General features: G+C 41.9%; 3 protein-coding genes across 5 annotated transcripts; 2 read left to right on the forward strand and 1 right to left on the reverse strand.

The window, feature by feature from the left end:
• Positions 1 to 216: 216 nt before the first annotated feature.
• On the forward strand, positions 217 to 9496 carry nfkbie (nuclear factor of kappa light polypeptide gene enhancer in B-cells inhibitor, epsilon). Of its 2 annotated transcripts, none has more exons than XM_046291230.1 (6): positions 217 to 1029; positions 3623 to 3725; positions 5160 to 5370; positions 7680 to 7768; positions 8563 to 8811; positions 9187 to 9496. In XM_046291230.1, exons 1-6 carry the CDS (start codon positions 686 to 688, stop codon positions 9214 to 9216), a joined length of 1026 nt encoding a protein of 341 aa, XP_046147186.1. In that variant the 5' UTR covers positions 217 to 685; the 3' UTR covers positions 9217 to 9496. The 2 variants fall into 2 exon arrangements, with proteins under 2 accessions (XP_046147186.1, XP_046147185.1); XM_046291229.1 differs by having other exon boundaries at positions 220 to 1029; positions 9148 to 9496.
• Positions 9497 to 18762: 9266 nt separating this feature from the next.
• LOC123990599 (adenosine 3'-phospho 5'-phosphosulfate transporter 1-like) lies at positions 18763 to 29694 on the forward strand. 2 transcript variants are annotated; one of them, XM_046291231.1, is made up of 4 exons: positions 18763 to 19009; positions 20875 to 21086; positions 21322 to 21482; positions 25590 to 29694. In XM_046291231.1, exons 1-4 carry the CDS (start codon positions 18990 to 18992, stop codon positions 26520 to 26522), a joined length of 1326 nt encoding a protein of 441 aa, XP_046147187.1. In that variant the 5' UTR covers positions 18763 to 18989; the 3' UTR covers positions 26523 to 29694. The 2 variants fall into 2 exon arrangements, with proteins under 2 accessions (XP_046147187.1, XP_046147188.1); XM_046291232.1 differs by having other exon boundaries at positions 20875 to 21065.
• Positions 29695 to 37217: 7523 nt separating this feature from the next.
• LOC123990600 (heat shock protein HSP 90-beta-like) lies at positions 37218 to 43757 on the reverse strand. The gene is made up of 12 exons (XM_046291233.1): positions 43601 to 43757; positions 41918 to 42061; positions 41602 to 41808; positions 41348 to 41507; positions 41044 to 41177; positions 40587 to 40901; positions 40239 to 40404; positions 39690 to 39880; positions 39096 to 39243; positions 38727 to 38995; positions 37855 to 38188; positions 37218 to 37745 (listed from the first exon to the last, which is right to left on the reverse strand). Exons 2-12 carry the CDS (start codon positions 42059 to 42061, stop codon positions 37633 to 37635), a joined length of 2181 nt encoding a protein of 726 aa, XP_046147189.1. The 5' UTR covers positions 43601 to 43757; the 3' UTR covers positions 37218 to 37632.
• Between the last annotated feature and the right edge of the window lie 27941 nt (positions 43758 to 71698).

Consider the following 71698-nt stretch of genomic DNA (forward strand, 5'->3'; position numbering starts at 1 on the left):
GCAACATTTAGAGTACAGGTCGAGGCTATGCCGTTTTAGGCCTATCATATGGTCTTTACTCACTGAAACATTGTGACACACTCGTTTAGAAAGAAACACAAATGTAAGCATGGTACGGGGAGTGTCGTTCAAACCTATCGTGTAAAACCCGGGACACTCCACAGCGTTGGGGGTGGTTGTAATGTAAGTGCATAATACGCCCTTCGGGGAATCCCCATCCGCATCTCCAGACAAAAACAGTCCGCCTTTTCACGTAAGCGCAGAGCGCTTCCCCTATCGCGTTTCATCGCTCACATGCTCTCAACTATGCAGGTTTACCACAGGTTATGACAGTGCCAACGTTATTTTGAAGCATGTTGCTGATGTTAAGACTCTTATGATGTTTTGAAGTAAATGCCCCATTTTGCGTGTAGGGAAGCGTTTATACCATTTATGCATTGTTGCAAGATGACTCCACTTATTTTCGTGTAGCCTAAACTGGTGGTGTGGGGGAAAGTAAACGCGCTCGATCCGATGGCATGAAACGCAACCGCTACCTTTGGTTTCAGAAAGGAACAGTGAATTCCTACTCAGGTGTGATCGAGTTTTCCTCCCGAGAACTGCTCGCACCATCAAGCAACATATAGACCTCTCGGGGATTAAAACGGTCAAGACTACCTGGAGTGACTGTGCATCGCGGGCCACCATGCAAAGCGCCGAAGATGCGAAGCGGAAATTGGATTTGTTGGAGGATAACCAAATGGACTCTGGTGTTGAATCCTTCCAATCATTAATGAAAGATGACCCCTTTATCAAAACAGTTCAGGATTCGACTTCTGAATCCAGTGAAGCCAGGGATAAATTGACTATCACCAGCACAGAGGAGCGGTTGGATTCTGCTTATGGCTCATCATCACTAAATGTTGACAGTTTGAGTGAGATTATAGGGGGCTGCAACATTTCGAAGTCTAAAGATGACAGCGCAGAGAACACAGAATGCAGTGAACATGAAGAAAACCTTCTCACCACCATCACTGAAGATGGAGACACGTACGTGTTTTAACCTCTTTAAATAACTCATATTTTAATTTCCCCTATGGCTGTGTTTTTGAAAAGGTCAAACGTGTTCTTGTCATGGCGACGAAATTTTGGTGAACAACGTTTCAAGAAACACACGCATGCGTGTATGTGTGTGCAAGCCAAGGCATGGTTAACTTTGCATTTTAATTAATTACATTGGGATCCGCCCACAATTCTTGTTGGACACAAATAGCCAGAAGGAAATTGTGAAAATAAATGGACACATTTTTCAGTATAGACACAAGTATGGACAACAGTCGGCTAATTTTAGTTTAATTTGACAATATCAAATCAAATTATATTTGTCACATGCGCCGAAAACAATAGGTGTAGACTACCGTGAAATGTTTGTTTATGACCCCTCCCTAAAGATGCAGAGTTAAAAAGAGAATTATTAACTGGGTGGTTTGAGCCCTGAATGCTGATTGGTTGACAGCTTTTATACCGTATATGGAGGGTATGACAAAACACTTATTTTTACTCCTCAAATTCTGTTGGTAAACAGTTTTTAATACAATAAGGCACCTCTGGGCTTTGTGATATATGGCAAATATACCACGGCTAAGGGCTGTGTCCAGGCACTCAGCGTTGTGTCGTGGTAAGAACAGCCCTTAGCCACGGTATATTGGCAATATACCACACGCCATCAGGCCTTATTGCTTAAATAGAATACACAATAATGGGGCTATATACAGGGAGTACCATTACCAGATTCATGTGCAGGAATATGAGGTATTTGAGGTAGATATGAACATAAACGCTGGCTAAAGTGACTAGGCATCAGAACAGATCATAATCAGAGTAAGAATAAAGAACAGTCTCAGCAGCGGTGTCCTTAGTATCTGTATACATAATACGACTCCCCCTGTCTAAAATGCATAGCATAGGCTATATTAAGTACCAATTGGGCCATGCAAATGTCTATCAACTCAATTCTAATGCACAAGATGGTGTCTGTCCTGCCCCATACATTTGTGCCCAATCCAAAAAACTACTCTTTGCCCCAAGCACCTAGAGACCCGTCCAGATTCAACCTGGTAGATCTTACAGAATTGGATGGGTGCTACTCTTTGGCTGTCCTCTTAGGGGTTTCATCTGGCAATGAAAGCATAAGCTAAAATTACCACTGTCAACAAACAGGTGACGTTTTCATTGATGCTGTCATGTCTGATGGAATGACTGGATGTCTGAGTGTGTTAACCACAATAACAATTTGAAGATGGATGCGTTTTCGTAGATCAGGCCTACTGCACCAATTTGCAGCGAACAATCAGAACAACCACCTGTTGTTGCTGTCTGGATGAATAAATCAAGGCTTGGGGAATGACCTGTAGTGTTGCCCTGCACAGCTCTTTCTTTGCGTGTTTATCCTAATCCCAATAATCATGGCATGTGATGTCAACTAAGAGGAGAGTAAGTGTGGAATGATACATACTCTCAGGCCTTTGTGTGAAAGCTGCGGATGAACTCCTGTGAGGTGCCTCGACTTGGAAAGCAGAAGTGTAAAAGACACAGCACTGGAAATTCCCCATGATAGACGAGGCAGGGCACATGTTCACATAGTAATTATCTCCCAAGAATAGACTGATTAATGAAACTCATACAATTACCACAGACACACAGACATCCAGACTTTTGGCCTTATCGGCCTTCTACTCTACTTTCACATCAGTTAGTTAGGTTGAAAATGTAGCTCTGATCCAAAGTAATGCAATTTGTAGGGAATAGTGTGTGAACAATGTGTTTTGGAAAGCCTTGATGTAGGTTAAACAAAGCACTGTTGTGTCCATTTCCTGCATTTGACTCTTGTCTGCTAGAACTTCCCCTTTAGCTTTTGGGGTGAGTGTTTCTTGGTGTGGCTGTTTTCCACTTTGACTGTATGAACCAAATGTGATGACAGCATGAATGGGGTGCAGTAAAGAACAAAATTCATTGCATTTGAACTGTGGAGTTAAAGTTCATAGGTCTGCGGTTTGTGTATGTTAAACATCCCTTCATCAACCGATAGTTTTGTTTGTTCTTCTTCAAGTAACTACTGTTCTAGTGGTAAATGATACCCAAGAAGATACTTATTTGAAAAGTGCTTTGCGGAATGAAACATCCTCCTGACATGACTGTTCTTTGCATAAAAGTTCCATTATTGCACAACATTCGCAATCAATGAGTGTGGCCTGCTAAGCAAACAGTTGACATTAATGCAATGTCTTACATTTCCAGGTAGGTCTGGATATCATTCTAAGAATGCTTAAGCAGGTAATTCTTTCCATCAAATTACATGTTGTTCTCATCTCCTGAGGCTGCTGACTTTGAAACGTTTAAAGGAAAGTAACTGGACATTTTGAATGAGAAATGATTCCACACTCCTCGGGCGGCTCACTTTCCAGTTGAATGCAACGTTTAAGTGACAGTAACTCAAAACTGCTTTTGCTTGCTGTGGGGCCTAGGACGGGTTACCGTAAAAGCACTTTATGACACATTTAATGAAAAAAGGTCTTTTATAAATCAGTCTGATTTATTATAGAAATATAATGATAAAAGTTTTTTTTTTTTTTTTCCCTTCCAGAGTCCTGCATTTAGCCATCATCCATGAAGATGAACACTTTGCCAACCAACTGGTACAGCTGTTCCCCAAAGATGTCTTGGACATCCAGAACAACTTGTACCAGGTACAGTAAACAAAGCAACAGTCCTCCCTTTACACCCTCAACACTGGTTATACTGGTGTACTGAAACTGACTTAACCTTCATGAGACTTCCTCTTGATGATTGCAGTTGCCAATGTTTATGACGACAGAGATGATAATGTTATTTCTGCATCGTGTAATTCAAGATAAATTCTCTTCCCCTTTCTCCATTAGTGCATCCTCCCACAGTAACGGTTCGGTGGGTGGTTCCACAGTTATTTCATAAGGGAGCTTAAATGAAATTGGAAACTCCCCTGCTTTCCCGCCTTTAAAAAACTAATAAGAGTGAAGGAATCGTATCTGGAATCTTCTCTGTCTCATAGATAAAAACATTTAAGCTAGTCAGGGCAGATTTAAGAGGAGGTTTGAGTGAACATGCAGGGGGGGGGGCAAGCTGACGTGGCATTGGAGAAATCCTGATGGGTCAGAGAGGAAAGCGGAGAGAGCAGAAATGACACAGTCAGCGTTTTACACCATGACTCACACACACATAGCCTTGTTATTTCTCTGTTCTGTTCGAGTTTACCAAAAGCCACGTAAGCAGTGGTAGCCCTACTGGTTATATTAGTCATTATATTCCCCCCCTACACGGTTCAACCAGCAGTTCCACATTGATGCCTTAGGCCTACATTTGATTTATTTTAGTTACTTACCAATGTATTGACATTGACATTGACTGACCAGGTGAATCGAGGGGATCCCTTATGGATGTCTTCTGTTATATCCACTTCAATCAGTGTAGATGAAAGGGAGGAGTCAGGTTAAAGAAGGAGTTTTAAGACAAATGAGACATGGATTGTGTATGAGGGCCATTCAGAGAGTAAATAGCAAAGTGCCTTTGAATGGGGGATGGCAGTAGGTGCCAGGTGCACCGGTTTGACTGTGTCAAGAACTGCAACGCTGCTGGGTTTTTCACACTTAACAGTTTCCCATGTGTATCAATAATGGTCCACCACCCAAAGGACATCCAGCCAACTTGATGCAACTGTGGGAAGCATTGGAGTCAACATGTGCCAGCATCCCTGTGGAATGCCTTTGAGTCCATGCCCTGACGAATTGAGGCTATTCTGAGGGCAAAAGGGGGTGCAACACAATATTAGGAAGGTGTTCCTAATGTTTTGTACACTCAGTGTAGATACTAGCTACTGTACTTAAGTTCAGATCCTTGATCAGCTCTTAGCAACCCGGATTGTATTAAATTCACTTTAAAAGAGGGCCCATTCTGACTCCAAGTCAGATATCACACCAACCTGTAATACTAACCCATTATTGGTTGGTTGTTTGGATTGGTACGTGGTTCCATAGAAATAGAATTACTAGAAAGGGGATCCCCATCCTAGTCAATGTTCTGTGATTGGTGGACTGGATATTGAGTGTACCCATAGAAGTAATTATATTTTTATGCATGGTCTTTAGACGCCGCTACACCTTGCCACCTACCTGAGCCTGTCTTCGGTGGTGCGGGCCCTTGTGGAGAGCGGGGCCAGCCTGGAGCTGCAGGACCAGGAGGGCAACACGCCGCTCCATGTGGCCTGCGAGCATGGCCAGGCCAAATGCGCCACCGAGATGACCCGGGATGTCTCCCCCAGCAAGCTGGGCTCCGTGCTGGAGACCCAGAACTGGAGAGGTGAGAGAGCAGGGCCCATATTCATTAGGCACCAAATGGGGAAAAAACTGACTGAAACAGGGAGCCTACCTGGACTTGACATATAGAAACACTCAATTTTCGTGTTTCTATGTGTGCAGTAATGAATACAACCCTGGGCCCGCTACAGTAGGCAAACATGAAATATTACAGCTATGAATGTCATAAATAGAGCTGTTACTTTCCTTATTCTACATGTGTGTTCTACATAATGTACAGAGCCTTCAGAAAGTAGTCATACCCCTTGACTTATTCCACATGCTGTTGTGTTCCACATTCTGTTGTGTTACAACAACAAAAATTAAAAAATGAAATACAGAAATATCTAATTTACTTAAATATTCAATACAGAGTCAATACATGTTAGAATCACATTTGAAAGCCATTACAGATGTGAGTCTTCCTGGGTAAGTGTCTAAGAACTTTGCACCTGGAATTAACAATATTGTCCCATTATTATTTTCAAAACGTATCATTGCTAGAAAAGCATTTTAAGTCTTGCCACAGATTTTCAAGCAGATTTAAGTCAAAACTGTAACTCGGCCACTCAAGAACATTCACTGTCTTCTTGGTAAGCAACTCCAGTGTAGATTTGGCCTTGTGTTTTAGGTTATTGTCCTGCTGAAAGGTGAATTAATCTCCCAGTGTCTGGTGGAAAGCAGACTGAACCAGGTTTTCCTCTGGGATCTTTTTCTGTGCTCAACTCCATTCCATTTATTTTTTATCCTGAAAACTCCCCAGCCCTTAACGATTACAAGCATACCCATAATATGATGCAGACACCACTATGCTTGAAAATATAGAGAGTGGTACTGGATTTGCCCCAAACATAACACTTTGTATTCAGGACAAAAGTGAATTGCTTTGCCACATTTTTTGCAGTATTACTTTAATGCTTTGTTGTAAACAGGATGCATGTTTTGAAATATTTTTAGTCTGTACAGGCTTCCTTCTTTTCACTCTGTAATTTACGTTAGTATTGTGGAGTAACTACAGCCATTAAACTCTGTAACTGTTTTAAAGTCACCATTGGCCTCATGGTGAAATCCCTGAGCGGTTTCCTTCCTCTCCGGCAACTGAGTTAGGAAGGACGCCTGTATCTTTGTAGTGACTGGGTGTATTGATACACCATCCAAAGTTTCATTAATAACTTCACCATGCTCAAAGGAATATTCAATGTCTGCTTTTTTATATTTACCCATCTAACAATAGGTGCCCTTCTTTGCAAAGCTGTTGCCACCTTGCATGCTGTATGCCTACTGAACAGAGCCCAGGATGATCAGCTGTTGCCATCTTGCACGCTGTATGCCTACTGAACAGAGCCCAGGATGTTCAGCTGTTGCCACCTTGCATGCTGTATGCCTACTGAACAGAGCCCAGGATGATCAGCTGTTGCCATCTTGCACGCTGTATGCCTACTGAACAGAGCCCAGGATGATCAGCTGTTGCCATCTTGCACGCTGTATGCCTACTGAACAGAGCCCAGGATGATCAGCTGTTGCCATCTTGCACGCTGTATGCCTGATCTGATCTTGCACAGAGCCCAGGATGATCAGCTGTTGCCACCTTGCACGCTGTATGCCTACTGAACAGAGCCCAGGATGATCAGCTGTTGCCATCTTGCACGCTGTATGCCTACTGAACAGAGCCCAGGATGATCAGCTGTTGCCATCTTGCACGCTGTATGCCTACTGAACAGAGCCCAGGATGTTCAGCTGTTGCCACCTTGCATGCTGTATGCCTACTGAACAGAGCCCAGGATGATCAGCTGTTGCCATCTTGCACGCTGTATGCCTACTGAACAGAGCCCAGGATGATCAGCTGTTGCCACCTTGCACGCTGTATGCCTACTGAACAGAGCCCAGGATGATCAGCTGTTGCCACCTTGCACGCTGTGTGCCTATTGAACAGAGCCCAGGATGATCAGCTGTTGCCACCTTGCACGCTGTATGCCTACTGAACAGAGCCCAGGATGATCAGCTGTTGCCACCTTGCACACTGTGTGAGGGGCTATAACGATACCATGATGTGATATCTCTTTATGTAGTGCCACTTCCTGTTGTTGTGTTGGCTTCTACAGTATGTCGGCATCTGTGCGAGCTTATTGTAAACAATTGTATATTTTGTTTGATATGTAGCTTATGTATGTTATTGTGTGTCACATGGCATGACCTTACTGATGCTTGTTTGATACTAGCTATAACATGTAATCAAAATAATCTAATCCCTCATTCAGAAAGGTGATTTTTGAAAGGTGATATTTTTTTTAAGGAATGTGTCTTTGTTTTCAGGTCTCACCTGTCTCCACTTAGCCACTGTGAACAGACAGCATTGTCTGATGAAGCTACTGATGAAGAAAGGGGCAGACCTCAACATCCAGGTTTGTCAAATGACGTCCCTGGGTGTACTCCCTTACAATAACCTTGCATTACTCAAGTACTGCATTACATTGTGTGGTAATACTGTAGTTAGTACTTCATAACATTGTGTCTTTCCTAAATCCTCTTAATTTGTACTAGGACAGATATGCATTTACCTCGACTTAGATGATCAAGCTGCACCTTTGAGGACTGTCTTTAAAGGAATGTATCCTGTCATGATATGAGCAAATGTGATATATTAATGAACACATGGTTTTTTTAAACATATATTTAAACATATATATATTTAGAGGTACAGACTTTCTCCTTCAAGCTATGTCCTTTACTACTTTACTGTACTGATAGTGATACGGTCTGAGCTCAGTGGATTCTGATGGATTCATGTAATTAGAGTTGGGTTGTGATGAGGCTGGCTGGGAACCAGGGGGTTTTCTGGAGATGCTTGACGTGTCAGAGAATAGGCCCTGGCCAGCAAGTCTGAGTCACATATAGATGGATATAGAACTCAACACAACATAGCAGACTGACCTTACCTACCCCAGATATATTTCTGGGGGCAATAAGCTTGTTATACAGTATATATAATATGCCTAATTTTATGTGTTCAAGACATTGGCACATTTTCAGTTTTAGAATGAATAGCTACTTGATTGAGGAGGACAGATTGTTTGGTCCTTTGCTCCCCCTGGTGGCCTTTCCCTCACCCTATCTTTTTTGAGGGGAAATTGTATTTACCGATTCCCTTACCCTTACCCTTACCCTTGCCTTTGCCTGTCTTCTCTCTGTCCCCCAGGAAGGTACAAGTGGTAAGACAGCTCTCCATCTGGCCGTGGAGCTCCATGACACAATCTCTGTGACTCTGCTGCTGAACAAGGGAGCTGACATGGACGCGGCCATGTTCAACGGCTGCACGCCACTTCACCTGGCGGTGGGCCGGCAGGACGCAGCCATCGCCAACCTGCTCTGCCAGTCTGGGGCCGACAAGATGCTGAGGAACATGGAGGATGAGACGGCACTGGATCTAGCCGACGGCAATGATGATGTGAGTTATACAGGAAGGGTCAGTTTCCCACACACAAATGAATCCTTGTACTGGACTAAAAAGATTCTCCATTGAAAATGTTTTTTTTAGTCCAGGACTATAGATATAAACTTCATCTGTGTCTGGGAAATCAGCTCAAAGTGTATTTGGCGTTTGACTCGAAGTCCGCTGATATTCACTGAAAATGCTATAAATACATATTTGTGAGGATTTGGGGGAAAAATTGTAACATTCCCAATTTATTTATTGTTATGAAAGAGACTGACTGGACTGTTTTCTGGATCAGAGGTATAAAATATGTGAAAAATAAACCCCCACCATATGGCTTCCTTTCAGATCCTTGCTCTTTTCCCTTTTGATGACATTCTAATCCAGGGCAGGTCAGTGGTTGGAGGGCCATTCTGAGTGTACTCTCACCACCTGAATATACTCTACAGCTGGAGACATTTTCAATCTTGAACATCTTGAGCCTCATCATGGAGCCTCATCGGAAAACTGTAGCTTTACTTCAATCATGTTTCTTATTGTGTGATGGTTTACTTTCATTTATATGGTGTGTACACTGAGTGAACAAAACATTAGGAACACCTGCTGATATAGACTGACCAGGTGAATCCAGGTGGAAGCTATGATCCCTTATTGTTAAATCTACTTCCATCAGTGTAGATGAAGGGGAGGAGACGGGTTAAAGAAGGATTTTTAAGTCTTGAGACCTAAGAGACATGGATTGTGTATGTGTGCCATTCAGAAGGTGAATGGGCAAGACAAAATATTTAAGTGACTTTGAATGGGGTATGGTAGTAGGGGCCAGGTGCACCAGTTTGAGGGTGTCAAGAACTGCATACTCTGCTGGGTTTTTCATGCTCAACAGTTTCCTGTGTGTATCAAAAATGGCCCACCACCCAAAGGACATCCAGTCAACTTGACACATTTGTGGGAAGCATTGGAGTCAACATGGGCCAGCATCCCTGTGGAACACTTTGGACACCGTGTAGAGTCCATGCCCTGATGAATTAAAGCAGTTTTTAGTTCAAAGGGGAGTGACGGGGGGTGCAACTCAATGTTAGGAAGGTGCTCCTAATGTTTTGTACATCATGACTATGTACTATATGGGATGAATACTAACCTGCAATCTGCGTGCCTTTTGTGTTAATCATGCATTGAAGTCAATGTAAGATTGAGTTGTGCATGAAAAGTCAAAGTTAGGATTTGTCCCTCTGCATGAGAAATTCACATTGAAAAGTAGCTTTTTCTCCACTAGCAAAAGGTACAAAGGGGGAAATGTATATCTACTGAATCAGTTCTATACCCATAATCCAATACGAGGAGCAGTTAAATCTCACTTGGAAACTAAATGAACTACATTCATTTACTATCAAAAACAGATGATTATGAGTGGGAAGAATTCAAATGTTTAATTTCCCTGTAAAATACAAGGAATCTACCTCTATCAAATGTGTATACTAACTGATTAAGAAAATGCATTGCTGTCATGCTGTAAGTGAAAATAGTTTAAGCTCTCAGAATGGAACTTTACATTTCAAAAAAACTTTAGTCACTAAATCTGTTATCATAAAGAGGTTCTTTATCTATTATCATAACTTAATATCTTTCATTGTATATTTCATTTATTGGTTTATACTTTGAATGTATTGCCTTGCCAGTATCTTTGTTGGTAAGACACATTTGATCATAATAGATGTATTTTCAATACAGTTTTATTTCCCTGTTTAACAATCCTCCTTCTCTTAACAGTTTCAAACTCTTATATTTTGTAATAAACAGAATATAATCAACACCATTTCACTTTTTTTCTTGTCATTCCTAAACATATGTTCAGAATTTCTGTTCATTTTTTATTTATTTTTTTCACCTTTATTTAACCAGGTAAGCCAGTTGAGAACAAGTTCTCATTTACAACCGTGACCTGGCAAAGATCAAGCAAAGCAGTGCAACACAAACAACAACACAGAGCTACACATGGGATAAACAAAAGTACAGTCAATAACACAATAGAAAAATCTATATACAGTGTGTGCAAATGTAGTAAGATTAGGGAGGTAAGGCAATAAATAGGCCATAGTGGCGAAATAATTACAATTTAGCAATAAACACTGGAGTGATAGATGTGCAGAAGATGAATGTGCAAGTAGAGATACTGGGTTGCAAAGGAGAGAAAAAATAACTAAATGGGGATGAGGTTGGGTGGGATATTTACAGATGGGCTGTGTATAGGTGCAATGATCGGTAAGCTGCTCTGACAGCTGATGCTTAAAGTTAGTGAGGGAGATATAAGACTCCAGCTTCAGTGATTTTTGCAATTTGTTCCAGTCATTGGCAGCAGAGAAATGGAAGGAAAGGCGGCCAAACAAGGAGTTGGCTTTGGGGATGACCAGTGAAATATACCTGCTGGAGCGCGTGCTATGGGTGGGTGCTGCTATGGTGACCAGTGAGCTGAGATAAGGCGGGGGTTTACCTAGCAAAGGCTTATAGATGACCGGGAGCCAGTGGGTTTGGCGACGAATATGAAGCGAGGGCCAGCCAACGAGAGCATACAGGTTGCAGTGGTGGGTAGTATATGGGGCTTTGGTGACAAAACTAATGGCACTGTGATAGACTACATCCGATTTTCTGAGTAGAGTGTTGGAGGCTATTATGTAAATGACATCGTCGAAGTCAAAGATTGGTAGCATAGTCAGTTTTACGAGGGTATGTTTGGCGGCAAGAGTGAAGGATGCTTTGTTACGAAATAGGAAGCCGATTCTAGATTGAATTATGGATTCGAGATACTTAATGTGAGTCTGAAAGTAGAGTTTACAGTCTAACCAGACACCTAGATATTTGTAGTTGTCAACATAATCTAAATCAGAACCGTCCAGAGTAGTGATGCTAGTTCGGCCGGCGGTTGCGGGCAGCGATCTGTTGAAGAGCATGCATTTAGTTTTACTTCCATTTAAGAACAGTTGGAGGCCACGGAAGGAGTGTTGTATGGCATTGAAGCTTGTCTGGAGGTTTGTTAACACAGTGTCCCAAGAAGGGCCAGAACTATACAGAATGGTGTTGTCTGCGTAGAGGTGGATCAGAGAATCACCAGCAACAAGAGCGACATCATTGATGTATACAGAGAAAAGAGTCGGCCCGAGAATTGAACCCTGTGGCACCCCCAAAGAGACTGGCAGAGGCCCGGACAACAGGCCCTCCAATTTGACACACTGAACTCTGAGAAATAGTTGGTGAACCAGGCGAGGCAGTCATTTGAGAAACCAAGGCTATTGAGTCTGCCGATAAGAATGCGATGATTGACAGAGTCAAAAGCCTTGGCCAGGTCGATAAAGACGGTTGCAAGGTATTGTCTGTAATCGATGGCGGTTATGATATCGTTTAGGACCTTGAGTGTGGCTGAGGTGCACACATGATCAGCTCAGAAACCAGATTGCATAGCTGAGAAGGTACGGTGGGATTCTAAATGGTCGGTGATTTGTTAACTTGGCTTTCAAAGACTTTAGAAAGGCAGGGTAGGATCGATTTAGGTCTGTAACAGTTTGGGTCTAGAGTATCTCCCCCTGCCATTACCGTGGCAGCTTTCCAATCTTGGAAAGGGGATCTCAGATGATACGAAAGAGAGTTTGAACAGGGCAGCTGGGAGGAGGTGCTCTTATTCTCCATGGACTTTAGTGTCCCAGAACTTTTTGGAGTTTGTGCTACAGGATGCAAATTTCTGTTTGAAAAAGCTAGCCTTTGCTTTCCCAACTGTCTGTGTATATTGTTCCCTAAATTCCCTGAAAAGTTGCATATCGCAGGGGCTATTCAATGCTAATGCAGTACGCCACAGGATGTTTTTGTGCTGGTCAAGGGCAGTCAAGTCTGGAGTGAACCAAGGGCTATATCTGTTCCTAGTCCTAATTTTCTTGAATGGGGCATGCTTATTTAAGATGGTGAGGAGAGCACTTTTAAAGAATAACCAGGCATTCTCTACTGACTGAATGAGGTCAATATCCTTCCAGGATACCCGGGCCAGGTCGATTAGAAAGGCCTGCTCGCCGAAGTGTTTTAGGGAGCGTTTGACAGTGTTGAGGGGTGGTCGTTTGACCACGGACCCATTACGGACGCAGGCAATGAGGCAGTAATCTCTGAGATCCTTGTTGAAGACAGCAGAGGTGTATTTAGAGGGCAGGTTGGTCAGGATGATATCTATGAGGGTGCCCGTGATTATGGATTTAGGGTTGTACCTGGTAGGTTCCTTGATAATTTCATGGATGTGTGTCATAGATGTGTGTCATATTAATTGTTTATAAGTAATGTACCTATACTATCTGAGCAGGCCCTCTAAGCTCAAAGGGGATAATACAAAAATTATGGTATATGGAATTAGGACTTAGTCAATTACAGTGCATTCGGGAAATATTCAGACCCCTTGACTTTGTCCACATTTTGTTACATTACAGCCTTATTCTGAAATGAATTAAATACCTTTTCCCCCTCATCAATCTACCTACAATACCCCATAATGACAAAGTAAAAACAGGTTTTCAGAAATCTTTGCTAATTTATAACAAAGAAATGAAATATGACATTTACATAAGTATTCAGACCCTTTACTCAGGACTTTATTTGATTTACCTTTGGCAGAAATTACAGCCTCAATTCTTCTTGGGTATGACGCTACAAGCTTGGCACACCTGTATTTGGGGAGTTTCTCCCATTCTTCTCTGTCAGGTTGGATGGGAAACGTCGCTGCACAGCTATTTTCAGGTCTCTCCAGAGATGTTCAATCGGGTTCAAGTCCGGACTCTGGCTGAGCCACTCAAGGACATTCAGAGACTTGTCCCAAAGCCACTCCTGCATTGTCTTGGCTGTGTGCTTAGGGTCTTTGTCCTGTTGGAAGGTGAACCTTCATCAAGGATCTCTCTGTACTTTGCTCCATTCATCTTTCCCTCGATCCTGATTAGTCTCCCAGTCCCTGCCGCTCAAAAACATCCCCACAGCATGGTGCTGTCACCACCATGCTTCACCATAGGGATGGTGCTAGGTTTCCTCCAGACGTGACGCTTAGCATTCAGGCCAAAGTGTTCAATCTTGGTTTCATCAGAACAGAGAATTTTGTTTCTCATGGTCAGAGAGTCTTTAGGTGCCTTTGGGCTAACTCCAAGTGGACTGTCATGTGCCTTTTACTGAGGAGTGGCTTCTGTCTGGTCACTCTACCATAAAGGCCTGATTGGTGGAGTGCTGCAGAGATGGTTGTCCTTCTGGAATGTTCTCCCATCTCCACAGAGGAACTCTGGAGCTCTGTCAGAGTGACCATCGGTTTCTTGGTCACCTCCCTGACCAAGGCCCTTTGCCTCTGATTGCTTAGTTTGGCCTGGCAGACAACCCTAGGAAAAGTCTTGGTGGTTCCAATTTTCTTCCATTTATGAATGATGGAGGTCACTGTGTTCTTGGGACCTTCAATGCTTCAGCAATTTTTTGCTATCCTTCCCCAGACCTGTGCCTCGACACAATCCTGTCTTGGAGCTCTAAGGACAATTCCTTCGACCTCATGGCTTGGCTTTTGCTCTGACATGCACTGTCAACTTGGGGACCTCGTATAGACAGGTGTGAGCCTTACCAAATCATGTCCAATCCATTTTAATTTACCACAGGTTGACTCCAATAAAGTTGTTGAAACATCTCAAGGATGATCAATGGAGACAGGATGCTCCTGAGCTCAATTTCGAGTCTCATAGTTAAGGGTCTGAATAATTATGTAAATAAGGTATTTCTGTTTTTGATTTTTTTAATACATTTCCAAACATTTTCAAAAACCTGTTTTCGCCTTGTCATCATGGGGTATTGTGTGTAGATTGTTGAGGGAAAAAATGATTTAATCCATTAAAGAACAAGGCTGTAATGTGACAAACAAATGTGGAAAAAGTCAAGGGGTCTGAATACTTTCCGAATGCACTGTTTGTCATTAATATAGACTAGAGGTCGAATAGATGTTTTCTTGATAGCAATTGCCTGCAAGAATGGCTCTGACTCAGCATGTACTGCAAATCCATCCAATTCATTTTTGTAAACATTGTGGGATGCTGACTCGGGAGAACAAAGCCTCCTTGATAACGGCAAACCCCCTTATTTCTCAGTTTCCTGTCTGCTGCTTTTGGTAAATCCTATTTATTGTTGTTGCTGGGTTCTTCCCTTTGTACAATGAGTCTGGAAATTCCATTCAGCCAGATAACTTACCTGTTCTCTGTGTACTCTGACAGGCTGCCCGTATTTAATATTCAGGCACAGGCCTAAGGCAAGACTGGGCCCAAGTATAAAGAAGCCTTTCAATGAGGTGAGGGATTCATTTATTGTCTTTGTTGATGGGGAATGTTTTATCTTCTATTTGCATGTTGGCATATTTTATTTCACAAGCATTTTACCCTCTGGGCACAGAAAATGTCTATTCCACATTGGTTCAATGCAATTTCATTGAAATGGAAACAACGTTGTTTCAACCAGTGTGCCCGGTGGGGAGGAACTTATTTGAGCCTTTATCTGATGTATTCTTTGACAACTTGTTAATACTCAAATATAAGACAGATAAACTAGTTTGTTTTTCCGGATGATTGGGAATCCACTGTTTTGGCAGGGGTTATGCAAATTATATTTTCTCAACACTGTAACTGAACAAACAATTATTTATTTGCCCCAACCAGGACACAATGTTGTGAACCCAATGGCCGACGCCCTTTTGAGTGAAGGAATTCCCTAAAATGACTCTATTGTCAGTAGACACACCTGGCTGCTTTTGTGTCCTGTGTCCTGTGACAAGACTCCAGGGGCTGTATGTATCAAGCGTCTCAGACTAGGAGTGCGGACCAAGATTATTTCCAGCAACATCAAACTGTTTTAGAGACTGATGGACAGGGTCTGATAGTGCTCCAGTTCTCCCTGTCAGAATAAGCAACAGAGGAAACCATATCAACTCCTGCAGAAATGGAACTATGGTTGTTGTGAGTAACCTAATTAATATTCCTATAACTCTGCATTCTAGTGAGTTTATACAAACTTTTATCTCCTACCATTCTGGTAGATTTGAGACTGTCAGAAAATGTCATGTTTTTTTAACACCCATTTTTCTCCCCAGCTACTATCTTGTCTCATTGCTACAACTCCCGTATGGGCTCGGGAGAGACGAAGGTTGAAAGTCATGCATCCTCCGACACAACACAGCACGCATCCAACCTGGAAGCCTGGCAACCTTGGTTAGCGTGCACTGCGCCCGGCCCGTCACAGGAGTTGCTGGTGCGTGATGAGACAAGGATATCCCTACCGGCCAAACCCTCCCTAACCCGGATGACGCTGTGCCAATTGTGCGTCGCCGCACGGACCTTCCGGTCGCGGCCGGTTGCGACAGAGCCTGGGCGCGAACCCAGAGTCTCTGGTGGCACAGCTGGCGCTGTAGTACAGCACCCTTAATCACAGGAGGCCCGTGGTTGTAATGTTAATAATTTAATTTGGTTGTTATTCCATTGGTTTACCTCGAGGCAGATGCCCCAGGGGCTGAGCGACCCACACATTGAATATGGAGGTTTTAAATGTTAGAACAATCACCAGTAAAACCTTTCTCTTGAATGACCTCATTACTGAGCGCAAAGTTGATTGCATGTTTTTCACTGAAACATGACTGTGTAGTCAGACTGTAGTGCCGCTCTTATTGAAACCTACCCCCAGACTACAGCTTTTCATACTCTATCAGAAAAGGGAAAAGGGTGGGGGGACAGCTCTTAATTTTACTAATGCTCTCAGTTGTAAGGACATTTCGTTTGGAGACTTTGGGTCTTTTGAGCATCTTGCTACACTGTTTAAATGTCAGCCACCAGTGCTGGCTATAACCCTGTATAGGCCACCAAAGCACTGCCACACTTTCTTTACTGACTTATCTGAACTATTGTCTATTGTCCTTGAGAACGATGATAAAATCATTGTGTTGGGTGATGTTAATATTCATGTTGACAAAGAGACTGACTCCAAGGCCTGTCTGTATTGAAATTATTAATATTTTGAGCTCTAATCTTTTCATATTTTATTTTCATAGTTGTTTAAATCATTTTTTCCCCCGTAAAGCACATTGCTTTGCATACCATGTCTTAAATGTGCTGTAAAATACAGCTTGATTTCATTTGACCTAGGATCAGGGCACTATCCACAAAGCATATCAGATGAGGAGTGCTGATCTAGGATCAGTTTAGCCTTTTAGATCATAATGAATAAGATTACATGGACAGATGGGACTTGGTAAAACCTAAACCTACACTCCTACTCTGAGATGCTTTGTGGATATGGGCCCTGGTCCCACTAGTCCATATAATCTTATACATTATGATCTAAAAGGCTGAACTGATCCTAGATCAACACTCCTACTTTATGACACCTACAACCCCTGGTTAAGGCTACTTCCTCTCTACCCAACCACCCCAACATTGCATGAAAGCATGCATGAGAATGGAGCATGATGGGCAGGTAGGTAGGCACTTCCTCTGTGGTTGGTGGTGTGGCATTTAAAATCAGCAATTTGAGCAGATACAGTATTTGCACATTCTCTTTTCTAATAAGGTAATAGTCTCATAAGGCCATCCTTGGCTAATAAGATGATAGCTGTCGGAAAAGGCCATTGTGTAGCATGCTACGCAGCATGTGTACTGCACAGACAGTGTGCAGCACATACTGTACCCAGCATAACAGTACAACAGACATCACTGATAAGCCAAGGGTGGGCCTGGGAGGGTATAGGCTCACCCACTGGGAGCAAGGCCCAGCCAATCAGAATGAGTTTTTCTCAACAAAAGGGCTTTATTACAGACAGAAATACTCCTCAGTCACTTGTCCGGGTGACTGGTCTCAGATGATCCCGCCGGTGAAGAAGCTGGAAGTGGAGGCCCAGGGCTGGCGTGGTTACACGCGGTCTGCAGTTGTGAGGCCGGTTGGACGTAATGCCAAATTCTACAAAATGATGTTGGAGGTGGCATACGGTAAAGAAATTAACATTAAATTATCTGGCAACAGCTCTTGTGGACATTCCTGCAGTCAGCATGCCAATTGCACACTCCCTCAAAACTTGAGACATCTGTGGCTTTGTGTTGTGTTACAAAACTGCACATTTTAGAATGACTTTCTATTGTCCCCAGCACAAGGTGCACCTGTGTAATGATCATGCTGTTTAATCCATTTCTTGATATGCCACACCTGTCAGGTGGACGGATTATCTTGGCAAAGGAGAAATGATCACTAACAGGGAAGTAAACAAATTTGTGCACAGAATCTGAGAGAAATAAGCTTTTTGTGTGTATTGAACATTTCTGGGATCTTTTATTTCAGCTCATGAAACATGGGTCCAACATTTTACAAGTTGTGTTTATATTTTTGTTCAGTATATGTCCATTTTCAGAAATGTTGGTAAATGAACTTTAATTGTTTAAAGAACTTGTAAAAGAGATCGGTGGGTTTTTCCGCTATCTAATCATGGCATGGGCTTATTCAATGACAGTCATGTCTTTGTTTTTGGACAGCAACACTTCCTCATTGTCAAGAGAACAGCATTTGCTTGCTGGTGTGCTGAGAAACGTGCTGGCTGTTCTAGCTTCCTTTTTTTGTGAGGGACATGCATCTTTCCAAACTTTTGGTTTTCCGTGTGGATAAATTAAAACTCCTTGTTTGGATAAATTGTTCATGCTTTGGAAAAACTATGTTGATAATATTGTTTCTATTACATTAACGGGTGACAGGCATGTATTCTGTTGTTGTGAATCAACTTAATTCTTCCAAGGTTTAATTTCTGATTGACTTTCTTGATTAATTTAAACTACTGTACATATTGTAGCGATACTTAAAGTACTGTGCTGTGCACAATAGTGGTGCTGTACTACAGTGCAGTGGATTCGTAAATGTATTCATCCAGCCCTACAGATGGCAATGTCGCAAAAGAGGACTACAACATAATTTTCTACTGAAGGGGGGATTCTTTCTTGAAGTGAACACATAGGCAATTGATAAGTTGTAAAGGTACTGGGAAAAGAAAACCGTTAGCTCAGGGGCGAAATTGCTTTTATAATAACGATTCCAACAGTTGATTTGCGTCGCTACATCCTTCATTGCAACGAAAGCGGTTAAGTTCGGCGTGTTCTCTACGCCAGTTGTTTAGTGGGAGGAAAATGCCATCTTTTTCATGGAGGTAGGAACACATTGTGCTGATGCGGTCGCTTCTTAATTTTCCTTTGAAAATGCATTCAATTTAAACCCAACGTAAAGCATTATTTTGTTGATTTGACACAGCAAACTGCTAGTTGTCAATGTGAGCGCGCCTTTGTAAACAACAGTCGGACTGTGCACGCGACGTTTTGTTTTCAGGAAGATCGCAACATTGTACTTAGTTTCTAGAGCTAACGTTAGCTGTTATGACAACAGTTTAACTAGTAACTTACGTCCAAATGAATAAATGCAGAATAAAGACCCTTGCTGTGGCCATTGACATGATGTAGGTCTAGTCATGTAACTGTTCACGCGTTTCAGCTTTTAGTCCATTCCTTTGGGTTGTGTAAAAAGTCGTATGTGGTTGCTTTTACTGTATATTATTACAATGGAGACAGTTCAGCTTTTAGTCCATTCCTTTGGGTTGTGTAAATAGTCGTATGTGGTTGCTTTTACTGTATATTATTACAATGGAGACAGTTCAGCTTTTAGTCCATTCCTTTGGGTTGTGTAAATAGTCGTATGTGGTTGCTGTTACTGTATATTATTACAATGGAGACAGTTCAGCTTTTAGTCCATTCCTTTGGGTTGTGTAAAAAGTCGTATGTGGTTGCTTTTACTGTATATTATTACAATGGAGACAGTTCAGCTTTTAGTCCATTCCTTTGGGTTGTGTAAATAGTCGTATGTGGTTGCTGTTACTGTATATTATTACAATAGGGGACAGTTCAGCTTTTAGTCCATTCCTTTGGGTTGTGTAAATAGTCGTATGTGGTTACTGTTACTGTATATTATTACAATGGAGACAGTTCAGCTTTTCATGGACAAGCCTGCGTAATGTAGTCCATCCCTGTCAAGTCTGTGAAAAACAACATGTAAACGCCAAGGCGTTTATGGGTCCGTGCTGACATCTTAGTCTCAAGTCATACAAGTGTGTATTCTAACCATTACAATAATTAGGCTAACTGTTGCAGAGTACCTACTTTATATAAAAGCAACAAGGCCCTCTTTGCAATTGTGTAACAGTCAAATATGAACCATGTGATAAGTAGATGAAATCCCGGCCACTGTGGCACGATTTGGCCTACTGTCCATTCCAGTAGCCTAAACGTGGCCATTTTTCAGTCTCTGCCCTGATGTGAACAGCATCGGCCTGCAGGTTGGTTGGTTAAAGTGCAGAGAGGACTGCATTCCTGCGTATAGTGAGCTGCTTGTTCACAGCCCAGGTTGCACTGGGAGAAGCTGCAGTGGCCTGGGGTAGAGGTGCACACAAAGAGCCTCTGTCTGTCAAGCAGAGAAGTATTCAGGCAGGCTTGGGAACACACCTTTCACACAGCCTGATTAGGTTACAATCCCCCCCCCCCCCCAACACACACATACATACTACTAACCTACCTACACCCATCCCTTGTGTATCTGTGGAAAAGGATGCTCGTGTACAGGATTAGAGAACATGACAGGTGGAAACTGGTCTTGCCACCTCGACCAGTAGGGGGCTGTTGTATGAAAAGGGATGGATGGTCTCTTCTCTTGACTCAATGGGTGTTTTGTGCTTTAAATGACAGTGTCCCACCTTCCAATATTAATAAAAGTTTGGATATCTCATCAGAGATGAGTCTGCAGTACTTCAATCCATCACTCTAAAAATGTGGGAAAAACATGCTGCTTCAATGGCTACGTAATTTACCTGCCATGTCTCTGGTACTAATCCTTGTGTGTGTGTGTGTGTGTGTGTGTGTGTGTGTGTGTGTGTGTGTGTGTGTGTGTGTGTGTGTGTGTGTGTGTGTGTGTGTGTGTGTGTGTGTGTGTGTGTGTGTGTGTGTGTGTGTGTGTGTGTGTGCGCTGAAGGCTTTGGCTTGGCCTGGTTCTGATCCTCCCATCTTCTTCGCTGGCGGCGGACGAAGTGTCGTCGCTGCTGCAGGACTGGCATGACGTGTGGCTGTTCCGCTTCTTCCTCAACGTGCTGGGCTATACCACCATCATCATCCCCGGCTACTTCCTCATCACCTACTTGAAGAGGATCAACTACCTCCAAACAGGTGTGGATGATCTACAAACTGGTGATTACACACACGTTGCACTTATACGCTGGCATACACGCAGACCCATACACACACAGGCCTACACCCTTTCTTCACATGACTAACACCTACCTATCTATCCGGTATGACTTAGTGTCCTTCAAGTTGCAAATCCCATGTTCTCTCTGTTGACATAACATAATCAGTATGTTGAATTGGATGGATCAGTGAATGGTTAATGTGTTCTGGACCTTGTTTATTCCCCTCCTCCCAGGCCGAGGCATTTTCTATCCTGTCATAAAGGCCTGTGTGTTTGGAAGTGAAACGAAGACGGGTCTCCTAGACGATGTGTCGCTAGCTCCCAGAAATGATGCGGACTCGGGCTCGTCGGCCAGACAAGCCTTCAAGTTAGTCTTCTGCGCTGCAGGACTTCAGGTAGAGCACTTTGTGACATGTAGTTAAACTGGCTGCATAAAGCACCTTCAGAATGTATTCATACCCCTTGACATATTCCACATTGTGTTACAGCCTGAATTCAAAAATGTATTAAATATATATTTTTTACATTAACCAATAATGACAAAGTTAAAACATGCTAATTTATTGAAAAAATAAATACAGAATTCTAATTTACGTAAGTATTCACACCCCTGAGTCAGTACTTTGTAGCAGCACCTTTGGCAGCGATTACAGTTGTGACTCTTTCTGGGTAAGTCTCTTTACTTTATTGAGTTTATTTTTACAGCGACAGTGCACATTTAATCAACTTTTTAGTAAAAGTGTCGGTTTTAGCCGGCCACCTAATATTCAACCACAGTCCCTGGGCATGTTATTAAAAACTATTACAATAACAATACAGAAAAACAATGAGCAGTGAGCACATCCAAAGCAACAGGACAAGCATCACGTAGCAGACAAACAGAGCAACATAGGACAAGCATCACGTAGCAGACAAACAGAGCAACATAGGACAAGCATCACGTAGCAGACAAACAGAGCAACATAGGACAAGCAACACGTAGCAGACAGACAGAGCAACATAGGACAAGAAACACGTAGCAGACAGACAGAGCAACATAGGACAAGAAACATGTAGCAGACAGAGCAACAAAACAAAATGTATAAAAGTAACAGTGTTTCCACACCTCACAAGCTACAGATAACATGGAAAGCAGTAATACACAGCTAGGGATTATGTTCCCAAGTCTAATTGGCCTTTAGTCATGATTTAGTTTTTTTGTGAAGGTGTGATAGGTGGTGCAGTTGTGTGTCTGATGGCAGTGTGTTCCAGACATGGGAAGCTCTCATAGAGAAAGCAGTTTGACTAAAGGTGCTATTCCTTAAGGGAACTATGCAGTCACCTCTCATGCCAGACCATTTAGGATCTTGAATATAAGCTCAGGACCTCATGCTTTCTGAAGATGTAACAGTGATGATGTCTATCAAGCACTTTGAGAGACTGTTTTTGCAGTGTTACTATGGTCTTTCCCTGTCAACTTCTTTAGATTCTCCCAGATCAATTTAGAATTTTCCTTAGCTTTACCAATTATGTTGATTTAAAAAAAAAAGTTTTCCTTGGCCTGTGATTTCTTTCATCACCTTATTTCTCAACATGGTAAACCTATCTCTGTCGTGCTCTAATTTGGACTTCAGGGCAGTTTTTCGAGTATGATCTCATTCTTTCATCAGTTTCCAAATTTCTCCAATTTGCCAAGGAATAATTCCCACGAGCCGGGTTGTGAAGAATTCTAAATGAGAAGAACACTACTGTAGATTGTCATCCCAGCAAGGACACACTGAGATTATCAGTAGATCAGCTACATTCTGTACATAGCTGACAATCGTGGCAATGTGCTGGAGTTAAAAAGGATAATTGCACTTTAAATGTTTGCGAGAGCTACTTAGCTGGGGTCGGTGTATACCTGATCTTTTAGATAAAATAACAGCATCTCCCTTCGATCGGCCAGGCCAGCTTTAAGATCTTTGCACACCTGGATTGTACAATATTTGTACAGTATTATTTTTTATTAAATTCTTCAAAAAAATACAAAAAATTATTCAAAAAACTCTTGGTAAGCAACTCCAGTTTACATTTTGCTTTGTTTTAGGTTATTGTCCTGCTGAAAGGTGAATTTGCCTCCCAGTGTCTGTTGGAAAGCAGACTGACCTAGGTTTTCCTCTAGGATTTTCCCTGTGCTTAGCTGTATTCTGTTTGTTTTTTTTATGCTACAAAACTCCCTATTCCTTGCCGATGACAAGCATGCACATAACATGATGCAACTACCCCCATGCTTGGAAATATGAAGAGTGGTATTCTGTCATGTGTTGGACTTGCCCCCATAATGCTTTGTATTCAGGACAAAAAAGTTGTTTTCTTTGCCACATTTTTTGTAGTTTTAGTTTAGTGCATTATTGCAAACAGGATGCATGTTTTGAAATGTGTTTATTCTGTACAGGCTTCCTTCTCACTGTCATTTAGGTTAATTTTGTGGCGTAACCAGAATGTTCTTGATCCATCCTTAGTTTAAATGGCTGTGTTAGTTTTCTCCTAACTGTTTTAAAGTCACCATTAGCCTCCTGGTGAAATCCCTGTGCAGTTTCCTTCCTCTAGCAGTGATTCCCAAACTTTTATTTAGTTTTCATGCTAGAGACACGGACTGTGCCAGGCCCGCCACGTCTGACTCATCCAGCTGTACGCATAGAATTCACTGGCTTATATGTGAAGCAGTAGTTGTTTGAAAACATCTGTTGTTTGATGAAGACATTGTCTGTATAGTTTTTTGTTTGTTTTGTCCTTTCCCCCCAGTATTGTCCCAACCACATCTGTGGCAGCAGGATAAATTCTCCACAATAGTATGGGGCTTGCCTGTCCTAGCCACTCGGTAGCTCACCATATAAGACGCTTGTAGCCTCTTATTAATGGTATCTGTTGCCTTTATACATTTCTTACTTCTCGAAAGTCGTCTTAATTCTCACTCAAACTCCCACGGCTTATTTTTCAAATTGGCATGTTTTGTTTCTAAATCTCTGCACAAGAGTGGAAGTTTCATTGAGTTGTGATATTGTACTTTCGCACATCTAACACACTGTGGCTGAGGAAAGGCACTACTCCCAATATAAGTGAACCCCAAATCAATGTAGTTCTCATCATATTTGTGCCTCTGATGGTCCAATGTCCCTGTCTGTTGTTCGGCACTTTCCCGGGTAAGGGGGCAGTAGCTCTTTGGCTGCATCAGATTCACAACTGTCAGTGTCCATGCTAGCTGGGCTAACAACAAATGTAGAATTACTGATACTAGCATTGATGTGCTCGTGGAAGCAGAACAACTTGTGTCGTCGACAGGTGCAGGTGTAGTAGTGCTGGTAGTAGCAGTACTACTGGTAGAGCTGCTATGTGTCTCTATGGACGCGGGGCTTACTTTCTTTGAACCATTTATACATTTTCGATCAAACGGAATGAGCAGCAGTTACGTTTGGCTTCATACGTTTAGTGGAATTCCTGCGAGAGAATAACGGTTAATGTGAATGGATGTTAGGACCGTTAGTGGAATTCCTGCGAGAGAATAACGGTTAATGTGAATGGATGTTAGGACCGTTAGTGGAATTCCCACGAGAGAATAACGGTTAATGTGAATGGATGTTAGGACCGTTAGTGGAATTCCTGCGAGAGAATAACGGTTAATGTGATTGGATATTAATTATTTGACTAGGCTACCTGTATTTGACATTGTGTTGTTATTTCACTGAACACTAGGTGGTTGAATTTTATTTTTGGCAATGAAATGAGGCTACTCAGGAGAGGGAAGGTGGGGGGGGAATGTATAGACCAGTTGGAAAATATAAATGGACTGTTTGTGAGGGAAAAAATGTGAATGACATTTTTATTTAGCCTAACCCCAATACCTGCTCTATGGCAAATGAGTTGGGAAGGACACCTGTATCTTTGTCTGAGTGTATTGATACACCATCCAAAATGTATTTATTAACTTCATGTTCAAAGGGATAGTCAATGTTTTTGTTTTTTTGTCTACCAGTAGGTGCCCTTTGCGAGGCATTGGAAAACATCCCTGGTCTTTGTTGTTGAATCTTTTTCTAATTCACTGCTCGACTGAGGGCTCCTACAATTATCTGTATGTGTGGGGTATAGAGATGAGGTAGTCATTCAAAAATATATGTGACTTGTTAAGCAAATTTTTATACCACTTTTTGACACGACATTTAAACTTTTTATTAATTTGCACACATTTCTAAAAACATGATTCCGCTTTGATATTATTGGGTATTGTGTGTGTGTGTGTGTGTGTGTGTGTGTCTGTCTAGGGTCCAGTGACACAAAATCGCAATTGAATCACTTAAATTCTGGCTGTATTAACAAAATGGGGAAAAAGTCTAGGGGTGTAATACTTTCTGAAGGCACTGTAAATACATTTGATTGGCTAGATTCTATATATTTAAACCGCAATGCAAACATATTGACTTATTCATAGCTTATGTACTTTGTATTGTTTAGTCTCCTTCTCTGTTATCCTGTTGTCTCTCCAGGTGTCCTACCTGACATGGGGTGTCCTACAGGAGAGGGTGATGACTCGCTCGTACGGGGCTTCCACCCCTGAGGAGGAGGGCGAACACTTCAAGGACTCCCAGTTCCTGGTGTTCATGAACCGTATCCTGGCGCTGACCGTGTCAGGCCTGTGGTGTGTCCTGTTTAAGCAGCCCCGCCACGGCGCACCCATGTACAAGTACTCATTTGCCTCGCTCTCCAACGTCCTCAGCAGCTGGTGCCAGTACGAGGCCCTCAAGTACATCAGCTTCCCCACCCAGGTGCTGGCCAAGGCCTCTAAAGTGATCCCTGTCATGCTCATGGGCAAGATTGTGTCACACAAGAGCTACGAGTACTGGGAGTACCTGACGGCGGCACTCATCTCTCTGGGCGTCAGCATGTTCTTGTTGACGAGCACGGCAGATAAGCACCCATCTACGGTCACAACGTTCAGCGGCGTGGTCATCTTGGGTGGCTACATAGTCTTCGACAGCTTCACGTCCAACTGGCAGGACAACCTGTTCAAGCACAAGATGTCATCTGTGCAGATGATGTTCGGGGTCAACCTCTTCTCCTGCCTCTTCACCGTGGGCTCGCTGCTGGAGCAGGGCGCCTTCTTCGACTCGCTGGCCTTCATGACGCGCCACTCGGAGTTCGCATTCCATGCTGTGCTGCTGTCGGTGTGCTCGGCGTGCGGTCAGCTCTTCATCTTCTACACCATCGCGCAGTTCGGTGCCGCCGTCTTCACCATCATCATGACCCTGCGGCAGGCCATCGCCATCCTGCTCTCCTGCTTCCTGTACGGCCACGCCGTCACCATGGTGGGGGGCTTTGGCATGGCCGTGGTCTTCCTCTCCCTCTTCCTGCGTGTCTACGCCCGCAGCCGCATGAAGGCGGGACGCAAGGTACCGCAGCCACAGGTGCAGAAGGTCTAGGAGGAGGAATTGGAGGGAACTGGAAAATGAACTAAAGCCACGTTTTCGGTGGCGCTTTTTCTCATCTGTGTGTCCAGTTTGACTTTTTAAGTGTTAATTTTATGGGTTTCTACTTGTATAGAAAGGTACAGAAAGGGATTTAATGCCTTTTAAAGGTGTTTGACTTGACACGAACTGAGCTGTTGTCGGAGGTCATTCGGCTAAAACAATCAGCAGTCACAGGCGTTTTAAATTACACGGCAACCGTCGCTTGTCCATTTGTGTATCTGAAACCCAGCTCAAAAGCATACCACATTGGCATGTGAAATGTAAATAACTGATAATGGCTGACGCCTTTTGATTTCTGCCTCCATGATATGCTTCTGGAGCAGCACTCGGAACATAAATTTGACATTTGAGGTGTGGTGTTGGCGTTAGCGCTAGTACATGAGCTGTGTACTGCAAGACTCCAGCTCTTGGTAATGTAACATTGCGAATGGCACCATATTAAGTGGTTTATAAGGCCTCTATGAAAAGTTACTTTGACAGTGAGAGAACATGAGATTTTGTGGTGAGCGGAGCAGGGGATCATCTCTGTTTAGATACTATATCAATTTTGTTTAAAAACGATGTCATTATTGCATTGTTCTACTTTTTGGACATGGCATGAGAGAAATGTTCTGTGATCATTACTAGTCAATGATCAGGTAATTCTGTTTGAATATTTTATTTCTTCTGTATAAAGAAGATTCACTTTGGGCAGTGCTCTGACTTGAGATCTGCCCACTTAACTTACGTTTTCGCAGAAGTCTATCATTGACATGAATGAAGGATTTACGCGGACATTCGAGCTGTGCAAACCCAGATCTCAAGTCAAAATACAGATCATAGAAAGTTGATGTTTTTTGTCCCTCGTGGCTTACCAGTGTATGTCTGATAAGGAATGTTACTGATCGTGTCCCCACAGAGAGAACTAAACCATTTTCCTCACAGTATCACAAGAATAAATGCGCAGCTTACCAGCAAACCATCAAAAATAACTTTGCAGCAGTTAATGTTCTATATTATATGGACCTGGAACTGTGTCTGTCACCAACACAGTGCCTACAGAAAGTATTCAGACCACTTGACTTTTTCCACATTTTGTTACGTTACAGCCTATTCTAAACTGTATTACATCGTTTTTTTCCCCCTCCTCAATCTACACACAATTCCACCATAATGTCAAAGCAAAAACGGGTTTTTAGAATTGTTTGCAAATGTAATTTAACAAAATATTATATTTGCGTAAGTTTGCAGACCCTGTTCATTCATGCACCTGAGCTCATAGCAAAGGGTCTGCATACTTGGGTAAATAAGGTATTTCTGTTTTTAAAGTTGTATAAATATGCAAACATTTCTAAAAACCTGTTTTCGCTTTGTAATTATAGGGTGTTGTGTGTAGATTGAAGAGCAAAAAAATCAATTGAATCAATTTTAGAAAAAGGCTAACGTGACTGTGGAAAAAGGCTAACGTGACTGTGGAAAAAGGCTAACGTGACTGTGGAAAAAGGCTAACGTGACTGTGGAAAAAGGCTAACGTGACTGTGGAAAAAGGCTAACGTGACTGTGGAAAAAGGCTAACGTGACTGTGGAAAAAGGCTAACGTGACTGTGGAAAAAGGCTAACAGGACTGTGGAAAAAGGCTAACGTGACTGTGGAAAAAGGCTAACGTGACTGTGGAAAAAGGCTAACGTGACTGTGGAAAAAGGCTAACGTGACTGTGGAAAAAGGCTTGGGATCTGAATACTTTCCGCTGCAGTGTGTGTGTGTTCGGCCAACAGATGCTTATTCAAGATGCCCATCTTATTTTTAAATAGGACACACTAATGTTGGGTCATGCAAAAGACAATTTACTGTCAAATGCCAGCAAGAGTTGCAGCCAGACGGATTTGAACATTAAGCCTGCACAATTATTTGCTCTCTGCTTTGTTTAGTTTAGGATTCAACTCGGCAAACCATAGTGACATATTTGATTAGCATAAATGCCATCAATCTTTATGCTGTATGTTAAAAGTTTTGTGGCATTAATTTAGTGGCCTGGCTGACCCAGGAAGTGTGTATGGAGAGGGAAGGACTTCCAGTTTGCCTAGCCAGGCAAATGAATCGGCGCTATGTATATAAACGAATTATCATTAATTGATACACTATATGTTTGTATACAGTACCAGTTAAGTTTGGACAAACGTACTCATTCGAGGGTTTTACTTAATTTTGTATTATTTTATACATTGTAGAATAATAGTGAAGACTTCTAAACTATGAAATAACACACACTACCATTCAAAACTTTGTGGTCACTTAGATATTTACTTGTTTTTGAAAGAAATGCAAAAAATGTTTGTCCATTAAAATAACATCAAATTGATCAGAAATACAGTGTAGACATTGTTAATTTTGTAAATTACTATTGTAGCTGGAAACATTTTATTTTCATGGAATATATACATAGGTGTCCAGAGGCCTATTATCAGCAACATCTCTCGGATGTTCCAATGGCACGTTGTGTTAGCTAATCCAAGTTTATCATTATAAAAGGCTAATTGATCATTAGAAAACCCTTTTGCAATTATGTTAGCACAGCTGGAAACTGTTGTACTGATTAAATAAGCAATACAACTGTCCTTCTTTAGACTAGACTAGTTGAGTATCTGGAGCATCAGCATTTGCCTGTTTGATTACAGGCTAAAAATGGCCAGAAAATAAGAACTTTCTTCTGAAACATGTCAGTCTATTCATGTTCTTAGAAATTAAGGCTGTTCCATGTGTGAAATTGCCAGGAAACTGAAGATCGCAGAACAGCGCAAACTGGCACTAACCAGAATAGAAAGAGGAGTGGGAGACCCGGGTGCACAACTGAGCAAGAGGACAAGTACATTAGCATCTAGTTTGAGAAACAGATGCCTCACAAGTCCTCAACTGGCAGCTTCATTAACTTTTTGGCGCACCCATCCTGTTAGCAGGATCATTTGTCAACATCCACTGAATTGCAGAGCGCCAAATTAAATTACTCAAAAGATTTAATTTTCATAATCACAAGTGCAATATAGCAAAACAAAGCTTAGCTTGTTGTTAATCCACCTGGCATATCAGATTTCAAAAAAGCTTTACAGCAAAAGCTATCCAAGCATTTATGTTAGGACATCTCTCTCAGAAGACAAAACATTACAAACGGCTAGCAGCAAAGTAGATTTGTCACGAAAGTCAGAAAAGCAATAAAATTAATTGATCTTTGGATGTTTGCACTCACGAGCCTTCCAGTTACACAATAAATGTTCCTTTTGTTCCATAAAGATTATTTGTATATCCAAAAACCTCCATTTGGTTGGCACATTTTGTTCAGAAATCCACAGGCTCGTGCAGGTCATGACGGGCAGACGAAAATTCCAAATAGTAAACATAAAGTTTGTAGAAACGTCAAATGTTTTTTATAATCAATCCTCAGGTTGTTTTTACAATAAATAATCGATAGTATTTCAACCGGACCGTAGCTTTTTCAATAGGAGAGAGAGAGAAAATGTCTGCTCCAAGCTGTTGCACATGCAAAACTCTGCTGGCACCCACTGATATGATGTGATTGTTCTATCTCATTTTTCAGAATAAAAGGCTGAAACTATGTCTAAAGACTGTTCACACCATGTGGAAGCCATAGGGAAAGGAATCTGGTTGATATCCCTTTAAATGGAGGGAAGGCATGCAATGGAACAGGGAGATTAGTTTCTCTTAGGAACTTCCTGGTTGGACTTTCCTCAGGTTTTCGCCTGCAATATCAGTTCTGTTATACTCACAGACAATATTTTGACAGTTTTGGAAACTTTAGGATAGAAAACACTCCAATCTGACAATTTATATGCGTATTCACGATTCTGGACCTGAGAAATAGGCAGTTTCATTTGGGTACGTTTTTCATCCAAACATCAAAATACTGCCCCCTACACTCAACAGGTTAAATGGTACCCGCAAAATACCAGTCTCAACGTCAGCAGTGAAGATGTGACTCCGGGATGCTGGCCTTCTAGGCAGAGTTGCAAAGAAAAAGCCATATCTCAGACTAGCCAATAAAAATAAAAGTTTATGATGGGCAAAAGAACACAGACACTGGACAGAGGAACTCTACCTAGAAGGCCAGCATTCCGGAGTTGTCTCTTCACTGTTGACGTTGAGACTGGTGTTTTGCAGGTACTATTTGTATTTCTGATCAATTTGATGTTCTTTTAATGGACAAAAAAAAAGTATTTTCTTTCAAAAACAAGGGAATTTCTAAGTGATCCCAAACTTTTGAACGGTAGTGTATGGAATCATGTAGTAACCGAGAACGTGTTAAACAAATCAAAATAGATTTGAAATTCTTCATGTGGAATGCTTTTCCAACGGTCATGAAGGAGCTCCAACATATGCTGAGCACTTATTGGCTGCTTTTCCTTCACTCTGTAGTCCAACACATCCCAAACCATCTCAATTGGGGTTGAGGTCGGGGGATTGTGGAGGACATGTCATCTGATGCAGCACTCCATCCCTTTCCTTCTTGGTCAAATAGCCCTTACACAGACTGGAGGTGTGTTTTGGGTCATTGTCCTGTCGGAAAAACAAATGATAGTCCCACTAAGCGCAAACCAGATGGGATGGCATATCGCTGCAGTATACTGTGGTAACCATGCTGGTTAAGAGTGCCTTGAATTCTAAACAAATAACTAACAGTGTCACCTTCAATGCACCATCACATTACCTCCTCTGTTCTTCATGGTGGGAACCCCTCATGTGGAGATCGTCCGTTTACCTACTCTGCGTCTCACAAAGACACGACGGTTGAAACCAAATATCTCAAATTTGGACTCATCAAACCAAAGGACACATTTCCACTGGTCTTATGTCCATTGCTCGTGTTTCTTGGCCCAAGCAAGTCTCTTCTTATTGGTGTCCTTTTTAGTAGTGGTTTCTTTGCAGCAATTCAACCATGAAGGCCTGATTTCATGCAGTCTCCATTGAACAGTTGTTGACATGTCTGTTTGTTGAACCCTGTGAAGCATTTATTTGGGCTGCAATCTGAGGTGCAGTTAACTCTAATGAATTTATGTGCTCAGCAGAGGAAACTCTGGGACTTCCTTTCCTGTGGCGGTCCTCATGAAAGCCAGTTTCATCATAGTGCTTGGTGGTTTTTGCAACTGCACTTGAAGAAACTTTCAAAGTTCTTGAACTTTTTCCGGATTGACTGACCTTCATGTCTTAAAGTAATGATGGACTGTCATTTCTCTTTGCTTATTTGAGCTGTTTTTGCCATAATATGGACTTGGTCTTTTACCAAATAGGGCTATCTTCTGTATACCACCCCTACCATGTCACAACTCATTGTCTCAAGCGCATTAAGAAGGAAAACATTTTAAAAAATGTACTTTTAACAAGGCACACCTGTTAATTGAAATACAGCAGCGTTTGGCTACTTAAACAAATCAAAATATGTTTGAGATTTAAAAAAAAAACTTTTTGGTTACTACATGATTCCATATGTATTATTTCATAGTTTTGATGTGTTCACTATTATTCTACAATGTAGAAAATGGAAACAAAGAAAAACCCTTTATTGAGTAGGTGTGTCCAAACTTTTTCGTGGTACACTGCGTGTACCTAACATTAAGAACACCTTCCTAATATTGAGTTGCACCCCCCACTTTTGCCCTCAAAGGATTTATCAAGTATCATCGAGATCATAAGAGATCATAGCTTTCACCTGGTCGATCCATCATGGAAAGAGCAGGTGTTTGTAATGTTTTGTACACTCTGTGTATAACTTGGAACCGGACTTGGACCTGTTATACTGGTATTATCAACATTTTAATGTATATTCAAACAAGCCATTGTCAGTAATCACCCATAGGGCGTAGCATGTACAGGCACTGTCAATGAAGGGTGTTTATTTGTCAAATTGCAATCACTTCATGAAGTTGAAATATAAAACATTCAAATATACAGCACTATCATTAACTATGGTCCAGAAGCCAATCTGCTCTTGGTGCAACACTTGGGATGAATATGACTCAAAACAATATCAATGCCCTATGTATAGGCTGTACAAATGTTTTATTTTTTATGTTCTGTTTACATTAGCTTGACACCTTTGTTGAGATGTCAGTTGGCTTATGGTGGTGTTTGAATAGACTGTTTGCCCCACCTCTATCCGGCCTAGACAAAGACTATAGTTAGAACAACTAATATACTAGTAGCAAAGCAAATGTCATAGAATGGGTCATGGGATGTGGCATATTCAAGACAATTCAATGGTTTTTACAGAGCCTTGAATGTTGTCTAGGGAAGAATGCAATGTAAACATTTGTCTTTGGACACATGGTGCGTAGTCGAATACAGTACATGTTTCTTATGATGGAGTCATACATTTAAAAAAAAAATCTGTCTGTAATGATGTGCTTATTTTGGGGAGAGCTGCGCTGTTGATATCTGCTTTTTGATGTGTGAATGTTTTAATGTGGCCTGAATGGATGGTGATGGTGGTTGATGTTCTCTCTCAGGAATGTGAAGGATGGATTGGACAGTCTTGGGCTTTGGCGTAGAACTAAATGTAACCGGTACTTTCTGTTTTTATCCTTTGTAGTATTTCAACTAGTAGGCTGGATTGATCATTAAAATATTTTAAATGAATTTAAATACATGAAGTTAACACTTGGAATGGATGTATGTGTAATTTCCACCTTGAATGGGTTGTTTTTTGTGTGAAAAGGTCAAAGGTCAGAGGGGGCTATTAGATGTAGCTGTGACCTAGGGGGGCTGACTACACTAGTGATACATTATTTCCTCTTTCACATATTGATTATTGACGTTTAAAAGGTCATGACCTCTTGATATTAAACTATTATAACCTAAGGAAAAATTGGTGCTATCCTGATCCAGTGTAGTTCTCACGTCAAGGAGTCAGTAAAATGTGGTCATTGTGTGTGAACTAGAACAGAATGATCTTCTCCAGAAGCTGGCTGTTAGTGTGTGGTGTTGATTTAAAGCTATTATGGTAGTGTGTGATATTTGTCACATTATTTTATCAGTGTGACATACCCATATACATACAGCCATATGGGGGGAACCCCCGGGCTGTCATTACAACACCTCCTACTCCCAAACCGTCCGGATCAGTGTGTGGTGACGTGAGCATCTCCATGCCTCTTCACTGGTGTTAAGGGGCAAAAGGCACACACACACACACACACACACACACACACACACAACCCTCAGCCAACCCTCAGTTAACCTTCCCACTCCTGGGGAAACCAACCAGTCACTACAAGCTTTCACTGTGAGTGACAGGAAAGGGTTAACTAGTGATAATGCTTACTGTAGTAGTGGAACAAAACAGATGTGAAGTGTTATGCTCTGTGTGTAATGTTCTACATCTCCTTCCACCCAACTATAAAGGTTATTAGTTGGTGGGTCCAGTTCTTGTCATTTATTTTAGGTCACCTCTCTGATTATGTCATCTGAATTCCAGCCACTTCTTTAGGGTTGATCAATTTCCTGTCTGTGATGTTTTCGATAAATTATCAGCGTGCGTAAACAGATATTGAAGATGGTAATATCTGATTTAAGCTATTCTATTTAGATTCTCTATCCTTTCAGGTATACTCATTCTCAGGGCTCATAAACGTAATGAAAACCTAAATACAACACTGGTATCGTGCAAGAGGGCCGCAGTGACGATACCGTGTACATTGACAAAGACAAATTGTAATCTTGTGGGGTGCAGGTTGTGCTCCTTATTGCATCTTGTGGTTTCAATTTACTGTAAAGCAAATATCATACACGTTACTTTGAGCAGTTTTTTTAATCATGCCATTCAGAATCAACCACAGTGTGCTCATCAATTGCCTGACATAATTGACCTTCATCACCCCCATGATGACATTTCTTTAATCAGATCTTGATTTATCATTTCTATAGATCATATAGGGAGGTGTGGTACAGTGTGAATGAACATAATCACCTACTTGGGGACACATTTTGTCACCACCAAGAGTGTGAAGACAACCACAGATCTTTTAGAAGAACAAGTTCCACAGGAAGTCATTTGTTGAAGCAGGGAAGTCACATGAGTTTAATCTTTACATGTGAAATCTCTAGTTGCAGTAGTAAAAGGCTAACTGAAACATTGTCTAAAAGTCCCTCCCCATCCGTATGTACTGTCCATTTAAACTTTTAATCTACTACTGCGTTATCTTTTCACTCCACTGATATTCATAGAAGCCTAGCAGAGGGTCTCCATTGTTTCTGTCACTCGCTTGGTTAGACCCTTCAGTATCAGAATGACTGAGAAGTGGCCAGGGGTCAGACACGAGTAAGACACCCACACAAGTGAACACATTTCCTCCATACAACAGCTGAAATCTGCAAATCTACATTTATCTCCACCCCCTCACTAGGCCTCTGCAATATACTACAAACCATGTGATTTCAAAGAATTCACCCTGACTTTTTCATGATTCTCACTGATTGTATGAATAACTCGTAACCTCAACATATCTTTGTGCGTTAATGCCTTGCGTGACAACGGCGACATTTGCAGGGTGTGAACCACTACCATTATGGTTCAAGTTGAAAACATATTCTAGACAGTTTTATGCAAGGTCCAACCTAGAGACAATCTGAAGTTGCTTCATCCACTGATTTACAGTGCCTTTGTGAAGTATTCAGACCCCTTGATTTTTCCCCCCACAATTTTGTTAAGTTACGGCCTTATTCTAAAATGGATTAAATACATTCTCAGCAATCTACACACAATACCCAATAATGACAAAATAAAAACAGGTTACATTTTTTACAAATGTATTAAAAATGAAATACCTTATTTACATACATATTCAGACCCTTTGCTATGAGACTCAAAATTAAGCTCAGGTGCATCCTGTTTCTACAACTTGATTGAAGTCCTGTGGTAAATTCAATTGATTGGACATGATTTGGAATGGCACACCTGTCTATATGGTCCCACAGTTGACAGTGCACATCAGAGCAAAAACAAAGTCAAAGAATTGTCCATAGAGCTCTGAGACAGGATTGTGTTGAGGCACAGAAGGGCACCAAGTCCTTGAGTGGCCGAGCCTGGATGTGAACTCGATTTAACATCTCTGGAGAGACCTGAAAATAGTTGTGTAACAATGCTCCCCATCCAACCATACAGATTGAGATCTGCATAGAATAGGAGAAACTCCTCATACAGGTGTGCCAAGCTTGTAGCGTCATATCCAAGAGTCAATGCTGTAATCTCTGCCAAAGTACTGAGTGAAGGGTCTGAATACTGTAACGTAAATGTGAGTTTATAGCAGGGTAGCCTAGTGGTTAGAGCGTTGGACTAGTAACTTGCAACCTTCCGGCAAGTTCAAACCCGAGCTAACAAGGTACAAATCTGTCGTTCTGCCCATGAACAGGCAGTTAACCCACTGTTCCTAGGCAGTCATTGAAAATAAGAATTTGTTCTTAACTTAGCACGAGGCAGTGGCGTTTGAGAAACACTGGGTGCCTTCGGAAAGTATTTGGACCCGTGACTTTCAACATGTTACAACCTTTAAGGTTGGGACAATCTACACTATACCCCAATAACAAAGCAGAAATAGTTATTGTACCTTTAACTAGGCAAGTCAGTTAAAACCTCAAGGATATAACTGCCTGTAGCAAGGAAACATTCAGGTTTGTGGAAATTTGAAAGGAATGTAGAATATAGTCAATCTGGTGAAAGATAAAGTTATGCCATCATCTTTGAACTGTAAGACAAAGGCTGTAATGTATTATTCCAGCCCAGGTCCTTCTGTAGCTCAGTTGGTAGAGCATGGCGCTTGTAACGCCAGGGTAGTGGGTTCAATTCCCGGGACCACCCATACGTAGAATGTATGCACACATGACTGTAAGTCGCTTTGGATAAAAGCGTCTGCTAAATGGCATATATAAAATATATTTGCCACTAGATGGCAGTGTATGTGCAAAGTGACAGACCCAAAGAACCATTGCATCAAGACTGCCCAAATATGCCTAATGTTCAAAATTGTGCACTACAATAGCATGGTATTCTTTCACTGTAAATTGGACAGTGCTGTTAGATTTACTAAAATAAGTTCTGCCAATATCAGCTGTCGGTCCTGGGAAATTCATTACTTACCTCATGCTAATCACATTAGTTTACCAAGCCCGAAGAAGTTTGAAAAAAAAGTTAACAATTTTATCCCATCAGAACCCAATGCTTGTTATATGTCTAAACCATTGAGACCAGTGTTACCTATAATTTTGATATCATGGCTGGTCAGTTGTAGTTAGCAGTCTGAATTTTAATGGTTGCATTTCTCTAGCCTCAACTTAAAGGCAAAGAGGGTTGTTCACTAATGAACAACCTCTAAATCATAATCGCCAGCATCTGTTCTGTAGTCAAGAAAATATTCCATTAGAAGTATGCCAAAATTAAGCCAGTTTGCCTGTGCTCCCCTAAATTAAAATATTTTTTAAAAATCTCCCTTGATATGTGCAGTAGTTTAGACTAGTGTAAATGCTTTTTGTTAAACCAAGCACTTAGTGAAACAGTGACATTTAGTGGTTGAACTGGGGATCAGACATTAATTGCTCCTCATTTAAAACACTACCCTGCAGGTACAGTTTCTAATGTTTTAAGAACAAAGTAGTCCAGACAGCAAAATAGAACGTTTAAGGTATTACATCTTTTAATTTCTGCAAAACAAAGACTGAATACAGACAGGTCTGGACTCAGGCAAAGGAACCTTGCAGTCAACTCTCCATGCAGCGTGCATGTTATGTTGCACATGAGAACCAACCCAACACCGTGTCAGTAATGGAATGTTTCATTTCCCATTGTTCACACACATCTACCAGTCCAATATTTAAAACTCAGTGCAACAGGGTACTGTTTTTTCCAGATGCGTTGCCCACCATTAACTATTACATACAGCTTGTACAACAAATGAACCGCATTTCTAGAATTAAGACTTTTGATACCATAAAGGACACTGACCAGGTTACCCATTTAAAAAAAGGGCAAATAAACATGTTCGATTGGAAAACGTGAGGCTATATAAGGAGTAGATTTACGTGGTATTTAATCCACTTCCTCCATGCGTGATGCATCATCGTCTCCCTCTAGAGGTGGGATCTCATCTGGGGCAGGTGCGGAGGTGGGCTCCTCAGGGATCACTTCGTCATCATCGATTCCTGGAGGGGAAGGGACATTAGTTCAGCATACATTTCCATTATAATCAACTAAGATTACCTTTATTAATGACCTTCATTTTCCCCCTCCCACAGTTGAGTGCATCCTCACCCAGGCCCAGCTTGATCATCCTGTAGATACGGTTGGAGTGAGTTTGAGGGTCATCCAGGCTGAAGCCAGAGGAGAGCAGAGCAGTCTCGAAAAGCAGGATTACCAGGTCCTTCACCGCCTTGTCGTTCTTGTCCAGGTCAGCCTTCTGCCTCAGGGTCTCCACAATGGGGTGGTCTGGGTTGATCTCCAGGTGTTTCTTGGCCATCATGTAGCCCATGGTGGAGTTGTCCCTCAGGGCCTGCGCCTTCATGATCCTCTCCATGTTGGCCGTCCAGCCATACGTGCTGGTCACAATGCAGCAGGGCGACGACACCAGCCTGTTTGACACGGTCACCTGGGGGAACACCAAGCAGCGTTAGTTCACGTGGTAACAGCATGGGAGATTAGTTGGCAAGAACCAGTGCAGCCTAACTTAGTCAAGATGTTTTAAAATGGACAAAATCCAGTTAAATATCATGCAGTCTGGTTAGATATCACCCAAATGGCACATCAAAATTTAGTCAGAAATGCGCAAATTCTCAAGTCTGAATGATAGTGTTAGAATGTTATCGCCACACGCAATCACTGCTTAAAATTCACAACGTATTCTAGAGTCTCTGGGTAATGCCACACGAACACCTAGGGACAAACTACAGCATTCCCACTCAAGTCAATGCCAAAGTGATCAGCGTCACAACAAACCACGGGAGCCCAACAGGACCACCTCAGACTACATGGACTCACCGGGCGCAATATTAACTAATGATGAACTAGGGCACCTGTTCACAACCAGAAATACAAGGTAAATCATCAACTGTGGCATTCTAAAATAGAGCAAATACCAGAAATTCATTAAATAATTTCCAAAATCATAAGTTGGTCCAGTAACCTACCTTCTCTACTTTCTTGTCCAGGATCTCCTTCATGAGCTTGCAGAGGTTCTCAAACTTTGTCTTGTCCTCATCCATCTTCTTCTTCTCCTCCTCATCCTCCGGCAGCTCCAGGCCCTCCTTGGTCACGGAGACCAGGGTCTTTCCGTCAAACTCCTTCAGCTGCTGGACACAGTACTCGTCAATGGGCTCCGTCATGTACAGGACCTCAAATCCTCGCTTGCGCACGCGCTCCACAAAAGCAGAGTTGGCCACCTGGTCCTTGCTCTCACCTAAAAAACAAAAGAAAGTGTCATACAACTTCAACGATTCACTGTCTGCCCCTGGGTATGGGGCTCTCTATATTGGGGATAAATGGCTAACTAGACCCACCAGTGATGTAATAGATGGATTTCTGGTTGTCCTTCATGCGGGTGAGGTACTCCGTGAGGGAGGTCAGCTCGTCTCCCGACTGAGAGCTGTGGTAGCGCAGCAGCTCCGACAGCTTCTTGCGGTTCTGTGAGTCCTCGTGGATGCCCAGCTGTAGAGAAACAATGACCATTAGTATAATCTGGTAGTCAATAAGAGGCCATTAGATATTAACCTACTGCCCGGGGAAGTTATGCACTCATTTAGCTTATGGAACTTTGTGGGTCCTGAAGCCAGTCTAAATATTATCAATGGTTCTAAAAACACTAGGCTGGCTCCTGTTTGGAATGCAGTACAGCAACAAGCCCTACAGGGTATGGGTAGCAAGATCACACTATTGCCATTAAGAACAGGACAAGACATTAACTACATTGCTAAAAAGGAATCTACTCTAGGTAAGCGTTTGTTTAATACCCAGTGTGGTACACCTGATTCACTGAAGAACACCAAATGACAGCAATTGCAGGAGAGGACAAGTTGAGTTATTGGTAGCAAAACAATTTCAGTTCAAAAGACAATCAGAATGGTTCTCAAGTCCATACCCATATCCTGACATACCTTGAGGTTCTTGGAGAAGCCATCATAGAACTTGTTGTAGTTCTCCCTGTCCTCTGCCAGCTCGCCGAACAGCTCCATACACTTCTTGACGATGTTCTTGCGGATCACCTTGAGGATCTTGCTCTGCTGCAGCATCTCTCGGGAGATGTTCAAGGGGAGATCCTCAGAGTCTACCACACCACGCACAAAATCTGCAGGGGGGGGGGGCACAGACACATGATTTTCCCTTTTATAGCACATCAATATAGAAATAACCTCAGTGTGTGTAAAACACACTAATATACATCATATGATGGCTAAAGAGAACAGACTAGTAGCCAACTATTTCAGAGTAGCATTGTCAGCCCTTGCCATTAGCCTGTGAAAAAAAAACATTAATGAGACAGTGCTGCCTTTACATTCAGTGGCCCTGCAATAGCCTGTGGCCAGAGGTATTTGCATTACAGAAACCACTGACCATTTAAGAACTTAAACATATCCCAGGGGACAAAATGGCAGCCATTTTGGATCTCCAAGGCTGAAAAAGACATGAAGACTGGGTTTACTTACTCAGGTACTCCGGGATGAGCTCCTCACAGCTGTCCATGATGAAGACCCTCCTGACATACAGCTTGATGTTGTTCTTCTTCTTCTTGTTCTCAAAGAGGTCGAAGGGTGCGCGGCGGGGGATAAAGAGGAGAGCACGGAACTCCAGCTGGCCCTCCACTGAAAAGTGCTGCAGAAGGAAAGACGCAGGAGAGTTAAATATACTCACATCACCATACCCCGTTCTCAGATCTGTGTGCTTATAGTTATTCCCACAGACCACAGGAGTTGGCTACACGAACAGATCTGGGACCAGGCCAACCACAGGAAACCATTTTGATTGTCGCAATTTATAAATTTCAATGTTCGTACCTTGACAGCCAGGTGTTCCTCCCAGTCGTTGGTCAGGCTCTTGTAGAACTCTCCGTACTCCTCCATGGTGATGTCGTCAGGGTTTCTGGTCCAAATGGGCTTGGTCTTGTTCAGCTCCTCCTGGTCAATGTACTTCTCCTTGATCTTCTTGGTCTTTTTCTTGTCCTTGTCTTTGGAGTCCTCCTCATCATCAGAGCCCACATCCTCAATCTTGGGCTTGTCCTCTGCCTCCTTCTCCTCTTTCTCCTCTTTCTCCGCCTTCTCCTCCTCCTCAGCCTCATCGTCACTGATCTCCTTTTCACGCTCCTTCTCAACCTGCACAAAGATAAGCAATTTAGTTTGAATCATTCAATAAAAATATATAAAATAAACTTTCCCTTACTACTGTATCCTCAGCCACACCTACAGAAAGTAGTCACTAATTACACTTGTCAAATACTTCCATACATATACTTACGAAGAGGGTGATGGGATATCCAATGAACTGAGAGTGCTTCTTGACCACCTCCTTGACCCTCTTCTCCTCAACATACTCCGTCTGGTCCTCCTTCATGTGCAGAATCACCTTAGTTCCACGCAACATGGGCTCCCCTGGAAATTAATTACACCATACCAATCCATTTATCAATTTCGTCACCACAATACACATAGTGTAACACTTAATCCACTATACTGTATAAAAACGCAGATGTACTTTGTTTCTCATTTTTCGGTTGTGCGCAACGCCCCCGAACCCAGCTTTCATTGAATGGGACACATACCAGTGTCGACCTTGACTGTGAAGGAGCCTCCGGCTGAGGACTCCCAGATGTACTGCTCATCATCGTTGTGCTTAGTGATGACAGTCACCCTCTCGGCCACTAGGTAGGCAGAGTAGAAACCCACGCCAAACTGCCCAATCATGGAGATGTCAGCTCCAGCCTAGCAAAGAGGGAAATAATTAATCACAACATGTTCTCTCCCTGTATAGCATTTGAATGCATATGCAAATATTTCTGTAATCCAATAGACATACCTGCAGGGCCTCCATGAAGGCCTTGGTGCCAGACTTCGCAATGGTTCCCAGGTTGTTGATGAGGTCAGCTTTGGTCATGCCAATTCCAGTGTCGATAAGGGTCAGGGTGCGCTCCTCCACGTTGGGGATGACGTCAATCTTCAGTTCCTTGCCGTTGTCCAGCTTGGTGGGGTCCGTCAGACTTTCGTATCGGATTTTGTCCAAAGCCTGAAAGACATTGAACGAAGTAAATGTCAGCATCAAAAATATCACTAAGTCCAAAGAGGGGTGTTTTATAACATATTCAACATGGGGCCAAACGCCAACCTTCACTTACATCAGATGCATTGGAAATCAACTCCCTGAGGAAGATTTCCTTGTTGGAATAAAAGGTGTTGATGATCAGGGACATGAGCTGAGCGATCTCTGCCTGGAAGGCAAAGGTCTCAGCCTCCTCCTCTTGGCGCATTTCTTCAGGCATCTGGGGGCAAAAGCAGCAATGTTATGAAATATGAAAAACACACAAATATAGGAAGTACAGATTTAAATTAAATGCATATTCTAGTGCCATTAGTAACAAGGAGAGTTCATTGCCTTCAGTGCAAATGAGTAATTTAACACCTCCATAGTAGTCCTCAAATCTAACGGGGTTAATGGCCATGCCAATTTGACTGCATTATTCACTTAAATGCCTCAATACAAGAAATGCCAATTTGGGAATTAACAAGTGTCCTCTACAAATAGTCCCATTTCATGGGGCTCTCGAAGGCACTGCTCTTCAGCGCTTGAGGCGTCACGACAGACAACCTGGTTCGAATACAGGTTGCATCACAAGCCGTAATTGGGAGTCCCATAAGGCGGTGCACATTTGGCTTAGCCTCGTCCAAATCTGGCGTAGGCCGTCATTGTGACAAGGAATTTGCTCTTAACTGGACTTGCCTAGCTGAAAAAGAGTTACATTTTTTAATTTAAATTCATCGTGATTAACCAACTACTGGAGGTTGAGGAACTAGCAGCCAACATGGCGACATACAGGAGACAATAGACGTTGCCAGCACGTGTTTCACAAATTCGGTGGAAGGATTTCAGGAAATGCATAAAGAATTCTACTCCAAATTGACTTCCAGTACGTTGACCGAAATTGAATTAGTCCGCACGTGGATATCGACTCGCTAATATCAAAGGTGACGACGATTCCGCAGTGCTAGAAATGCACGAGTTAGTAGCTAATGTTAGCTAGCGTACCGTCTCGCGAAGTCATGCTGCCTGTGTCCGCAATGTACAATTCACGTTACTGGAGTCATAAAGGACAAGGTCAACCATTGCACACAATGTTTAACTACATTCAGAAGGTGCATGGCACAACCAATGGCAACTTCAGGGCAGGTCAAATGGCCACTAAACTGACTGCAACAATTTGTAAAGTATCAGAAACCATGCAGGTGTAGCTAGCTAACGTTACCCAGTGCCAGCTAACCGTAGCTGCATTGGCCAGACGGAAAACGAAAGCTAGCAAATGGCTGCTGACCGAAACGTTGACAGTCGTTAGTTCGATAGACAATCCTGTTATCGTCAAGTTCTACGCCGATTTAACGTTACCAAGTTAAAATTATAGTTAAAAGTCACGTTAGCCTCGAAATGTGCTTCTCCAAAAGTTAACCAATCTAGCTAACTTCCGTTAGTACACACCGAGGACGAATGAGACAGAGCCAGGTGTGGTGAGACGAATGAGTGGGGACTCAAAAATTGCCGCAATATGTGGATATCGGTTAGATAATTTAGTATACAAGTAATAATACGAATTTAATCATATAACTACGCAAAATGTAGCAGACGAATGTAAACTAGCTACAGTAACGTCAGTTACTGAATCGAACATTCTCGACTGATGGATGCCGGACCAAGCCAGAGATGCTAACGCGTTACGATAGACAAAAATAATACTTCAGTTGAGCAGTGATTTGATAATTCAAACTATGAGTACATGGCTGCGTTTAAGAGTTAAGACGTAAATATATACCTTTATTTGTTCCGTTGACTTCTCTTGAATAAAATGCTGCCAATATCTCAAGTCCCCTCTGCTCTCTGACGCAGGAAAATAGAAAGGGATTTCCTTTTAAAAGACCGATATCTTTATACCCTCTTGTGTGTTTGATTGTGCGGATGTATCCATCCGCAGCTGTGTTGTTGCGGCATCTTTGGGTGCAGCATCTCCAACAATTATGAAGGAACCAAACACTTAAGTTAAATTGCATGTAAATGCTTGTCACGTTAAAATAAATATGAATAACTTAATTGAAGTGATAGTTATTTTTTCCTTTTCTTTCATAATGATCTTCATCCATTTCCATCACGAAATAGCTACATAGACTGTGAGTTAACCTTGTATACTCACTGACATTTGTATTTATATTTGTGTCTTTATGCACTCACAGGGCCCTGCACACTCACTCCATCTGCTCACTCACATACATTTAGACTGACTCCATGCACACCCACTTACATACAAGCTGCTGCTATGTTTATCTTAAATCCTGATTCCTAGTCACTTTACCCCTATACATATCTACCTCTATCACTCCAGTATCCCTGCACATTGTACATATGGTATTGGAATTTACCCTGTCTATAGTACACGTACTTATTGTGTTCTTCAAATTTGTTATGTCTCGTGTTTTTTTCTCTAGTATTACATTGTTATTGATTATTGCATTGTTGGGTTTTGAGTTTGCAAGAAAGGCATTTAACTGTACTTGTGCATGTGACATTAAAACTTGAGACTTGAATTGCCTCTGCATTCTCAAGCGTGTGGAATATTTTGTAAATGATCTGAAATATATTTAGGAAAGGCTATTGACGTGGTAGGGAATAGATATATAGTTGTTTGAACTGACGGTTTTTGAGTTTTGATTACATGGCACGATGACAGACTACAGCTTTATTCAAAGCAAATATTTAACATTTAGTTGTGGACACTGTGAATGGGGAAACATATATGATTTGAAACCATAATGTCACATTTTGTATCAATCGGACAGTGGAGTAAGAAATTGCCGCAAATTAAAATGTATACAAATGTAGAAATGATGGGTCTTTTTCCTCTCACGGAAGAATATCAGTCAGCTCTTTTGGGTGTACTTCGTTTTTTCCAGCACTTTCCATGAAAAACCCGCCTACAAAGTGACGTCACGTGCGTGTCAAACGCAGTCCTCACCGCACAGATGTCGCGCCCATTGGTCGCGTCGTAGAGCAGGCTACTCGGATTACCACAAATGAGCCACAAACTGTTCAAACACAGACAAATACTATGGTAACCAAATTCTAACATACATGAATACAGGGAGCTATGCCTTTTCTACAATTAAAAGACATTGCTGTCACCTTCAGCTCATTGCTGAAGGTGACAGACAAATAATGTAAAGGAAGCAGTGGTGTGGTGGAGGCTATACGCAGGTATAGTATATGCCGTATACTGTACCCACTTTTTTTCAGTGGGCATTGTTTATACTCACTTTTTAATCCACGGATGCGTATCAAAGTAGTGTAGCGGAGGTATATGCCGTGTCAATGATGCATTTACAGTCAAAGACAGACAGAAACTGCTTCTTCAATATAAATCCCCGATCACACTTATAGGTGGGTTGCAACCCAGTCTCTCATTAAGTGTGTACTATATGTCAAAAAATAAGCACAATGTTTGTATGCACTAATAGCAGAAATGTATGGCGCAATAACACCAGATACCTCTGATGCCACGCCCCTTCTGAATCTCTAAACTCGATGCGCCCTGAGTTTGTGCAATAAATACAAATAAACAAATGCTTATTTGGTTGAAGCTAGCTATTTTATAGTGAGAACGATGTAAATTATTGGACAATACATTACACAATCTAGTATATTTTCTGTATTTCGGCCCGCATAATTCTAAATAATATATTTCAATCAGTTATGTATATTCGTTCATCTTGTAGACAGGAAGTGATATTTATTCGCCCTGGCCAACAGTCGCTTGTATGCTAACGTTAGCTTTTTGGTTCCCGCCGGTTGCAACCCCAGTGAACATTGGACATTTTTAGCTAGCTGCTCGCCGTTATTAATTATGTAAAAAGACAATCAATAATATCAATCGTGTCAGCACATGGAAATACTTTTTAGCGAATTATTTAAGGTATTTATTTAATGATTTAAAAGTGTCTGGCAGTGACAGACTGTGAAACTCAATCGCATGATTTCGTAGCACCGGAACTGACGTTTTATCATTTCTACCGGAACTGACCTTTGTGTTCGTTCTTATTACACCTGTGTTTGTGTTGAATACGCACCCAATTTAAACAATTTCTCTGCACAGAATACATAACAGAATAAATAATTTTGTCTTTTAATTAGATCTTTGATGGAGTAGCTAGTTTATTTATGGCCTGTGTGTGTGTCCCATATACATTATTACATAGCTACACAGGTGTCTGCACATTTTAAACCATAAGCTGTATTTATCTTTTTGCTGTCTGTATACCAAATTGTATAAATATGAATACACCTAGTTCATAAATAATAATACCAGCTTTGTTCGATCCTGAGATGTTAATGAATTAAAGCAGATAATTAACAAAAACATTTGAGCGTTAACTGTGGAAGCTTTGTCTTTTGCACAATATAACGCAGTTCCCACAATAATGAAAACCAACCATCCACAATGTATACCAATTTACTTCTACCATGTGTGAATCTACTATTATATATTTGATTGTGTTTCACAGTATATGATCACACATTTTGGTTTTAAAAAATTATACGTTAACATACAATAATGTTTATTTTCTTGTTTTTATTTACATTTTTTATATATATATTTTTTACTTCAGTTTATTTTAGTAAGTACTTTCGTAACACTTATTTTTCTTAAAACTGCATTGTTGGTCAAGGGCTTGTGTATTTTTACATTTTTTATTTAACTAGGCCAGTCAGTTAAGAACAAATTCTTATTTAAAAAGACGGCCAAACCCGGACCAATTGTGCGCCGCCCTATGTGACTCCCAATCACGGCCGGATGTGATACAGCCTGGAATCAAACCAGGAACTGTAGGGTCGCCTCTTGCACTGAGATGCAGTGCCTTATACCACTGTGCCACTCAGGAGCCCAAGTAAGCATTTCACTGTAGCTCTACACCTATTGTATTCAGCACATGTGACAAATACAATTTGATTTCATGTTCAACCAAATAGAGAAATGAGCTTGAGCAAAAGAGCGCGATGCGGCACGGGTGGCATTTGAGGAGGCTCTTTGGGAAAGCTATCGCACAGCATTATATTTTCAACATGTAGTTATATTTATTTCCTTTTCCCCAGTATATTTTTACGGTAAATTAAATTGTGGGTACATCAAAATCAAATCACATTTTATTGGTCAAATACACACGTGTTTAGCAGATGTTATTGCCAGTGTAGTGAAATACTTGTGCTTATAGCTCCGACAGTGCAGTAATATCTAACAATTTCACAACAAATACCTAATACACACAAATCTAAGTAAAGGAATGGAATTAAGAATATATAAATATATGGATGAGCAATGTCAGAGTGACAGACTAAGATACAGTAGATAGTATAGAATACAGTATGAGATGAGTAATGCAAGACATGTAAACATTATTAAAGTGACTAGTGTTCCATGTATTAAATTGGCCAAAGATTTCTAGTCTGTGTATGTAGGCAGCAGCCTCTCTGTGCTATTGATGGCTATTTAACAGTCTGATGGCCTTGAGATATAAGCTGTTTTTCAGTCTCTTGGTCCCAGCTTTGATGCACCTAAACTGACCTTGCCTTCTGGATGGTAGCGGGGTGAACAGGCAGTGGCTTGGGTGGTTGTTGTCCTTGATGATCTTTTTGGCCTTCCTGTGCTGTAGGTGTCCTGGAGGGCAGGCAGTGTGTCCCCGGTATTGCATTGTGCAGACCTCACTACCCTCCGGAGAGCCCTGTGGTTGTGGGCGGAGCAGTTGCCGTACCAGGCGGTGATACAGCCCGACAGGATGCGCTCAATTGTGCATCTGTAAAAGTTTGAGGGTTTTCGGTGACAAGCCCAACCACAATGTTATTGTGTTGTAATTCTAATCACAGACAGATTCGAGTTCTGTTTGATTTGAATAAATACTTTAGGATCAGAAGGAGTGGGCTGCAAAGCAACAGTCACCTGCTCCTGCCACTAGCCTTGCCTCTGACCAATGGAGAGAGAGGGACAGCAGAGGCAACATAATTCACAAAATACCTGGACAAAAAAGGTCTAAGAAGACCTCAAGACAAGGTAAGTGTTATGTCCTATTTAGTTGTGTGTTTGTTTACGCGTGCAAAGTGTAACCATTTTCTCTAATTACAGTGCCTTGCGAAAGTATTCGGCCCCCTTGAACTTTGCGACCTTTTGCCACATTTCAGGCTTCAAACATAAAGATATAAAACTGTGTTTTTTTTGTGAAGAATCAACAACAAGTGGGACACAAATCAAAAACTGAAAAATTGGGCGTGCAAAATTATTCAGCCCCCTTAAGTTAATACTTTGTAGCGCCACCTTTTGCTGCGATTACAGCTGTAATTCTCTTGGGGTATGTCTCTATCAGTTTTGCACATCGAGAGACTGAAATGTTTTCCCATTCCTCCTTGCAAAACAGCTCGAGCTCAGTGAGCTTGGATGGAGAGCATTTGTGAACAGCAGTTTTCAGTTCTTTCCACAGATTCTCGATTGGATTCAGGTCTGGACTTTGACTTGGCCATTCTAACACCAGGATATGTTTATTTTTGAACCATTCCATTGTAGATTTTGCTTTATGTTTTGGATCATTGTCTTGTTGGAAGACAAATCTCTGTCCCAGTCTCAGGTCTTTTGCAGACTCCATCAGGTTTTCTTCCAGAATGGTCCTGTATTTGGCTCCATCCTCCCATCAATTTTAACCATCTTCCCTGTCCCTGCTGAAGAAAAGCAGGCCCAAACCATGATGCTGCCACCACCATGTTTGACAGTGGTGTGTTCAGGGTGATGAGCTGTGTTGCTTTTACGCCAAACATAACATTTTGCATTGTTGCCAAACAGTTCAATTTTGGTTTCATCTGACCAGAGCACCTTCTTCCACATGTTTGTTGTGTCTCCCAGGTGGCTTGTGGCAAACTTTAAACGACACTTTTTATGGATATCTTTAAGAAATGGCTTTCTTCTTGCCACTCTTCCATAAAGGCCAGATTTGTGCAATATACGACTGATTGTTGTCCTATGGACAGTCTCCCACCTCAGCTGTAGATCTCTGCAGTTCATCCAGAGTGATCATGGGCCTCTTGACTGCATCTCTGATCAGTCTTCTCCTTGTATGAGCTGAAAGTTTAGAGGGATGGCCAGGTCTTGGTAGATTTGCAGTGGTCTGATACTCCTTCCATTTCAATATTATCGCTTGCACAGTGCTCCTTGGGATGTTTAAAGCTTGGGAAATCTTTTTCTATCCATATCCGGCTTTAAACTTCTTCACAACACTATCTCGGACCTGCCTGGTGTGTTCCTTGTTCTTCATTATGCTCTCTGCGCTTTTAACGGACCTCTGAGACTATCACAGTGCAGGTGCATTACATTGAGACTTGATTACACACAGGTGGATTGTATTTATCATCATTAGTCATTTAGGTCAACATTGGATCATTCAGAGATCCTCACTGAACTTCTGGAGAGAGTTTGCTGCACTGAAAGTAAAGGGGCTGAATAATTTTGCACGCCCAATTTTTCAGTTTTTGATTTGTTAAAAAAGTTTGAAATATCCAATAAATGTCGTTCCACTTCATGATTGTGTCCCACTTGTTGTTGATTCTTCACAAAAAAAAACAGTTTTATATCTTTATGTTTGAAGCCTGAAATGTAGCAAAAGGTCGCAAAGTTCAAGGGGGCCGAATACTTTCGCAAGGCACTGTAGATAACATATGCCAGTCCTGGCTGCCTCGTGTTAATTGTATATTATTGTCATCAAAGCGGAGGACATGGACTATACCGGAACAGGTGACCATATTGCAGCTAATGGCGGGGGTGAATAGCGCCTTAAATAGAGCTTGACCCTGGGGCATCTGACACTTAAACAGGGTTTCCCAACCCTGTCCACTGGCCCCCCCAGAAGTTTCACATTTTTGTTTTAACCCTAAATTGCCACACCTGATTTAATTGGTCAAAGGCTTGATGATTAGTTGACTAATTGAACCACATGTGCCAGTTAAGGGTTAAAACAAACATGTGAAACGTCTGGAGGGGCCAAGGAGAGGTTTGGGAAACCCTGCCATAAAGGAACCCCAAGGGAGATGCCGAGACAGCTCCAGATACTCAACTAGTCTAAAGAAGGCCAGTTTTATTTCTTCTTTAATCAAGACAACAGTTTTCAGCTGTGCTAACATAATTGCAAAAGGGTTTTCTTATGATCAATTAGCCTTTTAAAATGAACGGTAGTGTATATCTAATATAATGACCTAGATCAGGTATTCCCAAACTGGGGTATGAGTACGCGCAATGCAGTTTTCTAAAAATAATTGTAATTTTTCTTCACATTTTCAAACAGTACGTTTATATTTTCCAATGGGACTATACATTTGGGTGACGTTTTCTTCTCGCCTGAGTAGCCTCATTTCACTGGCAAAAATAAAATTAAAACATCTAGTGTTCAGTGAAATAACAACACAATGTCAAATACAGGTAGCCTAGTCAAATAATTAACATTAAATCCCATTAACCGTTACTCTCTTGCGAGAAACCTTCCCTCTTGCTCAGACATTTAGACACAAAACATGACCATTTGAAAGATAAGCCACAGGAGTTTTTTGAGTCAGAATAAGGACAACTTTCGAGTAGTAAGACATGTATAAAAGCAATAGATACCATTAATAAGAAGGGGCTAGAAGCGTATTTTAAGGTTGAGCTACAGAGTGGCTAGGACATGCAGGCCCCATACTATTGTGGAGGACTAAATTCTTTCTGCTGCCGCGTATATGGCTGGGACAATGCTGGGGAAAAGGTTAAAAAAACTATACAGACAATGCCTTCATCAAACAACACGGTTTCACAACGTATCAGTGACATGGCAGGAGATGTTTTGAAACAATTACTGCTTCGCATCCAAGCCAGTGAATTATATGCGTACATATGGATGCTGGATGAGTCAACAGAGGTGGCGGGCCTGGCACAGCTCCTGGTAGATGTCCATTAAGTTTATGGGGGGTCAATTAAGGAAGACATCCTCTTCTGGAACCAGGACAACATGAGAGGATATTTTTAAAGTACTGGACAGCTTTGTGACATCAAATGGACCTTGGTGGCCAAGATGTGTTGGTATCTGTACTGATGGCGCGAAAGCCATGACAGGGAGACAGAGTGATGACGCATGTGCATGCAGTTGCTCCCAACGCCACTTGGGTAGTACACTGCAGTATCCACCGAGAGGCTCTTGTTGCCAAGGGAATGCCTGACAGCTTGAAAGACGTTTTGGACACTACAGTGAAAATGGTTAACTTTGTTAAAGCAAGGCCCCTGAAATCTCTTGTATTTTCTGCATTATGCAATGACATGGGCAGCGACCATGGTCAGGGCATGAGTTGGGGTGGGCAGTCTATGTTTTGTGTTTCTATGTTTGGGTTTCTGTTTCGGCCTAGTATGGTTCTCAATCAGAGGTAGGTGTCGTTAGTTGTCTCTGATTGAGAATCATACTTAGGTAGCCTGGGTTTCACTGTTGGTTTGTGGGTGTTTGTTTTCAGTGTCAGTGCCACACGGGACTGTTTTGGTTTGGTTTATTTCATGTTATCGTTTATTGTTTTGTATTTCATAGTGTTCAGGCTTTTCTTATTAAAATTCGCCATGAACATTTACCACGCCGCATCTTGGTCCGATCCTTACTCCTCTTCAGACGAAGAGGAGGAAATCTGCCCTTACAATACTGAAGTGCGCTGGTTATCAAGGGGCAAAGTATTGACACGTTTTTTTAAATTGAGAGACGAGCTTAAAGTTTTCTTTACTGACCATAATTTTCACTTGTCTGACAGTTTGCGTGGTGACGAGTTTATCACACGACTGGCCTATCTGGGTGATGTTTTTTCTGCCTGAATTATCTGAATCTAGGGACTCTGCAACTATATTCAATTTTTCAATGTGCAGGACAAAATTGAGGCTATGATTAAGAAGTTGGAGCTATTTTCTGTCTGCATTAACAAGGACAACACACACTCTTTCCATCATTGTATGATTTTTTTGTGTGCAAATGAACTCAAGCTTACGGACAATGTCAAATGTGATATAGCAAAGCACCTGAGTGAGCTGGGTGAGCAATTACGCAGGTACTTTCCCGAAGCTGACGACACAAACAACTGGATTTGTTATATCTTTCCTGCCTCCAGTCCACTTACCGATATCTGAACAAGAGAGTCTCATCGAAATTGCAACAAGCGGTTTTGTGTAAATTGAATTTAATCACTGCCAAATTTCTGCGCTCAGAGTTTCTTGCCTTGGCAAATCGCGCTGGTAAGACACTGATGCCCGTACCTAGGTGAGAGTGGATTCTCAGCCCTCACTCGCATGGAAACTAAATACAGGCACAGAATGTGTATGGAACATGATTTAGGACTGAGACTCTCCAATACAACCAAACATTTCAGAGTTATGTGCATCCTTTCAAGCACACCTTTCTCATTAACCGTTGGTGAGCTATTCACAATTTTTGATTAACAAATAATGTTTTATATATAAGATGGATAAATAAAGAGCAAAATAATGAATTATTATTACATTATTTGTGCCCTGGTCATATAAAACTCTTTGTCACTTCCTACGAGCCGGGCTGTGATAAACTCACGATCATTCTTATGTTTAATACATTTAACGTATAGTGTGTGTGTGGCAGGCTTACAATTATGGCAACAACAAAAAAACATTTGAGAGTGCGCTGACCCTGGTGCTAGAGCCGGTACGCAGCTGGAGGTTGAATGTTTGAAAGGGTACGGGACTATAAAAAGTTTGGGAACCACCACCACTGACACAGTGATTACATACAGTACCAGTCAAAGGTTTGGACACCGACTCATTCAATGGTTTTTCTTTATTTTTACTATTTTCTACATTGTAGAATAATAGTGAAGACATCAACACTATGAAATAACAGATATGGAATCATGTAGTAACCAAAAAAGTGTTAAACATATCAAAATATATTTTAGATTCTTCAAAGTATTTGTATTTATCATGGATCCCCATTAGCTTCTGCCAAGGCAGTTTATACAATTTTAAAAACATTACAATACATTCACAGATTTCACGACACTGTGTGCCCTCAGGCCCCCACTCCAATGCATATCTACAGTACTAAATCCATGTGTATGTATAGTGCGTATGTTGTTGTGTGTGTGTATGCATGTGTCTGGGCCTATGTTTGTGTTGCTTCACAGTCCCGCTGTTCCATAAGGTGTTTTTTTTAAATCTGTTATTTTAAATCAAATTTTACTGCTTGCGTCAGCTACTTGATGTGGAATAGAGTTCCATGTAGTCATGGCTTTATGTAGTACTGTGTGCCTCCCATAATCTATTCTGGATTTGGGGACTGTGAAGAGACCTCGTGGCATGTCTTGTGCGGTATGCATGGGTGTCCGAGCTGTGTGCCAGTAGTTTAGATAGACAGCTCGTTGCATTCAACATGTCAATACCTCCTCATAAATAAAAGTAGTGATGAAGTCAATCTCTCCTCCACTTTCAGCCAGGAGAGATTGACATGCATATTATTAATGTTAGCTCTCTGTGTATATTCAAGGGCCAGACGTGCTGCCCTGTTCTAAACCAATTGCAATTTTCCTAAGTCCTTTTTGCTTTTTGTGGCACTTTTTTGTGGCATTTTCCTAAGTCCTTTTTTTAGGACCTGCCTTGTTGATAGTGTTGTTAAGAAGGCAGAGCATCGCTTTATTATAGACAAACTTCTCCCCATCTTAGCTACTACTGCATCAATATGTTTTGACCATGACAGTTTACAATCTAGGGTTACTCCAAGCAGTTTAGTCATCTCAACTTGCTCAATTTCCACATTATTTATATGAGATTTAGTTGAGGTTTAAGGTGTATTGAGTGTTTTGTTCCAAATATGCTTTTAGTTTTAGAAATATTTAGGGCTAACTTATTCCTTGCCACCCACTCGGAAACTAACTGCAGCTTTTTGTTGAGTGTTGCAGTCATTTCAGTCGCTGTAGTAGCTGACGTGTATAGTGTTGAGTCATCCGCATACATAGACACTCTGGCTTTACTTAAAGTCAGTGGCATGTCGTTAGTGAAAAAAAATAAAAGCAAGTGGCCTAAACAGCTACTCTGGGGAATTCCTGATTCTAACTGGATTATATTTGAGAGGCTTCCATTAAAGAACACCCTCTGTGTTCTGTTAGACAAGTAACTCTTTATCCACATTATAGCAGGGGGTGTAAAGCCATAACACAAGTTTTTCCAGCAGCTGCCTTGATGACAGCTTTGCACACTCTTGGCATTTTCTCAACCAGCTTCATGAGGTAGTCACCTGTAATGCATTTCAATTAACAGGTGTGCCTTGTTAAAAGTTAATTTGTGGAATTTATTTCCTCCTTAATGTGTTTGAGCCAATCAGTTGTGTTGAGGTAGGGGTGGTATACAGAAGGTGTCATGTTTTGTCTTATATTGTCTTGTCATTTTGCTTTTCCTTCTGTTCGTTTTCCCCCTGCTGGTCTTTTTAGGTTCGTTCCCTTTTTTCTCTCTTCCTCCCTCTCTCTCTTCTCTCTATCGTTCCGTTCCTGCTCCCAGCTGTTCCTATTCCCCTAATCAATCATTTAGTCTTTCCACTCCTGTTCCCTATCTTTTCCCCTGATTAGAGTCCCTATTTCTCCCCTTGTTTTCCGTTTCTGTCCTGTCGGATCCTTGTATATTGTTCACCGTGCTGTGTCTTTGTATCGCCCTGTCGTGTCGTGTTTCCCTCAGATGCTGCGTGGTGAGCAGGTGTCTGAGTCTGCTACGGTCAAGTGCCTTCCCGAGGCAACCAACAGTTTATGATCGAGTCTCCAGTCTGTTCTCGTCATTACGAGCAGGAATTGTTTTTTATGCTTTATTTACCGCTCCGATTTGTCTAGGAGTATTACATATTTCCTTTACTGGATTAAAGACTCTGTTTTCGCCAAGTCGCTTTTGGGTCCTCATTCACCTGCATAACAGAAGGTAGCCCTATTTGGTAAAAGACTGTATTATTAAGACCGTATTATGGCAAGAACATCTCAAATAAAAAAATAAAAATGACAGTCCATCATTACTTTAAGACATGAAGGTCAGTCAATTCGGAAAAGTTCAAGAACTTTGAAAGTTTCTTCAAGTGCAGTCGCAAAAACTATCAAGCGCTATGATGAAACTGGCTCTCATGTGGTCCACCACAGGAAAGGAAGACCCAGAATTACTTCTGCTGAAGAGGATAAGTTCATTAGAGTTACCAGCCTCAGAAATTGCAGCTGAAATAAATGCTTCACAGAATTCAAGTAATAGACACATCTCAACATCAACTGTTCAGAGGAGAACACCAAGAGTGTGCAAAGCTGTCATCAAGGCAAAGGGTGGCTACTTTGAATAATCTGTTTAACACTTATGTGTTATTTCATAGCTTTGATGTCTTCACTATTATTCAACAAGGTAGAAAATAGTAAAAATAATGGAAAGTCCTTCAATGAGTAGGTGTGTCCAAACCTTTGACTGGTACTGTATATCTGTCAGAGTGGATTCTCATCTCTTCACCAAATAAACACAGTTATACTAAAGTTATACTTAAGTTGCGTCGATGAAGAAATATAACACAATTTTTATTTAATAGTTTCCTGTACCGGTACCCATCCTCCTGCAGTCCATGCTCCTGTCATGTATTTTAATTTTAATTTAAAATCTCCACTACACTCTCTGATGCAGGACCCACAGGAGCTGATGAGGAGTTTCACTGGGCCATATTGTCACGTAACTCCAAAGGTAACTTGGGCAGAGAGGCAGGCCTTGTGTGCACAAAAGTGGGGGGAAAGAGAGAGGCAATGGTGGACAGCATGCTCTCTGCTGAAGGTACTGTGTTGGGCCAGTGTCAGTATTGCAACCGGGAGGATGCTGTTGTGCAGTGCAGAGATTGACTGCCGAGGCATCTTCTCTGTGCCGCATGTGACATAGCCACTCATAGCACCAAGATTTTGCACAACAGGGAGACTCTGTTTGAAGGGTTTTATCACCCCTTGTCCCCAACCACCGTAATTCAACAGGATGATGAGGGGTCCCTTACAACGTGAGTTTATTGTTTTGGTGTTTCAAATTAAATCTGATAGCACCTCCTGCAATGCCAACTTTTTAGTCATGCTGCACAATTTTCAATGCCTCAGTATTGTCACCTTCTGACCTTAGTTCTTTTATTATGTCTTTGTTTTAGTATGGTCAGGGCAAGAGTTGGGTGGGTTGTTTATGTTAGTTTTTCTATGATTTGCTATTTCTGTGTTTGCCCTGGTATGGTTCTCTCTCGGTCCTTCTGTAGCTCAGTTGGTAGAGCATGGCGCTTGTAACGCCAGGGTAGTGGGTTCGATCCCCGGGACCACCCATACGTAGAATGTATGCACACATGACTGTAAGTCGCTTTGGATAAAAGCGTCTGCTAAATGGCATATATTATTATTATTATATTATTCTCAATCAGAGGCAGCTGTCAATCGTTGTCCCTGATTGGGAACCATATTTAGGTAGCCTGTTTTCTATTGTGTCTATTGTATTTTCTGTTCTGTGTTTTATGTATGCACCGTACAGGACTGTTTCGGATTCATTTTGTTTTCTTTGTTGTTTTATTATTTAGTGTTCTGAGTAAAATAAATATAATGAACACTTACCACGCTGCACATTGGTCCTCCGATCCTTCCTACTACTCCTCCTCGTCAGAGGAGGAAGACGAAAACCCTTACAGAATCACCCACCACCAAAGGACCAAGCAGCGTGGTAACGGGATGCAGCAGCAGCAGCAGCGATCGCAGGACTTCTGGACATGTGAGGAGATTCTGGACGGCAAGGGACCCTGGGCACAGGCTGGAGAATATCGCCGCCCCAAGGCTGATCTGGAGGCAGCGAGAGCGGAGAGGCGGCGGTATGAGGATGCAGCACGGCAGCGCGGTTGGAAGCCCGAGAGGCAGCCCCAAAAATGTCTTGGCGAAGGGCACACGGGGAGTGTGGCGAAGTCAGGTAGGAGACATGCGCCAACTCCCCGTGCTTACCGTGGAGAGAGAGGAACCGGACAGGCACCGTGTTATGCCGTGAGCCGCACGGTGTCCCCGGTGCGCAGGCATAGCCCGGTGCAATACATAGCAGCGCCTTGTATCGGCTGGGCTAGAGTGGGCATCGAGCTAGGTGTCATGAAGCCGGCTCAGTGAATCTGGTCTCCAGTGTGTCTCCTCGTGCCGGGGTCTCCCGTCTGTCCTGAGCTGCCAGAGTCTCCCGTCTGTCCTGAGCTGCCAGAGTCTCCCGTCTGTCCTGAGCTGCCAGAGTCTCCCGTCTGTCCTGAGCTGCCAGAGTCTCCCGTCTGTCCTGAGCTGCCAGAGCCGCCAGTCAGCCAGACTGGAATCGCCCTTCACTCCGGAGCTGCCGGAGTCTCCCGCCTGTCCGGTGCTGCCGGAATCTCCCGTCCGTCTGGTGCTGACGGAATCTCCCGTCCGTCCGGTGCTGACGGAATCTCCCGTCCATTTGGGACCTGTGGCTTTGGTCCCCAGTCAGAGGTCGGCAGCGAGGGTCGCCACTTAGGCAGGTAAAGAGGCGGAGAAGGAGTGGGGTCCACGTCCCGCGTCAGAGCCGCCACCACCGCGGACAGACACCCACCCAGACCCTCCCCTATAGGTTTCGGTTTTACGGCCGGAGTCCGCACCTTTAATAATAATAATCACAGTAGTTGTCGAGGTGCAACAAGTCAGCACAAATGTTCTCAACGCAGGCAGAACAGTGCAGCAGCACAGCCAGGTGGAATGGGGGCAGCAAGGAGTCATCATCCATGAGGCATGGTCCTAGGACTCAGGTCCTCTGAGAGAGAGAATGTGTCGGAGTCACAAGTTCGACAAGGATATCCCTACCTGCCTAACCCGGACGATGCTAGACCAATTGTGCGTTGCCCCACAGACCTCCCGGTCACGGCCGGCTGTGACAGAGCCTGGGTGCGAACCCAGAGTCTCTGGTGGCACAGCACTGGTGGCACAGCACAGCTAGCACTGCGATGCAGTGCCCTAGACCACTGCGCCACCCAGGAGGCCCTACACACAGCTTTTAAGAAGGAATCTCCGGACACATCTTTTAGTTTTGAGATAAATATTCACGCAGGGCTATTGCAAGTAGCTACACACTATTAATTTTTAGTTAATATCAATTTTTGCCCATTTTTAGATTAGTATTTTTGGGGTTTGAGTTTGAAATTGGGATCTTTTTCTTTGGACAAGGGCATGGAAATGTATAATATTGAAAGTATTTCTAAAATTAAAATAAGTATTTCTGAATGTTTTTCAATATAGGAGTTATTATTAGGCTAATTTCATGCAACCCATTCAAAAGTGTCCAAAGCAACGACAACCATCTCTGACCAAAGAAGAACCCAGGAAGGTGCAAGAAGAACAACAGGGCAAAAGAAGAGAAGGACAAGAACTCCTATCCCATCTTGCATTACAATCACGCTGTGTGTGCTGCACAACAGGAAGTACAGCTGTAGGGAATTGGGGAACCCTGCTTTAGAAAATAGTTGCAGGGGACTGTGAGACTGTACTCTGCCAACAAATAAAAAGCTTTATGCTCATTGTAAATCTCCAATCAAACAAATCAAAGGTTTGCAATCCAATGCTACTCTGGTTCAACTGCCCATAATTCATGATTATGAAAAATATGTGGACATAAATTGTTATTATTTGTAATAAATTTCAGAGTAACATTAAAAAGCTTTCAGTGGTGGATCCGGACCTGGGCCCAGTTTACTGCAGTTTCCAGTGAGTGCAGCGGTACACAGGGCTTGTTCGACAGTGCAGGCGACTGAGTGATCTACAAATCACATTGCATCATAAATAACTACTCATTAGTATTTTTAGATCAGCCAGTCACCATTTACCCACAATGCATCACGGATTTGATGCTCTCAAACATGGCCACAGACTCCCTCATTGGCTGCATATAAAATCACAGCAGATCTTTTCACATCAGCTCTTATTTTGTTCGTTTGATGTGTTGGGATTTCTTGTGTCGGTTTGCGGGAAATGGCGGTGGAAACGGCTTTATGCGCAAATATTGATACAATAACCATCATATCGAAGTAAACTTGGATTCACTCGTTGATATGGTGTGTGGTCCTCCCACTATGATTTGGGAAGCCATGCAGTTTATTACGCTACAGATTAAATAAAATAAACTTTCACGAGCTTCACATGTGAAAATGCATGGTGATGAGTTTGATGCTAATTTCCAATAAGTATCCAGGGTCTTATTATGGTGACATGGTGATCGATGCTTGACTGCCGTTTGACAAATAAAATTATTATCCATAATAATCTCATGTAGATCTCAGCACAGCCTACAGTACCAACACTAGAGCGCACGTGACAACACCAGAGTAGGCACAGTTGCTATTTAACGCAACAGTTTTTGTGACACAACTGTCGGTAGGCTCGAAAATGTAATGGAAACACATTGAACTTTATGGTTTTTAATTAGGGACATGAAAACTTAAGCAAAACATTACATTGTGTGTGTACTACGTCATCAAGCACTGATTTTTTATCTGCAACAAGTCGGTTTGCTGGCAACACCACTGGTGGAAAAGTGTGCATATTGTCTTCACGCTTTAGAGTGCATGAAAATCTGTCAGTTGTATTGAAACCTTGCTAGTGTCACATATTTAATTTCACTGAGATGTCATCTCAAACCTTATCTACCACCACAACCTGTGCAGCACACATGAAATTACTGTCTTGGTCATCATTAATGGAAAGCCCTGTCAAATGAGACCAAGATAAGTAAGAAGCATGTTTTTTAATAAGGCTGTGGTCTATTATAAATGTGTTCTCTGTGATTTACATGATTGAGCAAAATCTCCAAACAATTAATGAACAGTCAATGATAATTTTTTAGCCACTTCAAAAGAGTTAACTGCCTACAGCTGCAGTTCTTTGAAATTGTTTATGTAAGTACGTAGCCGCAACAAGTAGATGAAATAGATTAAAATAATACTTGTGTATGTATCTAGAGAGAACAGGAAGATACTGGAGATACCAGACTGACAATCGCAGCATTATATCCTGTGTGGGATGTATTCTAGGTCAACTCAAAGGCTTCAAAATGATGCTAGTGTACCTTTTTTTAGTATGGACTAAAGTCTAATTCCTAAGCAGTCAGGCATTCATTATGCAGTAGATGCAATTACAACAAGGACACAAGGGGGCGCTCTTACTATGTGTTAGACTTAGGGATCAAGAGACTTCTGAGCTGGCTTGATGATTCAAAATCGAGTTAGTTGATAAAGTGGAATCATTCTCATGTGCTTCCTTTTCCCACTGCATTTCATTTGAGATTATTATCCTGCTGCTCTCAGATCACCATTCTGCAGATAGTAAGACTAGATTAGATAAAGCACAAAATAATAGGTAGAGATATTTTAATGATATCTTTGTCTGAATTTAAAGACATACAACTACATTTGAAAAATGGACATTTATATGAATTGGAAAAGGAATTAGCCTAGGTGGAAGAGTCTTGACTTTTGAATTCCTAATAATCATTCTCAATCTTTTTGTATTCTAAACTGTAAACATAGCTGCGGGAAGTAGGGGTGCTGAGGGTGCATTTTCATAAAAGTAGTGCATTGGGCCTTTACTAGTCCTGTATTAGCAGACCAATATAGACATCTGTCGCATGGGCAAAAACATTTCCTTTTCCGACTAAAAGGTAGTTGTATAGTTACGAACAGTACCTTGCAGGATTCAATAGCTGGAATTGTAAGAGTTGTTTCCCGGTCTCTTTCTCTGCGATCATCATTCTAATGGGATCCACAAAGAACAAAACCCAGTCCTCAAACATTTACATCAAAAGGTGCAATGTTATGGGCAAGACACAAAACATTCACATCAAATTGAATATTTTTCTTGATCAAATAACACAGAAAACAACCACATTTTGTGCAGTATTAATTTACCATCCTTACAAACCACTGAATCTAAATTGTACATTACTGTATATAGGCTGGTCATCTAGGTTTGTACCTGTAGACTTTCCATCACCATGAAGAAAAACAATTGCACAATACAGTAATTGAGTACATTGAGACATCATGTGGTTTGTGACAATGTAGTGTGATGGTAGAGCATGGTGCTTGCAATGCTAGGGTTGTGGGTTCAATTCCCACACGGGACCAGTACAAAAAAGTATGAAAATGTATGCACTCACTACTGCAAGTTGCTCTGGATAAGAGTGTATATTAAAATGTAAAAGGAATGAACAGACTATTTCAGTTTTCACATAGAAAAAAGTTGCATTTGCAAAGTATTTCAAGAAACTGGAAAACATATCAAGCAAGTATTTTTATTTTCCACAAATATTATCAGATTAACTGTTTTGTACAGATAATTATCAGACTCAAGTTACTAATGCTGTTAAATGTAATATATTGTTTTGTATTTATGGTATTTGAATGTATATTTTTGATCCCATGTGACTAGTGAAATATAACCAACAACAAATATATAGCATAATAAATGTGGAATAAATATGATATTGTTTTTTTTTTAATTATCAAAAGCAACAAAACAGAGATGATGCAAAACAAATGTCTGTAACTCATGAACGAGTAAATACATGGTTTTAAAGCTGATCTTGTTAAATTAGAATATATTTTTGCCATTGCAGGCCAGAATCATATTACATGATTATACATCATGTGTGTGACTGTTGACAGATATATCTACTGTAAATCACATCCAGATATGCTACTCATTATACTTTATTAACATGCACAGAAATAAAACCACATCCATGTTTTCCTTTTGGTAGGTATTTTCATTATTAAACATGCAATGAACTACACGGAGGTAAAAGTACACTGTGCATTCAGCACCACAGATAGAACTCTTGTTAACGCGTATGCACAAAAACACAAGAAAGAGAGAGAGCTCAACATTACATTTAAAATACTCAAATCAGTGTGAGGAGTGAAGTTTCTGATGGGCATTGACTAAAGCAGTGAAGTAAGGTATAGTGTCTGACTAAAGCAGTGAAGTAAGGTATAGTGTCTGACTAAAGCAGTGAAGTAAGGTATAGTGTCTGACTAGAGCAGTGAAGTAAGGTATAGTGTCTGACTAAAGCAGTGAAGTAAGGTATAGTGTCTGACTAAAGCAGTGAAGTAAGGTATAGTGTCTGACTAGAGCAGTGAAGTAAGGTATAGTGTCTGACTAGAGCAGTGAAGTAAGGTATAGTGTCTGACTAGAGCAGTGAAGTAAGGTATAGTGTCTGACTAAAGCAGTGAAGTAAGGTATAGTGTCTGACTAGAGCAGTGAAGTAAGGTATAGTGTCTGACTAGAGCAGTGAAGTAAGGTAACTAAAGCAGTATAGTGTCTGACTAAAGCAGTGAAGTAAGGTATAGTGTCTGACTAGAGCAGTGAAGTAAGGTATAGTGTCTGACTAGAGCAGTGAAGTAAGGTATAGTGTCTGACTAGAGCAGTGAAGTAAGGTATAGTGTCTGACTAGAGCAGTGAAGTAAGGTATAGTGTCTGACTAAAGCAGTGAAGTAAGGTATAGTGTCTGACTAGAGCAGTGAAGTAAGGTATAGTGTCTGACTAGAGCAGTGAAGTAAGGTATAGTGTCTGACTAAAGCAGTGAAGTAAGTGTATAGTGTCTGACTAAAGCAGTGAAGTAAGGTATAGTGTCTGACTAGAGCAGTGAAGTAAGGTATAGTGTCTGACTAAAGCAGTGAAGTAAGGTATAGTGTCTGACTAAAGCAGTGAAGTAAGGTATAGTGTCTGACTAGAGCAGTGAAGTAAGGTATAGTGTCTGACTAGAGCAGTGAAGTAAGGTATAGTGTCTGACTAGAGCAGTGAAGTAAGGTATAGTGTCTGACTAAAGCAGTGAAGTAAGGTATAGTGTCTGACTAGAGCAGTGAAGTAAGGTATAGTGTCTGACTAGAGCAGTGAAGTAAGGTATAGTGTCTGACTAGAGCAGTGAAGTAAGGTATAGTGTCTGACTAAAGCAGTGAAGTAAGGTATAGTGTCTGACTAGAGCAGTGAAGTAAGGTATAGTGTCTGATTAGAGCAGTGAAGTAAGGTATAGTGTCTGACTAGAGCAGTGAAGTAAGGTATAGTGTCTGACTAAAGCAGTGAAGTAAGGTATAGTGTCTGACTAAAGCAGTGAAGTAAGGTATAGTGTCTGACTAGAGCAGTGAAGTAAGGTATAGTGTCTGACTAGAGCAGTGAAGTAAGGTATAGTGTCTGACTAGAGCAGTGAAGTAAGGTATAGTGTCTGACTAAAGCAGTGAAGTAAGGTATAGTGTCTGACTAGAGCAGTGAAGTAAGGTATAGTGTCTGACTAAAGCAGTGAAGTAAGGTATAGTGTCTGACTAGAGCAGTGAAGTAAGGTATAGTGTCTGACTAAAGCAGTGAAGTAAGGTATAGTGTCTGACTAGAGCAGTGAAGTAAGGTATAGTGTCTGAAAAGCAGTGAAGTAAGGTATAGTGTCTGACTAGAGCAGTGAAGTAAGGTATAGTGTCTGACTAAAGCAGTGAATAAGGTATAGTGTCTGACTAAAGCAGTGAAGTAAGGTATAGTGTCTGACTAAAGCAGTGAAGTAAGGTATAGTGTCTGACTAAAGCAGTGAAGTAAGGTATAGTGTCTGACTAAAGCAGTGAAGTAAGGTATAGTGTCTGACTAAGTAGCAGTGAAGTAAGGTATAGTGTCTGACTAGAGCAGTGAAGTGTCTGACTAGCAGTATAGTGTCTGACTAAAGCAGTGAAGTAAGGTATAGTGTCTGACTAGAGCAGTGAAGTAAGGTATAGTGTCTGACTAAAGCAGTGAAGTAAGGTATAGTGTCTGACTAGAGCAGTGAAGTAAGGTATAGTGTCTGACTAAAGCAGTGAAGTAGGTATAGTGTCTGACTAGAGCAGTGAAGTAAGGTATAGTGTCTGACTAGAGCAGTGAAGTAAGGTATAGTGTCTGACTAGAGCAGTGAAGTAAGGTATAGTGTCTGACTAGAGCAGTGAAGTAAGGTATAGTGTCTGACTAGAGCAGTGAAGTAAGGTATGTCTGACTAGTGTCTGACTATAGTGTCTGACTAGAGCAGTGAAGTAAGGTATAGTGTCTGACTAGAGCAGTGAAGTAAGGTATAGTGTCTGACTAGAGCAGTGAAGTAAGGTATAGTGTCTGACTAGAGCAGTGAAGTAAGGTATAGTGTCTGACTAGAGCAGTGAAGTAAGGTATAGTGTCTGACTAGAGCAGTGAAGTAAGGTATAGTGTCTGACTAAAGCAGTGAAGTAAGGTATAGTGTCTGACTAGAGCAGTGAAGTAAGGTATAGTGTCTGACTAGAGCAGTGAAGTAAGTGTCTGACTAAAGCAGTGAGTAAGTCTGACTAGAGCAGTGAAGTAAGGTATAGTGTCTGACTAAAGCAGTGAAGTAAGGTATAGTGTCTGACTAGAGCAGTGAAGTAAGGTATAGTGTCTGACTAAAGCAGTGAAGTAAGGTATAGTGTCTGACTAAAGCAGTGAAGTAAGGTATAGTGTCTGACTAAAGCAGTGAAGTAAGGTATAGTGTCTGACTAGAGCAGTGAAGTAAGGTATAGTGTCTGACTAGAGCAGTGAAGTCAGGTATAGTGTCTGACTAAAGCAGTGAAGTAAGGTATAGTGTCTGACTAGAGCAGTGAAGTAAGGTATAGTGTCTGACTAAAGCAGTGAAGTAAGGTATAGTGTCTGACTAGAGCAGTGAAGTAAGGTATAGTGTCTGACTAAAGCAGTGAAGTAAGGTATAGTGTCTGACTAGAGCAGTGAAGTAAGGTATAGTGTCTGACTAAAGCAGTGAAGTAAGGTATAGTGTCTGACTAAAGCAGTGAAGTAAGGTATAGTGTCTGACTAAAGCAGTGAAGTAAGGTATAGTGTCTGACTAAAGCAGTGAAGTAAGGTATAGTGTCTGACTAGTAAGGTATAGTGTCTGACTAAAGCAGTGAAGTAAGGTATAGTGTCTGACTAGAGCAGTGAAGTAAGGTATAGTGTCTGACTAAAGCAGTGAAGTAAGGTATAGTGTCTGACTAGAGCAGTGAAGTAAGGTATAGTGAAGTCTGATAGTGTCTGACTAAAGCAGTGAAGTAAGGTATAGTGTCTGACTAAAGCAGTGAAGTAAGGTATAGTGTCTGACTAAAGCAGTGAAGTAAGGTATAGTGTCTGACTAAAGCAGTAAAGCAGTGACTAGTGAAGTAAGGTATAGTGTCTGACTAAAGCAGTGAAGTAAGGTATAGTGTCTGACTAGAGCAGTGAAGTAAGGTATAGTGTCTGACTAGAGCAGTGAAGTAAGGTATAGTGTCTGACTAAAGCAGTGAAGTAAGGTATAGTGTCTGACTAAAGCAGTGAAGTATAGTGTCTGACTAGAGCAGTGAGTGTCTGACTAAAGCAGTGAAGTAAGGTATAGTGTCTGACTAGAGTGAGTGAAGTAAGGTATAGTGTCTGACTAAAGCAGTGAAGTAAGGTATAGTATCTGACTAAAGCAGTGAAGTAAGGTATAGTGTCTGACTAAAGCAGTGAAGTAAGGTATAGTGTCTGACTAAAGCAGTGAAGTAAGGTATAGTGTCTGACTAGAGCAGTGAAGTAAGGTATAGTGTCTGACTAAAGCAGTGAAGTAAGGTATAGTGTCTGACTAGAGCAGTGAAGTAAGGTATAGTGTCTGACTAAAGCAGTGAAGTAAGGTATAGTATCTGACTAAAGCAGTGAAGTAAGGTATAGTGTCTGACTAAAGCAGTGAAGTAAGGTATAGTGTCTGACTAAAGCAGTGAAGTAAGGTATAGTGTCTGACTAAAGCAGTGAAGTAAGGTATAGTGTCTGACTAGAGCAGTGAAGTAAGGTATAGTGTCTGACTAGAGCAGTGAAGTAAGGTATAGTGTCTGACTAGAGCAGTGAAGTAAGGTATAGTGTCTGACTAAAGCAGTGAAGTAAGGTATAGTGTCTGACTAGAGCAGTGAAGTAAGGTATAGTGTCTGACTAAAGCAGTGAAGTCAGGTATAGTGTCTGACTAGAGCAGTGAAGTAAGGTATAGTGTCTGACTAGAGCAGTGAAGTAAGGTATAGTGTCTGACTAGAGCAGTGAAGTAAGGTATAGTGTCTGACTAGAGCAGTGAAGTAAGGTATAGTGTCTGACTAGTAATTTCAGAGCAGTGAAGTAAGGTATAGTGTCTGACTAGAGCAGTGAAGTAAGGTATAGTGTCTGACTAGAGCAGTGAAGTAAGGTATAGTGTCTGACTAGAGCAGTGAAGTAAGGTATAGTGTCTGACTAGAGCAGTGAAGTAAGGTATAGTGTCTGACTAGAGCAGTGAAGTAAGGTATAGTGTCTGACTAGAGCAGTGAAGTAAGGTATAGTGTCTGACTAAAGCAGTGAAGTAAGGTATAGTGTCTGACTAGAGCAGTGAAGTAAGGTATAGTGTCTGACTAGAGCAGTGAAGTAAGGTATAGTGTCTGACTAGAGCAGTGAAGTAAGGTATAGTGTCTGACTAAAGCAGTGAAGTAAGGTATAGTGTCTGACTAGAGCAGTGAAGTAAGGTATAGTGTCTGACTAAAGCAGTGAAGTAAGGTATAGTGTCTGACTAAAGCAGTGAAGTAAGGTATAGTGTCTGACTAAAGCAGTGAAGTAAGGTATAGTGTCTGACTAGAGCGGTCTGACTAGAGCAGTGAAGTAAGGTATAGTGTCTGACTAGAGCAGTGAAGTCAGGTATAGTGTCTGACTAAAGCAGTGAAGTAAGGTATAGTGTCTGACTAGAGCAGTGAAGTAAGGTATAGTGTCTGACTAGAGCAGTGAAGTAAGGTATAGTGTCTGACTAAAGCAGTGAAGTCAGGTATAGTGTCTGACTAGAGCAGTGAAGTAAGGTATAGTGTCTGACTAAAGCAGTGAAGTAAGGTATAGTGTCTGACTAGAGTAGTGAAGTAAGTTATAGTGTCTGACTAGAGCAGTGAAGTAAGGTATAGTGTCTGACTAGAGCAGTGAAGTAAGGTATAGTGTCTGACTAGAGCAGTGAAGTAAGGTATAGTGTCTGACTAGAGCAGTGAAGTAAGGTATAGTGTCTGACTAGAGCAGTGAAGTAAGGTATAGTGTCTGACTAAAGCAGTGAAGTAAGGTATAGTGTCTGACTAGAGCAGTGAAGTAAGGTATAGTGTCTGACTAGAGCAGTGAATGCTGGACATTGCCTTAGATGCAGTGCTTTGATTGACTCTGGGGCTGAGGGTTGATTCTGACGAAGCCAGGCTCGGACATTTCATTCCTCGCATAAACTTCCTTTCAGACCGTTAGACAGGCCTAATCCCATGTTTGAGATGTAGTCATCTTCCCGTTCCCTTTGAGACAGAGGCCCGCAACTCACGTCACAGTTTTGGAGGGAGACTATTGTCGTTTTTTTGATTTTCCGCTTCCGGTTTCATTTAGTATAGTGTCTGACTAAAGCAGTGAAGTAAGGTATAGTGTCTGACTAGAGCAGTGAAGTAAGGTATAGTGTCTGACTAGAGCAGTGAAGTAAGGTATAGTGTCTGACTAGAGCAGTGAAGTCCGGTACAGTTTGACGCTATATGCAGGATTGCTGAGAGGTGAGAGTCAATGAGAGATGACCTGTGCCTTGACTTGTTATATTTCATCACTGAACATGTCTGTTCCTATACATAGGTTGACCAAAATAGTACAAACCTCTTCGGAGCATGACTCCTAATCTTTGGAAAGTTTTGTCCATCGAGATATGCATAGAACCTCGTCAGTGACATTGTTTTGAATAGTTCTCCAATCACTGCATCAGATTGAAGACCGATAAGCTCAAATTGCAGCTCAGTGGTCACGTTATCCACATTGAAGGTGAAAGGAGAGGAAACCAAGAGCAGGCCATTTTCCAACACTTTGAAATCCTCAATACGATGAGAAATCTCACCTTTTAAAGCACGCAGCAGCGATGTATACTTCTCCTGCTGGTCATCTGATAGGAAACAGACTAGTGGTGTCGGAAGGTGGATGAGATTGTTGGCTTCTACTTGATGGGTTAGGGGGAGTAATTTTCCCTTGAGGGCTTTGACAAGGCTATACAATCAGGTGTGCAAAAAGGCCCTTCCCGTGTAGTTTGGAATTCAGTTAATTTACGAGGGCCATGATGTCCACGGTGAAGCAAAAATCAGCCAACCATTCTTTATTTGCAGTTGAGAGAAATCCACATATTTTCCATTCATTTGCAAAAACTCAACAATCTCCGGGTTTAGACCCACCCAAATCATGAGAAAACTAAATATAATTACTTGACACATAGGATAGAATAAAAAAACAGAGCAAACTAGAATGCTATTTGGCCCTTAACAGAGAGTACACAGTGGCAGAATACCTGACCACCATGACTGACCCAAAATTAAGGAAATCTTTGACTATGTACAGACTCAGTGAGCATAGCCTTGCTATTTAAGAAAGGCTGCCGAAGGCAGACCTGGCTCTCAAGAGTGTCACGCCCTGGCCTTATTTATCATTGTTTTCTTTATTATTTTGGTTAGGTCAGGGTGTGACATGGGGGTTTTATGTGTTTATGGGGCTGTTTCCTGTCTAGGTAAATTGTATGTCTATGGTTGCCTAGATTGGTTCTCAATTAGAGGCAGCTGTCTATCGTTGTCTCTGATTGGGAACCATATTTAGGCAGCCATATTCTTTGGGTATTTTGTGGGTGATTTTTCCTGTGTCTGTGATTGTTTCCTGTTTTGTGTCCCTATTAAAAACCGTGAACTCTAACCTTTTGACGGAAGAAAGCCGTGACAGAATCATCGACCACAACAGGACCAAGCGGCGTGGTGACAGGCAGCGGCAGGAGGAGCAGCGATGTCAGGATTATTGGACTTGGGAGCAGAATCTGGACTATACGACTTGGGAAGAGATAGACAGGTGGGTGGTCGACCCAGGGAGAGTGCCTGAGCCCGCCTGGGATTCGCTGGAGCAGTGTGAGGAGGGTTACAGGAGAATGGAGTTGGAGAAACGAGCACGGCGGCGCGTTAGGACGCCCGAGACTCAGACCCTAAAATTTCTTGGGGGGGCACACAGGAAGTATGGCGACGTCAGGTAGGAGACCTGCTCCAACTTCCTGTGCTTACCATAGAGCGACCGGGCAGGCACCGTGTTATGCTGTGGAGCGCACGGTGTCTCAAGTGGGGGTGCATAGCCCGGTGCCGGGCTAGAGTGGGCATCGAGCCAGGTAAGGTTGGGCAGGCTCGGTGCTCAAGAGCTCCAGTGCGCCTGCACGGTCCGGTCTATCCAGTGCCACCTACACGCACCAGCCCTCCGGTGGCAGCCCGCCGCACCAGGCTTCCTGTGCGTGTCCAGAGCCCAGTACTCCTTGTTCCTCCTCCCCGCACACGCCCTGAGGTGTGTGTCCTCGGCCCAGTACCACCAGCGCCAGCACCACGTACCAGGCCTACAGTGCGCCTCGCCTGTCCAGAGCTGCTAGAGTCTCCCGCCTGTCCAGAGCTGCTAGAGTCTCCCGCCTGTCCAGAGCTGCTAGAGTCTCCCGCCTGTCCGCTAGAGCCGCCAGTCCGCCAGAGCCGCCAGGATCCGCCAGAGCCGTCAACCAGCCTGAGCTACCCCTCAGTCCGGAGCTACCCATCAGTCCGGAGCTACCCCTCAGTCCGGAGCTACCCCTCAGTCCGGAGCTGCCTGTCAGTCCAGTGGGGCCATTTAGTAGGGTTGCTAATCCTAGGTCGGCGGTGAGGGTCGCCGTTCCTAGGAAGAGATTAAAGCGGACAAAGACTATGGTGGAGTGGGGTCCACGTCCCGCGCCAGAGCCGCCACCGTGAACAGACACCACCCAAACCCTCCCCTATGGATTTAGGCAGCCATATTCTTTGGGTATTTTGTGGGTAATTGTTTCCTGTGTCTGTGTTTGTGCCACACAGGACTGTTTCGTTGCCAGTTCACTTTGTTATTTTGTATGTGTTATTTTGTATATGTGTTCATGTTGAGTTTTCCAATTAAAAACCATGGACACTGACCACGCTGCATTTTGGTCCGATCCTTGCTTGGAAATCTGCCGTGACAAAGAGAAGACAGGCTACGTCCACACTGCCCACAAAATTAGGTATGTGTTTTCAAATAACATTCTTAGGATTTTCTCTGAACGTTACTAATGTTTTCTAGTGTTTTTATGGATTATTTTCTTAACATTCTCTGAACAATTTGAGAACATGTCTTTAAATATAACCCAGAGGAAACCTGTAGGAAATGTCATGCTGAAGTACTGAATTTCCCACAGAAGAACATTGTTTCTTAAAGTTCTTGGAACAATTTGAGAACATGACTTTAAATAGACTTCAAACCAAAAGGAAATCAGTAAACTTTTTGAAACTTTGAAGTACTGAAATTCCCACAGAAGTATCTTGTTTCTGAACTACCTGAACATTCCCAATGTCAAACCAATTGGAGAACATTCTTAGAATATTACCAAAATAGATATTAAATGTAACCATGTTTGAACTTTTAGGAGAACATTCTGCTAAAGTAATGAAATATCAACGTCAAGTTCATTAAATATGCTGAGAATATTCCAAATCCAAGCAACTGTTCTGCACCATTCCAAGAAAGCCGAGGGAAGGTTTTAGGCAAAAATACCCACAGGACAACCTCGCTCTCATCAAGCTCTAAGAAACCTATGGTTCTTAGAACGTTATGTGCTAGCTGGGTATTAGACGTTTACATTTTGGGGTATTTTTATTTAACAATTTATTTAACCAAGTGGTATGCTAGTAAAGACTTTGAAATATAGACCTTTGGGGCTTAGAGCTAAGATGAGATCTGATGACATTTAAAAAATTTTTTTTAAAAACTTTATTTAAACAGGCAAGTCAGTTAAGAACACATTCTTATTTTCAATGACGGCCTGGGAACAGTGGGTTAACTGCCTGTTCAGGGGCAGAACGACAGATTTGTACCTTGTCAGCTCGGGGGTTTGAACTCGCAACCTTCCGGTTGCTAGTCCAACGCTCTAGCCACTAGGCTACGCTGCCGCCCCATGGGAGACTTCACAAGAGTTTGACCTGGAAGTGATTAAATTGCTACTGTACCTTGACCTAGCCCTAAACAGAGAAGTTTACCTCCAGTATCATTGGGGCAGTGGGTCAGCTGCGGAGAGGGAGCCCCTCATGACATGTTTGTGTCACACTCAGACCTCAGGTCGGCCACTATCAAACCGTGGGAATGCTTGAATGTAAAAGGTATTCCCCCCTACTCTAAAATTTTTCCCGAAAATGTGTACTAAACATGAGTACGGCACACTCAGCATGAAACCCTGAGAACAATGAGGGGAGAGGCACGATATGAGGACTGTTTTAGTTTCGGTGAATCAATGTGCCACTGAAGTCATATAAATAATGTCATATGGCTTGTCCTTTTAAGGGAGGACATGAAAAGATAAGAACAATATCTGTATTACCACAGTTATTTTACAAGAAGTCAGGGCAATTTGTTAATCAGGAAGTATACCTGTTTCTAGGTCAAATGATTTGTAATCAAATCTTTGTTTAGAGGAAACTGAAAAAGACGGAGGTGATGATCTAATGTATTTTTCCCCTACATACCTTGATTATTCATGTTGAGGTAAAACTTGCCTCATACCTATCCTATTAGAAACATGTCTTAATATTTATTCTACAAGGTGTTGAAAGCGTGTTGTTGACTCCAATGCTTCTCACAGTTGTGTCATGTTGGCTGGATGTCCTTTGGGTGGTGGACCATTCTTGATAAACACAGGAAGCAGTTGAGCGTGAAAAACCCAGCAGCGTTGTAGTTCTTCACACAAACCGGTGCGCCTGGCACCTACTACCATACCCCACTCAAAGGAACTTAAATCCTTAGTCTTGCCCATTCA

The sequence above is a fragment of the Oncorhynchus gorbuscha genome, linkage group LG12, assembly GCF_021184085.1.
Source record: "Oncorhynchus gorbuscha isolate QuinsamMale2020 ecotype Even-year linkage group LG12, OgorEven_v1.0, whole genome shotgun sequence".
Taxonomy (NCBI): domain Eukaryota; kingdom Metazoa; phylum Chordata; class Actinopteri; order Salmoniformes; family Salmonidae; genus Oncorhynchus; species Oncorhynchus gorbuscha.

Bases quoted from the DNA above. Each gene is read 5' to 3' on its own strand.
- LOC123990600 (XM_046291233.1), bottom strand. From the start codon at position 42,061: ATGCCTGAAGAAATGCGCCAAGAGGAGGAGGCTGAGACCTTTGCCTTC. The intron at 41,508-41,601 runs GTATGTCTATTG...CCTCTTTGCTAG, and splicing joins CCTTCATGGAGGCCCTGCAG to GCTGGAGCTGACATCTCCAT. The intron at 40,902-41,043 runs GTAAGTATATGT...ATCTTTGTGCAG, and splicing joins GATATCCCATCACCCTCTTC to GTTGAGAAGGAGCGTGAAAA.
- nfkbie (XM_046291229.1), top strand. From the start codon at position 686: ATGCAAAGCGCCGAAGATGCGAAGCGGAAATTGGATTTGTTGGAGGAT. The intron at 5,371-7,679 runs GTGAGAGAGCAG...CTTTGTTTTCAG, and splicing joins GGAGACCCAGAACTGGAGAG to GTCTCACCTGTCTCCACTTA. The intron at 8,812-9,147 runs GTGAGTTATACA...GCTTCCTTTCAG, and splicing joins TAGCCGACGGCAATGATGAT to ATCCTTGCTCTTTTCCCTTT.
- LOC123990599 (XM_046291231.1), top strand. From the start codon at position 18,990: ATGCCATCTTTTTCATGGAG. The intron at 21,087-21,321 runs GTGATTACACAC...CCCTCCTCCCAG, and splicing joins TGTGGATGATCTACAAACTG to GCCGAGGCATTTTCTATCCT. The intron at 21,483-25,589 runs GTAGAGCACTTT...TTGTCTCTCCAG, and splicing joins TCTGCGCTGCAGGACTTCAG to GTGTCCTACCTGACATGGGG.